Genomic DNA, 52,162 nt, shown 5'->3' on the forward strand with positions numbered 1-52,162 from the left:
ATGGAGTAAGATAACTCACAATCGTATACATGAGTACTTCCACGCAGGGCACAATATTCAGTAACTTTTTACAGGTAGTGGCAGTGGAATGGAATAGACTGATTCGGTTGCTGTTGTTGTCTGAGGTAAGCCTCGCATGGACCACGCAACACAATGATAGGAGATTGCATGTACAATGTTCGTCTTTAATATTCGACCCTAATCCGTGGACATCAGAGGGTGTTCAAGGTCATTGAGATTAGCTCAATTTATAATGATTGAATGGTCCATTTCAATTTCAATTCTCCCATTCCTCCCCAATACTTTGTGGATAATACACCCATCCAAAATTTCGGACACCTGTGTGTCTGCACTTTGTTGCTGTGAGAGTACTTGGGTAACTCACGGCAAAATTCATGTACTTTAACATTTTTTCATGTGGTGAGTTGTCTTTAGCTTGGTGTCAATGATGAAGGAGCGTTTTTGAAAGGGAGCTTTCAAGGAAATGGTACACTGATTTGGCTGTAATTAGATTCGAATCATCTGCTCAGATTCGTATAATTGATGTGGGTTTTTCCGAGCTACTACTTGATGACATTGCATTTAAACGATTCGATGAAGAAGTTTGCAAAGTGGCATATACTTCGTGGAAAATATACTAAAATTATTCATAAAATTATGTTTCAGGTGTGATGAGTAAAGAACAGAAGCACAATATTCCTGATGCACAGGTTTCATCTAGACATCCACAAACACCAATCTAATAAAATCACAATTTAGTTAGTTTGAAGCCCAACGGGAGAATCGAATTAAGGTACAATTTTCAGCTTTTCACGTCACATAAGGAGTGTCACGATTCCCTGCATCTCATAACTTTCAGTATAAAAAGAATATCAAAGCATCGCAGCTTCGATAGATCCGCTTGAAACAAACAGTGAGGAGACCCTTTGACCGTGGCAGCGGGCAGAAGCCATTTGGGAGGTTTGAAAGATCTCCCAAATTTCAGGTAGACAGAAACACACATCCTGACATGTAACACAAAAATATTGCCGAAACTAGGGTAACTAACAGCAATGTGTTCGTAGCAAAACTGCCGCACTCTGTACTCTAATGTATGCTTGCCTAACCGAGCCACTCAACGAGACTACAATGATGGTCCATTGACACATATTTAAACGGTACTAACAGTACTACATGAAGTCGTAATCATCTACTGCATCGTAAGAAACTCCACCCATTCCATCATCGTCTGGCTTATCAACAATAAGCTGCTTCTTCTTCGCACCTGTTGTATCCAAACTAAAAGTTAGCAAAGATCACAAAACCCCATCCAGAAAATGAAAGACGAAAATGACCAGATATTGGGACATAGACGAAGAAATAGAGAATTACAAACCATCACGGACTGGTGCAGGTTCTTATAGAAAATTGCTTTCAGAAATTTGACCGTCACCTTCAGACATGACCATGCAGTCACCTACCTGTTTTCTTTTTTCCTGCAGTGGCGTCCCTCTCCGCTTTCAATTTCTCGTTGGCAATAACGGTCATACTTGATGCAATCTCCTTAGCATCAGAAGCTTTCATGTTTGCAACTGAATGACGCATGATTGCTCTAAGAAGCGTCATATAATGAAAACTTTTCTGTAAACATTGCACATAGCCCATACGAATGCAAGTGAAAATCAGGTTGAACCAGCAAACCAATATAAACAGTAAAATATGTTCTACTTTGACTATTTTTACCGTTTCTATAACGTAACAGATAAAAACTTCACAGATACCTGGACAGAGAGGATGCAATCAAATACGTACACGCCGGAATCAACAGGATGAGGCGAGTAGCACGTATATGAAGTACAATAAAAGCAAAGACAAGCAAGCTAATAGCTGCACTTAAATTCAGATGCTTATGTAGATTACCCCCATTAGGTGAGACTGCATATAAAATACCTCAAATGGTCTTATCTTCTGGGCAAGCAATTCAGCATACTCCAGAAAGTCATCCTCGGACTTAGGAATAAAATCCTCTAAACTACGACCACCTCGAGTCTTGCCTCCAAATAGCTCAGATGTATTTTGATAATCGGCTTCCTCAACCAGCCTATTGAACGTCACAGCAAATTCATCAGCACAAAAACTTAACCTTAAAAATGTGTGTAATGATGTCCCACAACATATGCACAGCAGTAAAGTTCCATGAGAAGTGTACTGCAAAACAATTCCAAGGGGATGACTAAAATAAAAACCACTATTCAGTGCTCCTGGCTAAAAGAACAATCTCACAGGTTCATGTATTCAAATAAGCCGAATAGATGAATAATAATAGCTGCTCACTAAGGAAAACATAAGTTAAATGACCAGCTTTAATTTTACAACTTGGTACCTTTGTTGTCGAAGCTTCTCCGCCAATGGGTCGGAAAGGACCCCTTCATCGCTAGTTGCCTTCTTCGGCTTCTCCTTTTTCTTCTCAGCCTTGGGTTTGGGTACAGCAACCTGCACAAAATGCAACTCACTGTCAAGACCTCCCCATCCCATCATGATGACACCAGAAAAAGCGTACGGATCGAACAGCATATACATGCTAGCCTTCTTTACAGTATTACCAGAAATATTCGGCATAAATTACATCAAAGCCGAGCACTAAATAAACTGATGACAATGTAATGGTTGCAAGATAGCCTTTGAATTCAAGACATAAAAAGAAAATATAAATTAAATAGGTGTAATTCTAAATAAAATCATGTCCTTAAAATAGAAGGAAAAAGTGGCACATATGTTATCTCATGGTTCACAGATTCAAAAGACACGTACAACTTTGGGCTTCTCTTCTACTGGTTCCTCCTCGGCATCTTCGTCATCCCATTGGCTCTTCACTTGAGTTGCCTCCTTGGCCAACACAGGCGGCAAGGGAGTAAAATCTTCGGCATCTGAAAAGACAAACGGAAGGTGTGCAAGATCTGAATCATTGTGCCCCGACACAGAGAAGTACAACAGAACCACTTTCAGTGCTTTAACGCAAAAGGACGACAAAGCACAGAAAGGGAACAAAGAAACTTACCCCAATCATCATCCATGATCCTTGAGCGGGAACTCCCTTAAAACTGTTACGAAAATTACTTGCAATGATTAAGGACCGGGCGACTTAGTACTCTCCGCAAAATTGCCGACTCCTCTGAGATAGCGGACCCGACCTGTCAGCAGAATGAGCTGAGCATAAGGGTATACAAAAACATAATTTTGGTGACGCTGAATCGTATTGTTGCAACAAACTGTAGTTGATTCGAACCACACAGTGAGCTGTCCCCAGCTAAAGAACCAATACTCAGCAGATAGAGTCAAATTCAGGGGATTCAAACCTCATGCACTTATTCTCTACGCCTTATCTTGGTTTTTCTCACCAAACACCTAGAAATTAAGCGTGGCAAGTATTTACTAAAACGGACACTTTTAAAAACATCTAGCGTTTTCTGCACTAGATGCTAAAGCCAAGTCAAATGATACGGTCTCGAATCTAAGGGATCACGGGTGACGAGTACATAGTGACCTCGCACAAACCCAACACATATATAACAAGAGAGGGACAAACACACCACGGAAACACGGGATAGAATCCATTAGAAATACAACACGAAATCCTCAATTTCATAAGTAAAAATGCAAGCGACGACTTGATCACTTCAAACATGTGTCCAAACAAAATCCAGATGAAAATACAAGTCGTCGGTATGTCGAGGAACGGGTCAAACATTGAACGTTGATGACACATGCCCTAAAAGATGTATGGAATCAGCTCAAAAAAATCATGACCACAAAGTTTATTTTCCTGCGCATTATCCATAATAAAAACAAGGAAAATATAAAACGGAAAGGCAGCAAAACATTCTCGAGCATTTGACGGCAACAAAATCTACAAAGTTACAACGACTAGGTCATAGCCAAAGACCCTACACCAATACCAAGGTTTGAGTAAGGCTCTTACGATAAGATTCAAGACCAGGGACTGCTACATCAACCAGCACAATCGAAAACTAAACAGGTCAACAAAAACTCATCGTGATAATGCCGCGCGTTGCACAACAGAGGCAGAACAAGTCAATCAACGACAAGAACCGTCCACGAGTTTATCCACAACACAGAAGCACCAAGAAAACCTAAAACACAACAGTCGCGAATCTTGATTGCGCAGCACTCACCGAGTCGATGTAGTTCCCCAGCCACAGTAGCCCTCCTCGAAAATCGGGAAGAACCTAATGACCCCGAAGCTAGTGGTAACAACACTGCACCACAACGGACGAGACAAAATCGAGGAGCGATAAGAGGGAAGGATAGCCAAGAGTAGAGAGCAAATGCAAGGCGAGCGCAACAACGACGACAGCGGTGGCAATGGCGCCGCAGCAGCAACGCACGGCAACCTGGGGAAAAGTCTGCAACGAGGGTTGAGCCATATGCTCCCAGGCCCTTATAACTCTCTCTCTCTCTCTCTCTCTCTCTGAAAACCTTCACGGTGGATGACAATGCAAAGTCATCCTCTGCGACTCATGGATGATCGATGACTATTGTTCGTTCATTCATTCATTCGCACCCCGCAAGTCAGTCAGGCCCTTTACCGGCATTCTTCTATCCACGTGCTAGTGGTTTAAGACCCTCCCTGTAAGTGGAATGCATTCAATATGTCCACGTGGATTATAAATTTTAAAAATAGTCAGACCCCGTTGAAAAGAGGTTTAATGTGAGATTGCTACTCCAAAATTGTGGTCCAAATTCGTAATTAATTACAAGTAATAGAATTAAATATAGGGGACCCATTCTAACCATCATGAAAAAGAGAAATGACCTCTAGATTCCTTTTTTCCCAATTGGATCTGCAACCAATGAAAACCAACCACATTCATCATGATTGCCATATTCTTCATCAAGGATGGGTTGATTTGGTAAAAACATGAGTCTAATTAACATTCTCCTAAATAAATAAATTTGTATATACATATATATATATATATATATATACACATTAAGGACATTGGTTTGCTTAATTCTAAAAATTAGAAACACAAAAAAATGCACTACATACATACAGTACATAATTTTTATTCCTAAGTGCATTTTTTTATTTGTACTCTCAAGTTTCTAGTCATTGTTTGTATATGATGATACTCAGTGCTCTAACAACTGTTTTGTGGATGAATTCATCTTTGGATTGTAGGATTTAAAATACTGTAGCCTTTAAAAAGTTTGAAAGTTGGCTGTAGTTGGAATTTTAAAAGAGTTTTGATGTGCAGACAAATGAAAATAAATATATTGTTCAGTTGTAGTACCTATGGTTAATGTTGCACTTTCAAAGTTGGTTCAATACTTAGTTAACTAGCTTTGATCTTATTTATTATTATGGTAAATTTAATTTTTAATTTTTAATTTTTCAATTGTTATTTTTAAAGAATAGGAATTAAAAGTGAAACAAACATTTTTACTGAATTTTTAGATAACTTGCAAAGTGAAGTCTGATGAAATATAATCCTAACAAAATTTGATAACAATTGAGAAGTCATGTTGTTTCTTTAGCAACACGTTTTTGTAAAGACAAACAAATTGTGTCTTCTTTGTTTATCACAAACTACAAATATATTACAAAAAAACCTAAACTAAGAATATACACAACCACAAATATATTACAAATAAACATATTTCAAAGATCTACAAATATAATTATAAAATCTACGGATTTATAGATTTTTTAAATCGTTGATCTTCAAGAATTTGAGAAATGTCATATACGAACATTTTCTGAAATCTATATTCGCACGGAAACTAACCATGTTGAAGTCCGTAATCTTCTCACACCTTCGTGCAAAGATTTGGCTGTCTTTTGGCGCTGATTTGGACTGAAGTAGCTCGAGAACTCGCGTTCTGCAACATGGAGCGCTGAACTCAGGATTTTAAATAGTTTTCAGTCAAATTTTCGCTCTCCAGACGTGTCGTAGCGTTGTAGATGGAGATGCACTTGGAGTTATTAAGTTGAGAGTGGTCACTATTGGCTGCTGTTAATTCTACCACGGCCAGTTTTACTGCTTACTTCGGCATCCAGGTGCACGATAGCGCAAACGTTTCAGCCGCGAGGTTCAGCGACTTCATTGATGCTACCATCAGAAGGATTTATAAACACTCTAGGGAAGCGGAAGCTGTTTGATACGTTTCTTTATGAGAAGAGGTCGTTTGTATAGGATGAGAGAAATTGTTCAATTCTTGTTTCATTGAAAGGGATAAGCAAGTGCAAAGACAAGATGAGCATGCCAAGTCTCTATCGAAGAGTTGGGATGGATTGAAGTGCAATCCGGGCATTAAGGGCTACTCTTGGCAAAGCATCTGGTTCATGTATAACGCGGATAAGCTTTTCATGAGTATTTTTGCACGTCGCTAATTTCCACGGATAAACGTGGCGGAGTCCTAAGAGCAGCTGCCAAAGCCAGAGAGCATGTAGATTGTGTTCTTTCAGTGGATCAGGTGAGTGTTTGCGAAGGGCGCTTTGATTTCACAGAGGCCGCATCTCTTTAAAGCTGAAGTAGATGGGGAAACTTCTTCTTATGAGGAAAGAGAGGCAGATGCATCTACAAGGGAGGCCAACGCAGCTGGTAATTCAGCCCAGATGTTACCTCTAAAGCATAAAACAGTGACAATCATCATTGCAGTGATTGAGAAAAGAAATCGTGATATTTTTTTTTCTTGAGCAGGTTTACTTGGAAGAAGGTTAAGAATTGTGGTACTAATTTATCACAAGGCGAAGGACAATTAAAGCATGTACTCGTACGGAGTTTAAATTACCCGCATAACTTGAATTTTTTAATATAACGTGATACTATCAAGAGTGTTTTTTCCAAAAGACTCTTATATGAATGCTTGAATTAATCTTTGTTGCATTCGGTCGTGCCTAGCTGGAGAAGCTTTGAAGTTGTCTTTCCTAACATTTTTATTCAGTAAAAAAAAATTGTCTATGGGGTAGGGAGACTGTTCGAACGAAAAAGACAATTATTTGGCTCAATTGCCACGGCGCATGCAAACAAATATGTTTCTTGAACCTGTTGGAAAGAGGCAAGATGTCGGTGCTAACCATCACAACATCCTCGAAGCATTTTATAAGGAGCTCAAACAATATGAGTACACATTTCAGAACCACATATTTGTAACAAGTCTAATGCAGGAGCGGGAATCTGTCCATAGCTTCACAACCTTGCGCTTAATGGAGCGTAAAATCTTCAGTGCTCGAATGATAATATTCAAGACATTATTTGACGCTTTTCGGAGCACTTAGAAAAATGGTCGGGCATAAACGTATTTATATGATACCGATATTTCTGTGTCAAGAGGCAAGTCTTTGTACGTGCAGTACACGAGGCGAAGTGGATGAATGAGATGGAAATCAGTATATATGACTCATGGTTTAACCCAATTGTATCAGAACTTCCTGAGTTAGTTCCTGATGCGTTTATCTATCTTGAGGCTAGCCGAACACCTGCATGCCGTTCTCGAAAGAGGTAAGCACTTAATATCCGTGTCCGTGAACTTTCTTATGTTGTGAATTGCAGAAATCAGGACATTCTAATCGCGGTCGACTATCGCTACAACGTTTGTTAGTTTGATATGATGATTGAATCCAAAACTTGGTTGCTTGTACGTAGTTCTGTAGCCAAAAAATGCTTTGAGGCAAAATCTCCAGTCGGCGATGAAGTCTTTTTTGGAATGCCACCGCTGTGAAATTGCAGGCCAGAGGAAGTTAACGTAGGTCTAAGGTAGACGACCCATTCCCGACCAGTTAAGCAATTTATCATATCTGCAGTATGGGTACAGGTACGATTAAGACAAATTAGATTTCAAAAGGATTTCATAATTTTTTACAATTTTTTCTCCAAAAACAAAATTACTATAAATTATTGAAGTGAAGATTCTGTTTGTAACATTGTCGTCATATGCTTTACTAACAATGGTTGGTTATGCTGTGCTATCTAAGGATGATAATATGTATAGATGACACAACTTTAATTTAAACATCCAATTATAAATAACCAACTAGTTCATTGTGAGATTTTTGCAACAATATCTTTTAATTCTTACTTATCTTCAAATCTTAGTTTGCTTATCTTCTACTTCTACTTTTGCTCCAACAATTCCTTCAAGCTTTCTTTCCAATATTCTGTTGTATAAACCATGTACATTGCATAAGGTAAGATAGAAGAAACTGTTATAAGTGTGTGAGGTTCATAATCATAGGCATTTGTTATGATTGCAACATGGATTGTATAGGGGTGACAAAATTTGCAAATAGAGTGCTAATTACTAATTGTGAGACTTATATGTATTACAAACTTTATGATATAGCTTGTCAATCAATCTATGATAAGAACACATATTCTAAATTGTATGATGCAGCTTGCAAATAAGTATATGGTAAAGGCACATGTTAAAAGAGAGGCCTAGAGTTTTGTCTCTCCTCTATACTCCATGTTGGAGTTTAAGCATACTTCTCCATGACCCCCTCGTTGCTTGTAATATGCAAGTCTTCATCTATATGGCTTGCCATTGCAGCTTTGGATATGCCACCTTATTGCCTGCAACTTTTGGCTCATATGCCTTGAGGCATGCCTTTCCACTACCTTGCACTAGTAAGCTTCTTTTTGTATTCTCTTTTCTTCTCTTTCTTCTAATTTTTTTCATTTTAACTCTTCTTTTTTAATTTGCATTCTTCTTTTCTTCCTTGTTTGTTCAAGATTTTATTCCTAGATTTGCTACATGATCCTCATATATGCCTTTAAAGTTAATATTAATTATTCAGAAAAAACTATATTGAGATCCACATTGCATCTCCTTTGATTGAGTCTTTTTGTGATAGTAGGCAAAGTTGGAAAGAAAATTATAGATTTTAGGTTAATGTAAGCATAGTCTAATTTGCTAATTTCTTTTGCCAATTCTAAATTGAACATGTTTGCCTCAACAAAAAAAGTGTTTGATAGTAAAATTTGGAGTTAGCTCTAAGTTAGCTATACTATTGTTAAACATTAAGGCATATACATCTACACTAGTTGATCCCATGTCCAACCTACTTTTATCTTTATGCTTTATAGAATTTCCAATTTTCCTATATACATTATTTTTTCCATATCCAACTTGTTTAATAGCTTGAGTATATATTTTGTTTAGGCTTAGGTATTTGTCAATTGTCATTCTATCCAATTCAAAGATTTTTATAGAATTGAAGCCTTTGATAATAATGTTCATAGTTAAAATCCACTTCAAACTTAAGAACATCTAATGTAGAAGAATTTATTTTTGTATAGGCTTTTAGATACCCAATAATTTAGATACTCTTTGAAATAAGTCTTGAATGGTCCAAAGACACATGTATATAGAAATTACATAGCATAGAATGTGTGAGAAAATAGAGTTAGAATGTCCAATCCTACTTCTTATACTAATTTTACTATTTCAGTGATATTATGGTTTGCATATCCATCAATGAACAATAGATGTCTTTGAATAAGAAAAATGCCACCAAGTTGTTTTATGCTTTTAATAAAATAAAAAATCTATATAGTGAACAAATAACCAAACATTTAAGTTGTAGATTGTATTGTTATCATTGCACTTGTCTTGCATTGTTTTATATAGTTTTGGTAAAAAAAACTTCCTTCTAAAAATGTAAAAAGATGATATGTCTAATTTTATTATGTTCATACAAACTAAAATCCAAAGCCATTTTTAAAAAAATTTAAAATAGTGAGATTTATCCAATGAACATTTCTTTGAGCTATGACAAGTGCATAACTATTTCATCCTACTTGCACATCAAATTCGTCACAAATCTACATCTTATCAAAAAGATATCTATATAATGTATATAATTCACTTAAATTATTGTAGAAGCTTTGTATATTTTCTTTCCATAATATCTTTGCTCTAAAAGATGAAAAGACTTGTATCATCTTTAACATGAGCTTTGGGTGATAGTGTCTAAACTACTTCAACTATACGTCATTGTTAGGGACATAGTCTTTAGAACCTTCTAGAGACAAGTTTCTAGAACTTTCTAGAGACAAGCTTCTAGAACCTTCTAGAAGCAAGTCTTTGGAACCTTCTAAAAGCTCCTTAGTTGGTAGAAGATGTTAGGGACATAGTCCTTAGAACCTTCTAGAGATAAGTTTCTAGAACCTTCTAGAAGCAAGTCTCTGGAACCTTCTAGAAGCTTCCTAGTTGATAGAAGTTGCTTGAGAAGCTTCCTAAATAAGAGTATATATTGGAATCGAGGCTGAAGAGTTCTTCAGTCTTGACAACACATCTCTTGGAGCTCTAGTTCACCTCTCTGGTGTTGTTCTTGTATTCATCTGATTAATCTAGTTCTTGCCAGTTCTTCTTGAACTTCTTGTTAGATCTCAAATCTGTATTTCTGTATCCATGACAGTTTGTCGAGACTTCACTCACCTCAGATATCAAAGCTAGTTTCTTCTTTGTTAGAGTGTGGATTACTCCTCTACTTGGAAGTGTACTAGCACTTTAGAGGTTGCGGATTACCCTCCTCTAAATTGATACTTCTTTTGTTACAATATTGGAGTCTTATTGTTCTTGGAGAGAGTGGATTACCCCTTTTCTTGAAGCTCTTAAGGCATTTTAGAGGTTGCGGAGTACCCTCCTTTAAACCAATATTGTCTTCTTGTAGAGTCATTTTTGTCCTTCTCTTAGAATGGTCGGGGGTCAAGACATTAGTATGACGGAAAGTTCAGAGTCTATGTTAGATGCTATCATGAATGCCCTCGCTACGTTATCGCAAAGAACTGCAGAGATTGAAGGAGTGGTGGCAAGGCTTCTTAATGATGGAGCATTTGGGATGGCACAATCTATGTTGTACCAGCCTCAAACTTCTACACTGGGAGAAGCAACTTTGCCTCAGGTTCGACAAGCACTGCTGGTTCTACAACATAAGGAACCCCGAGTTAGCCTTCCGGACAAGTTCGATGGTACACGTTCCAAGTTTTGAGGATTCATCAACCAAATCAGGTTGATAACAGTTTTACAGCCCGAACGCTATCCAATGGAGGAGTCACGTGTTGGGCTTGTTGGAACCTTACTTACAGGACAAGCTCTATCATGGTTTGCTCCTTTGTTTGAGAAACGATCGTCCATACTAAACAACTTTGAAACCTTTTTGGAGGCATTTGTGGAAGCATTTGGTGAATACGACAAGGTTCGATGGGCTACAACAAAGATCCGGTTACTACGACAAGGGATGTGTTCTACATCAGTCTATGCATCGAACTTCAGGCAATTAGCATACGACATCAATTGGGACGAAGAAGCGTTGATGAGTCAATTCTATTGGGGTTTAAGGGACGATGTGAAGGATTTGCTGTTAACTCTTTCTGATCCGCAAATGCTCAATGAAGCTATTAGCGAAGCTGTGAAGTGCGATAACCGCCTATTTCAACATCGCCAAGACCAACGTTCAAGACAACATATGGTTTGCCACACCCCAACTATGTCGGCAAGCACCGTGAATTCACATTCAGAGGTAGAAGACATGCAAATTGATGCGGTACGTGTTAAATCTCTTACTCTAGAAGAAAAAAAGCGACGTATGGAGGAAGGTCTATACTTGTATTGTGGTGAAGAAGGCCACAAAGTTGGAAACTGCCCTAAGAAGCAAAATCGACGTATTATCAAGACTAGGGGTGCGTTTATTCAGGAAAACAAGGATGCCCAGCCACAATACGAACCGTGCGGCTGGACAGTGAAATATTGCAACAACAACCAGGTTCTTTTCTTTCCGCTCAACCTGCCCTTTTTTTTACAATCCCTTTGCTTATTGGCCCTCAGAAACTGAGAACCTTAGCATTATTAGATTCAGGAACATCTGCTTGTTTCTTAGATGAAGAAGTCGCAAAGCGTCATAAGATCCCTTTAGTACAAAAATTCAAACCTATTCACGTTGAGGTCATAGATGGACGACCTTTATTGTCTGGTAGTGTCACCCATGAATCAGAACCTATAGAAGTGACGTTTAAGAGCCATAGTAGTCATATTATTTTCAATATTATTAGAACCCCATCAAATCCTGTTATTCTTTGTCTTTCCTGGTTGGAAAAGCATAACCCATCCATAGATTGGAAGTTGCGGAAGATAATCTTTCCTACAAAACCACCTAAGAGCAAGCCTAGTAGAAAATCTTGAATAGAGAAATCTTTATTTATTGGAGCAAGAGCATTTATAAGATTGTCCAAGGAAGGCACACTGTTTGTCATTTATGCGACTCCAACTACTGGGGAGAAGATCTCGACAGCAAGTATACCAGAGCAATATAAGGATTTTAAAGATGTATTTCAAAAGAAAAATGCCGACATACTACCAGAACACAAACCATATGATTGCACCATAGACTTGTAGGAAGGAGCACAACCGCCTTTTGGCCCAATCTACAATCTATCGCAGACAGAGTTGGTGGAGTTGCGGAAGTACATCGACGAGAATTTAGCCAAGAACTTCATCCGTCATTCAAAATCGTCAGCTGGAGCATCCATCTTATTTGTGAAGAAGAAAGATGACTCATTGCGGATGTGCGTGGACTATCGAGGCCTCAACAAGGTAACAAAGAAGAATCGTTATCCGTTACCCTTGATTTTTGGTCTCTTAGAACAACTTGGACGTGCAAGGATCTTTACAAAAATTGATCTAAGGGGAGCTTACAACCTCGTACGAATCAGGGAAGGAGATGAGTGGAAGACAGCGTTCCATACAAGGTATGGCCATTTTGAGTATAATGTCATGCCCTTTGGTCTTACCAATGCTCCAGTGGTCTTTCAACATATGATGAATGATATTTTCCGAGAGCACCTTGATGATTTTGTTGTCATCTATTTAGATGATATTTTGATATTCTCCAAAAATGAGGAAGAGCATAAAAAAAACATTCGTTTAGTCTTGGAGAAACTACGCGAGCGAGGACTATATGCCAAGTTGGAGAAGTATTTATTTCACTAAATAGAAATGGAGTTTTTGGGATTTGTTGCGACTACGAAAGGCTTGAAGATGGACCCCAAGAAGGTAGAAGCAATCGTGTCTTGGGAGGTTCCGAAGATGGTTAGAGACGTACAATGCTTTCTTGGTTTTGCTAACTTCTATCGGATCTTTATCAAAAATTACTCTCAAGTTGCTGCTCCCTTCACTCAGTTGACATGCAAGGATAAGCTGGAATGGGGACCTCTAGCAGAGAAGGCATTTCAAGACCTGAAGACCGCATTTACTACGGCTCCAATCTTGGTACATCCAGACTTTACAAAGGCCTTTTATTTAGAAGCTGATGCTTCGGATTTTGCTTTAAGAGCTGTACTTTCACAAATGGGAGAAGACAAGAAGCTCCATCCAGTTGCATTCTATTCTCGAAAGTTCTCTACTGCTAAAATCAATTATGAGATCCACGATAAGGAACTTCTTGCTATAGTGGATTCTTTCCAAGAATGGCGTCACTTTCTTGAAGGAGCTGCACATCTAGTGACCGTATATACAGATCACAAGAATTTGGAGTATTTCATGTCGGCTCGAGTTCTAAATCGACGTCAAGCTCGGTGGAGTATGTTGCTATCTAGGTTTGATTTTGTTATCACTTATCAATCTTGAAAGCAGCAAGGCCTATCTGATGCCTTATCGAAGAGATCGTATCTTGTACCAAAGGCTGGAGAAGTAGCGTTTGATCAACAATGCACGACATTGTTGAAGCCAAAGTAATTTCAGCTTTGCGCTACTATTTTGCCAATTGATGCTGACTTCCTGAATCAGGTACGTGCAGTGACCATTGAAGATTGTGTAGCCATTGATATTAAGCAGCATGCCAATGACGACAAGTTCAAGGTGGAGGGAGATCTTTTATACTTTGAAGAGTGGTTATATATCCCAAAAGGACCAGCACGACTCCGAGTTCTTCAATCTCGCCACGATTTTCCAACTGCGGGACATTTTGGATTCAACAAGACCTTAGAGTTTATTTCTCGAGATTTTTGGTGGCCCCAAATGTGGAAGGATGTGAAAGATTTTGTCCTCTCCTGTGACATCTGTTCAACATCCAAGAATCCTCGACATCGCCCTTATGGACTCTTACAGCCATTGCCGATTCTACGTCGACCATGGTCTTCAATTTCCATGGACTTCATCACGGACTTGCCATCATCGAACTCATTTGATAGCATCTTTGTTGTGGTAGATCAACTTAAAAAAATGGCGCACTTTGTCTTTTGCAAGAAGACATCATCTAGTGAAGTCACAGCAAGGCTCTTTCTCAATAATGTGTATCGTTATCATAGACTACCAGATGATTTCATATCAGATCGAGGAACCCAGTTCGTATCAAAGTTTTGGAGATCTCTCTTTGAGATACTGAAAGTGGATATCAAGCTTTCTTCAGCTTTTCATCCTCAAACTGACGGCCAAACGAAACGGGGGAACCAAGTCTTGAAAGAATACTTACGATGGAGTATCAACTATCAGCAAGACGATTGGACCACATATTTGTCGCTAGCCGAATTTGTATCAAGGACAAAGACTCGATGAGGGAAAATATACACAAAAAAGCTATCTCGATATAATAAGTCAAAATATAAACAAGTATGTATATTAAAAAGAAATTAGAATGGCTATTGCCACAAGACAAGAAACTAAAGACTCTTGAACCTGGACTAGGAGCAAGAAAGGAGTTGACAAGAGTGAAGAAGCCTTCACTCTTGTCTCTATATATACTATCTAACTAGGGGCTACGTGGCGACGTTCTATAGGACCTCTAATATGTGTTGACTTTGTAGGACACATGCCTTGACTTACAAGGCAAGTTTTTCATCGTGTGGGCCACATAGTTAGCTTGATCTTCAAGCTAACAATATGTGTGGCACATGGCCAACTTGTTGACCACGTTTCTAATCCAAAAAGTCAATTAAAGACACCTATGAAGTCAAAGCAGCGTCTATGAAGCTTCTAAGAAGCTTTCATATTAAATACTATAGAATTAACTTACTTTTACCTATTTTTACTTACTTCTACCTAATTGTATATATAATTACTAGCTTACATGATTATGTCCGTGACATTACCCCCCCTTCTAAGGACGAGTTCCACGAGGAGCGGTCATCATATGTTGAGGAAATCTATGATGCGACGAATTGTATTCGCCACATACTCTGATCTTTGTTCTCTTCGAAGATGATTGATAGGGCCTCTCAACCATCGGTAGTGTCCCATACCAGGGCGGGAAGACCACCCAGTTATTTGATCATTGTTGAGGCCTTCGTAACTTCCTTCGAATAGAATATTTGGAACACCATCAGGAGTTGTTCCTACCTCTAGCAAAATCACCAAACATCGGGAGACCCTTCCCAAATCGTGATACCAAACGCGTTGTATCTCACCATCTATTCGAGGAAGAACATGTCGTTCTTGAAGATCTTCATCTCGATTGCGTCCTCTTGAAGGTTGTGACAATCGTAATGTCTCGTCCGGTAGTTCAGCAAACGAAGGTTCTTGAGTTGAATCCGTTGGTTGTTGGCTCTCCATCTAATTAGCGTCAAAAATGCAAAGAAGTTACAAACAAGGATAGGAAATTGAATGTTATCTTGTCTCAATCTTGTCTCTTTTATAAGAGAGATTTTCATCTTGGTTTTGATGGATGTCGTTGATGAAAAACTTTGACTTTAGCTGATGCATTTGTTAGATTCTTGGATGGCTCCCATGTGCGTTCACTAATATCATATCCGCGTCAATGAACAAGATATTCCAGCTTATTTCGGCGCCGCCTTGAGTCTAATATCTCTTCCACCTCAAATTCTTCATTATTATCTACTTCTGTAGGAGGCGGTGGCATTTGTCTTTTTCCTTGTATATCCACTATCTTATATGGTTCAAGAAGAGACATGTGGAATACAGGATGGATCTTCATTGACTCTGGTAGATGTAACCGATATGCAACTGGGTTGATCTGTTCAGAAACAGAAAAGGGGCTAAGCCTACGATAGTCCAACTTGTCACAAGGTCGAGTAGTCTTGATATTGCGACGAAGTAGCCATACCTTATCACCCACGTTGATTTGTGGTTGCTCCTTATGATATAGATCTGCATTTATCTTTTGTCGTTCTTGAGCTTCCTTCAATTGCGTCTTCATTATTGCATGTAACTCTGACAACCGATTTGCCATATCTTCTGCTGCAGGATTATCAACTTTTGAAAAATCAAAAGTATCAAGTTGTGGATGATAGCCATAATTGGCAAAGAAAGGTGTTTATTGCATGGAAGAATGTACCGTATTATTATAAGCAAACTCTGCCAATGGCAGAAGAGTTGTCCAATCATCTTGTTGGTAGTTGATAGTACACCTTAAATATTGCTCCAAGACTTGGTTTACGCGCTCTGTTTGTCCATCAGTTTGAGGATGGAAAGCCAAAGATAGCTTTATGTCCACTTTTAAAATCTTGAAAAGGGTCCTCCAAAATCTTGATACAAATTGAGTTCCCCTATCCGTTATGATATCTTTAGGTAATCCATGATAGCGATAGATATTATCAATGAAAAGCTTAGCTGTTTCTTTACCTGTGATAGATTTTGTACATAGCACAAAATGTACCATCTTGGTGAAACGATCTACTATCACAAATATAGAATCATAAGATCTTGAGCTTGGGAGATTTGTGATGAAATCCATAGAAATAGAAGACCATGGTTGTTGTGGTATAGGTAATGGCTGAAGAAGTCCGTAAGGTCAATGACGAGGAATTTTTGATCTTGAACAAATATCACAAGATTGTACAAAGTCTTTGACTGACTTCCACATTTGTGGCCACCAAAAATCTCTTGATATGAGTTCCAAAGTCTTATTATATCCAAAGTGCCCTGCTGCTGGAAAGTCATGACGTGCTTGAAGAACACGTAAACGTGCTTCTTCTTCTGGAACATATAGGCATCCTTCAAAATATAATAGATTATTCTTGAACTCGAACTTAGAAGGATCATGAGACTTGAAAGAATTATTCTCGATATCATGAACAAGAGGGTCTGAGGACATACTGGACTGGATTTGCTTGAGAAAAGTTAAAACAACAGTCAATGTTGATTTCATTGCTCGGAGATGAAATTGCTCCGGTTTCAAGAGGACCGTTCTTTGTTGCTCAAAAGCTGCATCTCCTTCTTTTGGTGCAAAATAAGAACGTCTAGATAGGGCATCGGACAAACCTTGTTGTTTTTCTGGCCGATAAGTGATAATGAACTCGAATCTTGACAAAGACATACTCCAACGAGCTTGACGATGATTCAACACGCGTACTGACATGAAATACTCGAGGTTCTTGTGATCTATATATACAATGACTAGACTAGAAGCGCCTTCTAGATAATGATGCCATTCTTGAAAGGAATCCACGATCGCAAGAAGTTCTTTATTGTGGATCTCATAATTGATCTCGGCTGCTGAGAATTTTCTTGAATGAAAAGCTATTGGATGAAGTTTGTCATCTGATCCCATTTGTGATAAAACTGCACCCAAGACAAAATCTGATGCATCTGTTTCCATAAAAAATGCCTTCGAAAAGTCAACACAATATAAGACTGGTGCAGAGACAAACGATGTCTTCAAGGCTTCAAATACTGCTTCCGCTTCTTGATTCCATTGGAATTTATCTTTACTAGTCAAGCTTGTAAGTGGAGCTGCAACTCGTGAGAAATCTTTGATGAAGATCCGATAGTAATTGGCAAATCCCAAGAAACATTGGACATCTCTTACTGTCCTTGGAATCTTCCAATCCATGATTGTTTGGACTTTCTTAGAATCCATCATGAGACCATCATTTGAAATGATGTATCCTAAAAAGTCAACTTGAGTAGTGTGAAATATACACTTTTCCATCTTGACGTACAATCCTGCATCTCTAAGTTTTTGTAATACTTGACGAACATGTATTTCATATTCTTCGACGTTCTTAGAATAGATCAGGATATCGTCTAGATAGCAGACGACAAAATTGTCTAAGAATTCATGAAATACATCATTCATGAGATGTTGAAAAGCAGCTGGTGCATTCGTGAGTCCAAAGGGCATGACATTATATTCGAAATGTCCATACCTGGTTCGAAACGCAGTCTTCCATTCATCTCCTTCTTTGATCCGTACTAGATTATATGCTCCTCTTAGATCTATTTTTGTATAGATCTTAGCTTGATTCAACTGGTCAAGGAGTCCTGATATCAAAGGTAATGGATACCTGTTCTTGATTGTGATCTTGTTGAGTCCTCGATAATCAACACACATTCGTAAAGATCCATCTTTTTTCTTTACGAATAGAATTAGAGCTCCTGCTGGAGATTTTGAATGGCGTATGAAATTCTTTGCTAAATTCTCGTCAATATATGTCTTGAGTTCAGCCATCTCATCTTGCGATAAACTGTAAATTGGTCCAAATGGTGGCTGAGTTCCTTCCTTGAGGTCGATTGAACAATCATATGGGCGATGCTCAAGAAGAATATCTGCATTCTTTTTCTCAAAAACGTCTTGGTACTCCTGATATTGGCTTGGAATGCCACTTGAAGTCTTTACGTTTTCAGAAATAGGTGCAGCATAAATAGCAAAAGTTGATCCTTCTTTTGCTGCGTGTATAAATACTTTTGCACCTATCAGTACGGGTTTTACTATACTAGACTTATAATTTTTTACTTGGTTGGTAGAAGTATTAATAACGCTCTGGAAAAAGTCAAGTTTACTCGAATTCCAATCTATTTGAGGGTTATATTTTTCTAGCCAGGATAAACCTAAAATAACTGGATTGGATGGAGATTTAATTATGTTAAAAGCTATGCAGCTATCATGACCGTCTATTGTTACTTTTATAGGATGAGTTTCATGAGTGACATCTCCAGAAGATAAGGGACGACCATCTATGACTTCTACATGTACTGGTTTAGGTTTCTGTATAAAAGGTATTTTACGACTTTTAACAAATTTTTCATCTAAAAAACATGCTGAGGCTCCCGAATCTAATAAAGCAGAGGCTTTGTAATTCTTAGGTCCTAAATATAAGTCTATTATAAAACAAGAAGAGGGTTGTGAGGAGAGGATAGGACCTTCATTAGGAATTGTACAAGGTTCCAGCTGCACGGTCCCTATTGCAGCTGGACGAATCCGTTTTCCGACATGTTGTCTTTTTTGACCGCCGTACCCCTCATTTTATAGTTGCGTCGTTTCTTTGGACAATGTTGAGCAGTGTGCTTAGGTTCTCCGCAATATAAACATAATCCTTCTTGACGACGACAAATCTTTTCTTGCTTAGTTAGGGATTTAAAACGTACCGCGTCAATTTGCATGTCTTCTACTTCTGAATGTACGTTTGACAAAGATGTTGATGTTGCCATTGAGTAATAATGTTGAGGTTCCTGTGAATGATTTTCGGATCAAAATTCGAAAAGTCGATTATCACATTTTATCGCAAAATCGATTGCTTGACTCAAAGTTTGAGGATCAGGTAAGTTGAGCATCAATTTCTTTACTTCGTATTGCAATCCATAAAGAAATTGACTGATGAGTGCAACATCATCCCACTTGATGTCAATTGCAAGTTGTCAAAAATTGTGAAGCATACACTGTTACAGAGCGATTTCCTTGTCGCAGAATTTGGATCTTATTTGTTGCAACACGAGTTGCATCGTGTTCACCATACATAGATCGAAAATCCGCCAAAAAAGCTTCCAAATTGTCCAATATTGGATTTCGTTGTTCAAGAAAAGACGAAAACCACGATAATGCAGAACCAGAAAGTAGAGTGCCAATAAACCTGACTTGTGATCCTGGAGTTGGATAGCTTTGCGGTTGAAGTTCAATTGCCAATTGTACTTGATTGATGAACCCTCGAAACTTTGATCTCGTACCATCAAATTTCTAGGATAAGGTAATTCTTGCTTCTCTAGTGCTTACAGGGTGTTGTACAATTGGAGAAGGAACGTGATTTGTTGTAGATGTTGAAGCAGCTCCAATCATCTCTATATCCCCACTTTCTACTATTCTTGTTCTTTCCTATGTTGGTGAATTGAGTTGATGCATCGCAAGCATTAACTCCCTCATTTGCTCTTGCATTTGTGCCATTGCACTCTTTATTTCAACAAGCTCTGCCATAATGACACTAAGAAGAAAAATTTGTTTGATACTGCTCAAGACAAAAGAAAAGAAAGACTTGATAACAAAGAAGATACTAAGAACAATATCAGTTTAGAAGTGGGTAATCCGCAAACTTCTAATACGCTTATGTCTTGTCAAGAGAAAGGGGTAATCCACTCTTACTCAAGAAAAATAAAGCTCTGATATCGTAAGTGTACTCTTGTCAATCTGTCAAGGACAAAGACTCGATGAGGGAAAATATACACAAAAAGGCTATCTCGATATAATAAGTCAAAATATAAAAAAGTATGTATATTAAAAAGAAACTGGAATGGCTATTGCCACAAGACAAGAAACTGAAGACTCTTGAACCTGGACTAAGAGCAAAAAAGGAGTTGACAAGAGTGAAGAAGCCTTCACTCTTGTCTCTATATATACTATCTAACTAGAGGCTACGTGGCGACGTTCTATAGGACCTCTAATATGTGTTGACTTTGTAGGACACATGCCTTGACTTACAAGGCAAGTTTTTCATCGTGTGGGCCACATAGTTAGCTTGATCTTCAAGCTAACAACATGTGTGGCACATGGCCAACTTGTTGACCATGTTTCTAATCCAAAAAGTCAATTAAAGACACCTATGAAGTCAAAGCAGCGTCTACGAAGTTTCTAGGAAGCTTCTATATTAAATATTATAGAATTAACTTATTTTTATCTACTTTTACTTACTTCTACCTATTTCTATATGTAATTATTAGCTTACATGATTATGGCCGTGACAGTTTGCATATAACAACACCCTCCATGCGTCGACTCAATACACACCATTCTTTTCCAACTATGGGTATCATCCGAAGCTTGATTTATTGAGTCCATCAACAAATAACAATCCAGGAGTTGAAGGATTTGCGAAACAACTATCAAAGCTTCAAAATACGTTAAAGCTTCAATTACAATCCGCTCAAGAATCCTACAAGGCGTCTGCAGATAGATTTCGGAATCAAGCACCTACTTTCAAAATTGGAGATAAAGCATGGCTTCTTCGACAGAATATCAAGACTAAGCGATTGTGTGATAAGTTGGACTATCGAAGATTGGGACCATTTATCATCCAGAAGCAAATCAATCCAGTGGCGTACTGTTTGGAATTACCGGCTTCTATGAAGGTACATCCAATCTTTCATGTTTCTCTGTTGGAGCCTTATGGAGAGTCGTCTTTTCCTGGAAGAGTGCAATATCCGCCATCTAGTATTGAGATCGAGAACCATGAGGAATATAAGGTTGAAAAGGTACTGGATTCATGGCGAAGGTGGAGCAAGTTGGAGTATCTTGTTCATTGGTGCGGCTACGACATTAATGAGCGAACGTGGGAGCTAGCTGAAAATCTTGCCAATGCGCCACAAAAGGTACAGGAGTTTCATCAACAACATCCCGATAAACCTAAATCAATTCGATGATAGCTTCTTTCTGAAGCTTGTTCTCCCAACAATATAAGAAAAGGGGAGAGCACCAGCAAAATTCATAGTTGATGTAGTTATTTTCTCCAAGATAAAATAGAATTTTTTCAGTAGCCATAGTTTGGTCTTCTGATATGGATAGCCAAGAGATAGATACTATATCAGTCAGTTTATCTCAACCAACTAGCTCACGAAAGTGACCTCGAGATGAAGAACCACCTGCACCATGACGACGACGAAGGATACCAAGTAACCGATCACTGGTGATTGTATTTGAGTTTGAGCTTGCTTACGATGGTCAACAAGAAGGCATATTTGTAGGACAATTTCACAATGAAGACACGGAAGTTCATGCTTGGTCAGAAGTTGAAAGAGTGGGCCACTACTGTTGGCTTCAAGGTCCGATGAACCACTTACCTCGTGAACAACAGTTGGAGTTCATAGCAGATGTTATACGACAGATCTTCATTTTCTTGCATTAGTACTGATTGATAACAACATTGCTTCTCAGAGACCTCGAAGCTAAAGGAGGGGATGATGTTAGGGACATAGTCCTTAGAACCTTCTAGAGACAAGCTTCTAGAATCTTCTAAGAGCAAGTCTCTGGAACCTTCTAGAAGCTTCTTAGTTAGTAGAAGATGTTAGGGACATAGTTCTTAGAACCTTCTAGAGATAAGTTTCTAGAACCTTCTAGAAACAAGTCTCTGGAACCTTCTAGAAGCTTTCTAGTTGGTAAAAGTTGCTTGAGAAGCTTCCTAAATAGGAGTATATATTGGAATCGAGGCTGAAGAGTTCTTCAGTCTCGACAACACATCTCTTGGAGCTCTAGCTCACCTCTCTGATGTTGTTCTTGTATTCATCTGATTAATCTAGTTCTTGTCAGTTCTTCTTGAACTTCTTGTTAGATCTCAAATCTGTATTTCTGTGTCCGTGACAGTCATTTGAGATCTTGTTTTTAAATGGCATGCATCAAGTCTTAGTTATTTTAGAAACTTTGATTTTTAAAGTCATAAAACTTAAACCTAGGTATCTATTGTACATGGTTAGAAGGTATTGCACAAGCTCTTTCTCCTCTTCCATAATTAGAATACCTTAAACTTCTTTTTTTTTGGATTTTAGCACACCATAATATTACTTTTCAAAAGTTGGGTATAGAATATCATTGTTTGAAGTTGCTTGCCTCATACTTACATCTTATTCATCTTTACTAAAGTTGCTTTCATAAATTCATTATTTTTTTATTTTTTATTTTTTTATTGTATTGTAATTGGGATCATTAATTTTTAATATCTCCTAATTCCATCCAAATGTCAATGATATCTTCTATATTGGAATTATTAAAATACAACATTCCTTTATCTTTTCTTATCCTAGTCTTGTCTATTCTTCTTTCTATCTTACTAGCTTTTTTCTTACCCACCTAAAACTCTATTGTTCCTATTCCATCCACTTAAACTTTCCTTGCTTCTCTACTCTTCCACCAACTTCACTACCTCAATTACTTTTCCTACTCTATAATAGTAAAATTCCAAATGTCTTACAATTTTTAATCTAAGTTAAGTTTTGATGGGAGAATCCAGCTCACTTCCACAACTATCAAAGCTTTGTTCATAAAATGCAAGGTCATATTTGCTACTCTTGCAGTTGAAATCCAATTGATCAATTTAAATTGGCATAAATATTTTGGAATAGTGCCATAGAGTTGAGGCAAAATGTACATTTGTAAAAATTGTGTTTGTAATCTAGCTACAAGCTATACATAGGAGCTCCAACATGTATAATTGTGTCACAAATTTATAATTGAATTATAAGCTGTGTATAGACATGTTTTTACAAACATAATTTTTATAAATACAAATATGATTTTACTCACAAATTTGTTAGAACTTATAAAGTACATAAGTTATAAATGTGGAAAATATCAGTTAATTTTATTTAATTTTCAATTAGAACCTTCTCAAACTTTGCTACATTATATATGCAAATTAGCATATTATAATTATCCTTACTAATCACAATATGATTAAGAAGTAATTAGCCATTAATAAGTAATTTGTTGCCTTAAATAAAAAACTCCACTAATACATAATTAATTTTCAAAATATCACTTATATCCATTCTAAATACAATGAATTTCCAAGCTTATTCATCATTAAGTGTCAATTTAATAGAGAAGAGTTTTCTTTTCAATTATAATATATCAAAACTGATCAGTGATTTATGTCAAGTTGATTGAGAATAGACTATTCTAAGATGCAATAATCAAAGGTTCATCAAGAATGGGTTATCTATCTTAGAGTGTCTTCAAGGGCTTCATAAAAATTTGAATGATGGCTATTATTTACTCAAATAACCAATGGAATAATCCTTTTGGTTAGTCTAGTCTTAAAGAAGCCTACATCATTTCAAATTTTTGATTAGGAATTCTATTTGGAAAGTGGTCATATTCAACTAAACTTCCAAAATATTAATTTAGTCATTGTAAAATTCCTAAAATAATTTTGGATTATTAAAGTGGATAACCTTGTATCTATAATGAAAATTTGAATTAAATATATGACTAAACTTTGGCTAAAATATAAAGTGGATAATCTTGTATCTATAATGAAAATTTGAATTAAATATATGACTAAACTTTGGCTAAAATATAAAGTGGATAATCTTTTATCTATGATGAAAATTTGACTTAAGTATATGACTAAACTTTGATTAAAATATATAGTATCTTTCAATAATAATAAAAATTAAAAATAATATTTATATTATTATTAAAAAAGACTTTTTTATAAGATGAGAAGTTTTAACATCTAAATGTTTTGGTTGGTTGAAATTAAGAAGTCTCTTTGAATTGGCTTTATATTTTAAAAAAAATCTAAACGCTCTTAAAAAAAATGTGTGGTATAATAAATTTTATTTTTACATTGCATAAATAATATTTTTGCTTATATTTTATGTTTCATTCTTTAAAAGATGTGATTTTTAGAAAAATTCAAAATTTTATTTTAAAATTCTTTAAATTAACTATTAAAAATAAGAATTTAAGTTTTTTATACTTATCATAATTATTAAATTTAAATATAAGTTGACATATTTGAACTTAAAATAAAATAAAGATTTAATCTATTTTATAACATCTTTTCACTTCATACTATATTCAAAGATCAAAGCTTCTAAAAAAAATAAGTCTTTTTTAAATAATAGACCTTAATGAGACTTTTAAACTATAGTCTTTCAAAGTAGATTTTTAGATATATGATCTCTTTAAGATATAAATATTATTTGGCTATATTATGCTTTGTAAAAAAAAAAGATTCAAAAACTTAATTACATCATTGAATTCAACTTAATATTATGTATTAATAAATAAATTTTAAATTTATTGGTAAATTATTATCATCTATATTTTTAATCTTTAATTTAATTATTGGATTAAAATATCAATATTGATTTTTTTAAAGATGTTGAAAAAAAAAAGAATAACATATTTTAATCTTGAATGTCTTAGAGAGATGATTACAAATAATTAATAAAGAACTTCTTCCTTATTAGGTAAAAAAGTAAGAAAATTTATCCAAGATAGACCAAAATTATTTGACTTAGTAGATTCAAATTTTTTTTAAATAAGTAGAATTTGAAAAATTTACTAAACCTTCATTAGAAATAAAAAGATGGTAAATGTGGCTTATATAGAATAGGGTGATGAATAGAGAGGTATCTTATTATTTTAATGAAAAAGCCAAAGATAAAGAAAATAAATTAAAAAAAACATGAATACCTTATAAATATAAAACTACAGGTGTCAAGTTTTGAATATAAGACAATTTCTTTGTCATCCATCATCTTATATCATAGATACCAATATTGAAATTAATAATTAGAACAATAATAGGATTTAAGTAATAATAAAGTAAATAAACTAGATAATATCTTATAAAAAAGCTTTATAGATGTAGGTTTAATTTACAAGTGTTTGTAGGTGATTGATAGGTTGAAAAATTAGCTAACATATTAATAACATGTCGTACATGTAGACCACATGTTTTACAAGTTGGCCTCATGTTGCACATGTTTTCTACTTGGAATATAAATTGGCTATGTAGTACGCATGTTCAAAACATATCTTGTAAATAAGTCATATGTTCAATAAGTTAAATACATGTTGGATGATTTATAGAGTGTCACCATGTAGCTTCTTAATTAGGTAGTATATAGAGAAGCAAGAATGAGGCCTTCTTCATTCTTGTCAACATCTTTCTTGTATTTTTTCCTTAGTTCAAGAATCTCTAATCTCTTTATATTTGGCAACAACTGTTCTAATTTCTATCTTATAATTATCTTTAATTTATTTACTTTCTTTCTTTCAGTGTTACAAGAATCTATTACTTCTTTATAGTTTCATTAAGAATCATATCCTTGAAAATTTACCATCTATCTTTAGTCTATTTAATATTTGGATGTAGAAGAAAATAAAATTGATTTGTCTAAAAGAACTTTTTTTTACTTGCATATTGTCCATCTTCTATCTTAAGATAATAGGTGGAAGTAGGGAATTGAAAATATTTCACCCCACATATAAAACTTATTTGCAAACTGATAATTGTGGAGGATTATTGTAGATATCTATAACTATTAGTATTCTTACTTGGATTAGTAGAATTATATAGAATAAAATAGAAATATTTTAAATTATTAATATATTATGCAAATTTGACTTCATATGTGTTTGTACATCATTGGTAGGTTGAAAACTTAGCCAAAAAGTTGGCCACATATTATACATGTTGGAAACTTATATTATTAATTAAACACATGATCTAGAAGATAGACATAACTCATCTGGCTTATAAGGGGTTGCCTCTTAGCTCTTTAGTTAAATGGTATATTTAGAGATAAGATTAAAGCCTTCATCACTTTTGTCAATTTTTTTTCCTTTTAATCTAATTATAAGAGTTTCTTAATAATAGTCACTCCAATTTCTTTCATATATACATACTTTTTCTTTTCATTTAATCACTTCTCTTTTATTTATTTATTTCTTGTTTATTTACGTCTTTCAAGTTCTTATCCTTAATACAAATTCCTACAAATTTCTTACAAAACTAGATTGAAAATATTAAATTTTATTTTTTCATGAAATAACATATTTCTATTAGCCACATAGATTTTTGCAATAAAAGATGGTTTAAGTATTATTCATCTCTTTATTGGTATTAAAAAAATTCTATAAATCTTAATATATTTTTGTAAATATTATCTATAATGGTTTGTTTTCTAATTTATATAAATTTTTCTATAAACTAATCTTGTTTTAATTTTGAATATAGGTATGGAATACAAGTATTAGTTTTTTTGATTATGTACATAAAATAAAATAAAGTCAACTTAAGTTTAGAAATAAAATAATTATTTTTTTCCTCCAAATTCTCATTAAAATTGAATAGAGTCCAACTTTTCAACAACAATCAAATGAATGTATCAAAACTTAATTATAAGATGTTTTTTCTTTGCATAAAAAAGTTATGTAGTAACTTCAATATTTATTTTTTCTTATGTAATTAGAATGAGCAAGTTTTATATTAATTGAAAATAATAAATTTAAGATTCAAATAATAAGAATAATTTTAGCTTAGCATTTAAACCAAAGTCTCTTTATTTTTTGATAAATTCAATTTTCCATTAGAGGCTCTTATTAGGTTGCATCTTTTAGATTGTTACATCAAAGATATAAGTTCTAAGTTTAGTTTCTATGTTCAAAAAAGTAAATGTTATCTTGCATCACTTTTAAACCTCTTGATGTAATAGAGATTCTTGAAACTAAGAAAGAATGTCTTTAGAAATAACTAGATTTCAAAATTGGACTAAATCAAAGTTCTAGCATCATGCAACTTTAATTCTTAGCATATTCACATTAAAAGATAGTCAACAAAGTTTCAACTATTGAATAATTTGGACCATTGCTAAAATATTCAACCACCTTCTTTCAAACTTTTATGAACTTTTTGAAAAATTTTATTTAGCTTACTTGGATGATTTAATTGGATGATTTAGTAATTAAAATTTTACAACTTGCATGTTGAAATTGCAATACAGACTTGGATTATATTAATAAAAAAAAATTATCATATTTATATGAAAATTCTACTAGTTTAGTCAAAATTAGGTCTAATTTTTTAAAAAATGAAACCAAAATATTATACAAATAAAAAAATAAATAAAGAATAAAAAATTATAAGTTTAAACTGCAATGAATGTAGTAAGCAAAAGTTTGAGATTGTTTGATTGGAAATCTTTGGCTAAAATCAAAGTGAAAGGCAAATTTGATTAACACATTTTCAAAAGTTAGATATTGTTTTGCAAATCATTAAAAAAAATAATTTAAATTTTTTGTATACAACAAGTATATTTTAATAATTATTTTCTACTAAAGATAAGATAAATTGATAAAATTGGTATGATTGTTAAAATTGATATCTTTTTATATTTATGAAAAAATATATATTATTGATTGTAGAATATAATTGTATTCTTATGTTTATGAGTTTGTCTATTGGTCTTAATACTATGAGTAAAGATATTTTAAGTTTTCACAGTCTTAACAAATTTTGTATATATATATATATATATATATATATGTATTCAAGATATTTAGGAATATGAGGCAGAACTTTATAGCTTCATAGTTTGGAATCCATTATTGGTGTGAACACTAGTGCATAGTTATAACATGCAATGGACAATTAAACTTTTTTTTTTTTGTTATTATTTTTATACTTTCTCTAGGGCTTATCTTATTGGTTAATTAATCCACAATCATTAACATTTTTGCCTAAAAAATTGGTGGACCTGATTATTTACCACTTTATTTCTTTTGAAAGTTCTTTTACAAATTTCAACACATCATTTGTTTTAAATAATTAAAAAGACACTCAACTATAAATTTTTTCACCCTTTGAAAGTTTAACACTATATTTATCTATAACCACAACACTACAAGTTTGTAAAATACTCTTATTTATTTATTTATTTATTCAACCTATTTAATATATTTCTCACATATCCATTCTACAAAAAGTATTAAAAATGTAAAACTTTGCAAAATGAATTAGTCTTCTTGCATTACAGTACAAAATTCTGTCGGAAACCAATGCATGCATGCATGTTCGGGTTTAGGGTTACAAATCTCTGGATGGTAACCATAAACCCGAAAGAGTCTAGAAGTGAGATGCATGAGAGGCTTTGACAACGCATCGCCTGATCTTCGCAGTCGCAGACGCAATCGATCGAGAACTTAATCCATCGTATCGAATGACGACGGCGACGATCAGATGCGATTTGAGTATAATTGCGACGAACCAAGCACCGTAAGTTTCAGCTTCAGAACATGGACTCTGCACAATTGTGCGATTTGTGCGTCGGTTCTCTAAAGTCCTAATTCCGACGTTTCTGCAGGACCCACCACGTCTTACTGGAGTCCGCAGGCTTGCCATCCCTTGCGCAAATTCGAGATCCTGCCATCACAGCAGTAGCAAGCTTACTAAGTCATTTGATTAGCTGATAAGATTCGCAGGGCTCCAAGTTCCTTACAGTTGAGCAGAATGTCAGTTTGGGTGGTAGGGTAGTTGTCGAGATGGCGTGGTCGCTTCTCACTCTTGCTCTCATCTTATCCATCGTGCCTTCTTCGGAGGATCGTTCTCGATTACCCGACCCGCTGTGTGGTGATGACCCGGCAACTTCTCTTTGATTTTGTTGATCAATCCGTGCTTTTTGACCCCATGCGTGCTTGCTGCCACGAGTTTCATTCAGCATGTCATTCTCAGTTCAGGGATATGTGCAATTGAGTTTACAGGCAACACTTCACGTCTGGAGCATTCTGGGTGGGAATCGGATAATATTCAAAACCGTTCAAGTGCAGAACCATACTTGTGTTGTCAAGGTTGCATCCATCTCCACCTGCGTTTCGCTCCGTACTGCACAATGGTCTTGATACGCAAAAACCATCGACATCAGCGTGGGAATTGACGTTACGCGAGCCTGCGGCCGCGTGGCCGTAAGATACTGTCTTCGCGTCAAGCCCAAACTGAGATTCACTGAAGCTTGAGGGGCGATGGTCTGCTCCAGTCACCTCACTCGAAGCGCCACGGCCGGAATTCGGACCTGAAACATGGATATTACCACACAATGACCGACTGGCTCATCAGTCCAAACTAGTATCAGCGCAACAGTGGGTCGCCCTTTCGACTCCGCAACAGCATGCTCGAAGGGTGTTGCACCAAAACGGTGTTACCTAAGACACCAGTGTCCGAGTCGCCATGGCCCTTTGTTAATTCTAGGGGACTTGGAGATGATCCTCCAGGCTGGTTATCGATCCTTTCTTCAGACTCATCCTGGCGTCCATCATTGCTCGACATGTCCGGTTTGCTCATCAAGCCCATGAACCCACCGGCGGAGTCCTCCATGTTCCAGTTGTAATCAGCCATTATGAGATAAGATGAGGAAAAAAAAAAAAAAAAAAAAAAAAAAAAAATGAAGATAAAAATTAGAGCAGAAACCACAACAGCAGACAACTGAAATCGAGAGACTCTCGAACAATCTATCCAGCCTCAAAGCAACCAGGGAAATTAAGCAATTAAAGCTGCACTGCAAAGAATGACCAACTGGAATCCGCACTTCACAACACGAGAGTAATCACAAATTTAAAAAGATGGAATTGAATTCGACCGTGATTACCGAAAATCTCTGTGGCATGTTGAACAGGTGGGGTTAGGGAAGCAGGCCAGATGTCCATGGTCTGATGGTCATATGGTCGGATACGGTAAGATAAAACTAGGTCTCGATTCCTGTAGGGTGCCACTCCCTCAGAGCTGGCCAAAAGCAGTTCCGGAATCCGGAGAATTGCAACACGTTCTTTTCCTCGTGATTAGCCCCACAATCGAGCATTACTCCAGCCATCGAAATGGAGGGTGAGATCGGTGCAAGTTACAAACGAATGCATGCTTAGAGAACCATTGGGAGACCAAAATTGAGGTAGAAAAATGAGAAGTTGCAAGATGACATGTCCCATAATACAGTGCTTGTTTTTCCGAGTGTTTTCGAGGTGGTCTGTGGCATAGCAAACATTCAATTCGCAAAGAGTTGCATCTACTTTCTGTTTACAATACCAGGAGCGGCGTATTTCTACCCAGCCGCCTTGGCTGACGGAGCAAGGTCCCTGAGAAGCACATATCTTGATGAATCTCCCTGCAAAAACATTGAAGAGCTTAATGTCGCAACATCTCCACAACCAGGCCTGAACCTCAAACCCTAAACCTGAACTCCCCCAAGCTGCGCCATCTCATGAATCTCTCAAGTTCCTCATCGAAACACTCCAATTTGTGGATGCAATGTTCGCTTCTCTCCTAAATCGGTGAGTTGTGATCAGTAATTACAAACCTTTCATGGAAACGTTTTTTTGCAAATTAACAGTAAACAAACACAAAAAAAAAGAAAAAAAAGAAAAAAGAATAAAAATGATGCATCCTCTTCTGTTTAACCTGTGAATGTGAGTTGGGTTGAAACAACAAATTGTGGTCTGAGAGAGAGCATTCATAAACGGTGTATGGCGACTACAACTGAGAAAGGAAATGAATCCGTTATTCTAGAACCATCCTCTCGCTTGACATATCCATTTCCAGCGTCAATTTACTCTCTCAATTTCAGTCATAAGCTGGAATTACAATAACTGCATATACCATCAAATGGTTAATGTTACATACCAGAGTAGGGCTCTAAGTAGAATGCAGATCAAGGCTTCAAAAAGATTAGACCTCCGTGATCCACTTTGATCATTTTTCAACGCATTGCAATTCACGTTTTGGCTAAATCGCTGTATTGGGGTTCCATTTTTCCCTTCACTTTCAGATAAGCTGACATTGCAAGAAGGTAATTGATAATAAAATTAATAAAATTAATAAAACGATCAATTTAAAAATAACATGAAATCTTTTTAAAGATATCACATGTTAAGAATATAAATAGAAATTATTAGGGTGATTATTACGGTGATTTAGAGCCATTTGGGCTTTGTCTGAGGCTGCCTCAAATTTTTACTTTGAAATTACAATTTTTTCTTCTTTTTTTATTAAAACAAGAAATAAAATACTATGAAAGAAGTAAAGATAAATATTTGATATAAAATAAATAAATAAAAATACAGTGCTATGATTGTTTTAACTAGGCTTTCGACTTACAAATGTTGGAATTGTTAACCACCTATATATATCTATATATATATATATATATATATATATATAATAGGAATTTTAATTGTCAAGCCATCTAGTTAAGCTATTCAAAGGAATCATGCAATTGAACCATTGAAGCAAATAAAAATAAAGAAATATATATATATATATATATATATGAATGAGAGAGAGAAACAGCCTAATAACTATAATAGGTTTTGATTGAGCTTGAAGTATTAGAATCTTAAGAGTCCAATTTCGTTGCAGTTGTAAAGATTTATTTTAGTTTTTCTTATTGTTGCATAATATTATACTGAATTTTTTTTAACAATACAATACTTTAGATAAGGTAATAATCAAACATATTGACAATTTAGTGCTTTAAATATTTCTTACTATATAAGTAAAAAATTTACCGTAAATTTTTTTTTATAATATATTCTATTTATTTATATATACTAAACTTCTATAGTCACACTTTCAAGCATAAAATATTATAAAAAAATATTATTATTATTTTTTTCAAATACTAAAAATTAGAATAACAAATTAATTGCCAAAAGTTATTAATACCGGATGCTATTTCATTAGCATTTAGTGGAAATTGCCAAATTTCTTTTATACTAAAATAAAAATTTAAATTATTTAGAAATTGCAAAGAATAATATTTGTCGATAAAAAATATTATACCAATGTTTTATGTAATGTATCAAAGATCTTCTCTACTAAAATTAAAACTTATTAAAAAAATATTACTCAAAATAATCAAAAATAGAAAAAACAAATTAACAATAGATTTTTTTAAATGATTTCAAAATCTATCTATAAAACTTTGACAATAGATGATTTCTAGATTTTGTTCTATCATAACTAATATATATTAAATAATTTTTCATTCTTTAATTCGAGTGATTTTATCTCTTCATTCCTTGTGTAACTTTTTCAAAGTTGTATAATGGAATATATTATTCTTACTTCTACTTTGGCTTGCTTAAAATGGATGTTCTTTTAAACTTTTTTTTTTTGTCTATTCTATAGACTTAGCAAATAAGTCTTTTATTTAATTCAAAGTAATGATAATAATTACATCTTTATTTGTAAGAAATTTTATTTTATTGCTTTTGTATTATTTTTTGCTTAAACTTTATTTTTTTCTATGTCTATTTTTATTTTTTTCTAAAATTCTTTGATATTTTCTTTATTGGTGATTTTTTTTTCAATAGAAATTTAATTATCATTATTATTATTATTTTCAATTGTTGGTTCTAAATGCTTAATATGCATTCATACTCATACTACGATCAAGGTTTAGGGTTGTCCTTCATTTGGTATAAGATAAGAATGTCTAGAAAGGGCGTCTAAGAAATCTTGTTATTTTTTGGATTAATAATTAATCTTAAAATCAAATTTTGATAAAGATATATTCCAACAAGCTTTTCAATGATTCAAAACACGTATTGATATAAAATACTTGAGGTTCTTGTCATTTGTATATATGATGACTAGATTAGAAGTGCTTTGTAGATAATAATGCCATTCCTAAAATAAATCCATGATTATAAAAAGCTCTTTGTTGTAGATCTCATTTATTGAAGAAAAAACTATCAAGTAGAGCTTGTCATTTGATCCCATTTATAACAACACTACATTCATAGCAAAGTCTTGTCTATTTGTTTGTATGTAGAATGCTTTAAAAAAATCAATATGATACAAGATTAGTACAGAAATAAATGTTGTCTTTGAGACTTCAAAAGATGCTTCAACTTCTTTGCTCCACTTAAATTTGTCTTTATATTTCAAATGTATAAGAAGATTTATAACTTAAAATAAAATTTAATGAAGATTTGGTAATAATTGACAAATTTCAAAAAATATTGCACATCTCTAATTATTTTTTGAATCTTCTAATCTATGATACTATGAACTTTCTTTGGATCTATTATAAGGCCATCATTTGAAATGATGTATCCAAAGAAGTCAACTTGAATAATATAAAATATATATTTTTCCATCTTGACATATAATTCTATATTTCTTAGTTTTTATAATACTCAATAAATATTAAAATAATATTTTTTTATATTTTAAAAATAAATTAAAATATTATTTAGATAATAAATAAAAAAATTATTAAAAATTCATAAAAGATATTATTTATTAGATGTAATGGAATATAGATAAGATATTTGTATTTTTAATACATATAAATAAATAATTGGAGCCATGTTTGAAAAGTTTATAGAAGTTTGTAGAATTGGAGCTAGGTTAGTAGACTATGTAGGATCATCTATAGAATATTCTAAAAAGAATTTAAGGTGGTTATTTACATAGGGCCCCCCATGAAACATTCTAGAAAGAACTTAAGATGGTTTTCTAGGTAAGATCCACTATTAAGAACATTCTAGAAAAAACTTAAGATGATTTTCTAGGTGAGATCTACTATTAAGAACATTCTAGAAAAAACTTAAGATGGTTTTCTAGATGAAATCGACTATTAAGAATATTCTAGAAAGTTCCAAGATGTTTAGACAAAGTATAAATAAGACTAATTAAGGCCATTTATATTGGTTAGATATAGCTTTGGATCCTTTCTCTTAATAAAGTTTGATTTTGCATCTTCTTATTCAATTCTATTCTATTTTCTTTTGTTGTAGTCTGCTCTATCCTATATTGCAATGGAATTTATGCTGTTATAGATTAGAAGGGTCTTAGATTTTTGAAATAATTTGGTCCCATTTCATTGATATCAAAGTGAATGTTAGACTATTCTTTGGTAGCGTGTCTATAGCTTTTGTCTAATTTGAGGTCAGTTATTGAGGTGACACTAAATATTGTGTTGAAGCTACTACAAGCTACTCTTAAGAAGTCAACTGGAAGTAGAGAAGATATTACAATAGTAGAATCTAACAAGAAAATTGCAGCATGGGAGATATGGCAGAGCAATCTTAGATGGAGGCTCAAATATAACACCTCCTAGACTAGATAGCTACCTTACAAGAGTAATCAGAAGCCTTTAGGATGATGGAAACATTTGCTACATTGAAATTGAGTAAGCTTGGTATATACTCTAAGACTTCAAGGCAAGAAGATGTATCCCAATGGCTCTTCAACATGCAACAATACCTCCAACTATCTGGGACAAATATCCTCAAATGAATTATGTATATAGCAAACTATTTGAAAGATACGGCAGCTATTTGGTGGTGACATCAAGTTCAAAGCTATAGAGCTGAAGGTGGATTTTGTAACTAAGAGGAGTTTGAAACTAAGTTTAGAAATCAATATCAGCCCATCAATGTAAAGAAGATAATACGTAATCAATTGATAAATCTTACACAATCCAGAATAGTACAAGGTTATGTCTCTCGATTTAAATTCTTATATCTCTAAATTACCAATGTTTCAGAGGTAGAGATGATAGATTGATTTCTATGAGGGTTAAAACTTAGAGTCCAATGAGAGGTAGATTTAAAGGATCTACAAATATTTGAAGGGACAATTAGAATTGCACAGAGGATTAATGCTGTAGATTTCAAAAATCATAGAATATGACCTATAGTACAAAGTCTTATGCAACTATGTAATACTATGGAATAACAACCAATGCCAATGGAGATTGATACATTGCAAGGATCATTGATACCACAAAGACGACAAATATTGATAAAGAAGGAATTAAGTTTTTATTGTTGAGAGCTATATTGAGTACTTGTGGATTGTAGCTCTATAAAAAATTACATCTTCACTGTAATTATTGATTAACTTGAGATTTAAACTAAGTAAATGATATATATGGTGGTTTTAAATCTTGCATTAGTAGTAAAAAAAGCAACAAAAGGAACAAAATGAATAAAACAACTCATATGAGAATATCGGGATGTCTTTTTAACCAACCTATTTAGAAATATGCCTCCTAATTAAGGTCATTCCTTCCAAATAGAACTATTGCCTATGGCCAAACTGGCAACTCGGCCAATTTATTGCCTAACATCTAAAAAACTTAAAAATCTATAAAAGATATTGAACAAACTCTTCAAAAATAGCTTCATTCAAGAAAGCACATCAACATAGAGAGCATCTGTATTTTTTGCACTAAAGAAGGATGGTGGATTTTGGCTTTGTATCAACTATCAAGGCTTTAATAAGCAGATTATTAAGAATACATATCCGCTTCCATGTGTAAATAATCTTCTTGATCAACTTTGAGTTACAACCATCTTTAATAAATTGGACCTTTAAAGTGGCTATTAATAGATATCTATTGTAAAAAAATATATAAAAAAGATGGCATTTTATATACATTATGGATATTTTGAATGACTTGTTTTATCTTTTGGCCTCACCAATGCTCTAGTCTCTTTCATCAATCCAATGAATAGATTATTTTGGGACCTTTTGGATAAATATATAGTTTTTTTCATTACTACTATCTTAGTATATTGTAAAATCTCTTAAGAACATGAGTAACATTTATGAAAAGTGCTTAATTGGCTATAAGATAATCGCTTCTATTGCAAGCAATCAAAGTGTGAACTTTGGAAGTAAGAGGTAACTTTATTGAAGCATGTCATATCCTCCAAAGATGTGTATATAGAGCATGATAAGATAAAAGAAATAGAAGATTCACCAACTCCTAAGGATACTTTTGAAATCTGCTCATTTTTAGACTTTGCTGGATATTATTGCCATTTTGTTTAATAATTTGTACATACTACTGCCTCACTAATAAGCCTATTAGAAAAAAGTGCTCTATTTGAATGGAAATTGGAGCAGAAAAGGGCCTTTGATAAGTTAAAAGAGGTACTCATTAATACCTCAATATTGTAATTGTACAATTCCAACCTTCTTTGTATACTTGAAATTGATGCTTCTAACTTTGCTATTGGCGTGGTCTTTCAACAAGACTTTAGTAGGGGCCTTCAACTTGTGGCATATGAATTTTGTAAGCTAAAAAGAGAGAGTACTATTACTCTATACATGATCAAAAGCAACTAGCAATTATATATGCTATAAAGGTATAGAAACATTATATATGAAGGAAGCGAGTGACTATTCAGACTGACCATCGATCCTTGCTATACAATTTGCTTCTAGAAAATATGAAATCTTAATATCATTTTTAGAAGGAATAATTGCAATTCTTTAATATTTGACTTGAATATAAGTAAGGACAATAATATATTTTATCTGACATCTTATTGTGTAGACTAGACTTGAAATTCAAATTAGATGATAAGAAAACAGTTGCTACCATTAGTAATGTCAATTCAAACCTAACCAAAGAAGCAAAATGGATGAAAGCTACGCATTAGGATGTTTATTTCAAAATGATTACTAATTGGTTGAAGGTAGGAGATATGCAATATCAAGATTACCATCTTAATAATGTATTGTTCTATGACAAGAAGCAAATTTATGTATCTAACAATGCTATATTTTGGATAAACATACTTTAAGAGAGACATGACATTCCTATATCTAGACATCTAGGAGATGAAAAGATTCTAAAACTGATCTCAAAGATATGATTTTAGACAAGTTTGGACCATGTTGTTTGAGCTTTTGTGTACTCTTGCAAGTTATGCTAATGTAATAAAGAACACAATGTAGCATCTTTTGGACTATTACAACCAATTCTACTATCTATGGCACATTGGGAGCATGTGACTATAGACCTCATTACATGTTTGCCACAAATGCCTCACAATTATATAACTGTTGTGTATAAATATGATTATATGGTAAAAAATAAAAACATAGATGTTGTTGTAGAAGAGCCTAGTACGGAGATGTAAAAAAATAAGGATAAATAATAGGAAGGTAATAAAAAGTTTAGTCTTAATGTTGCTTTTTAAAGAAGAAACTTCTATTTGTTTTGTAGGAGCATAAATCCCTCAAATCAAAATAAATAAAATAATTAATTAATATAAAAATGTATAGAAAAAAATTACTAATAGGTTAATATAAAAATTACTTCAAATTACTAAATATTGATATCCAAGGGGATTGGTTGTTAATCTATGTTGAAATCAGATCCTAAGGCACAAAATTACATATCTATGGCGACTTTGGGATTCTTTGGTAGATTGAACAGTGGAATTTGAGAATAAACTTATAAAAAAAATTGAATATTTTTTTTATCAATTGAATTAATATTCAATTTTTGGGAGATTTTCAAAATTAACTATGTTCTTGATTGGATTAGATTTTAAAAAATAAAATTATGTTTACAAAATTGACATTTTCTTGAGTTTTATGACATGTATACAAGTGAATTTTCGGCAATGTATTGGTGGTCTAGTTGAGAGTGCGTATAAAAGTTTTGAAGTCAATTGAATAGTTAGATCAAAGTATATGAAGGATTTTAAGGATTGAGGTCATCGAAATTGGAATTTGAAGGTCAGTGAATATTTTTAAGATCTTTATCAATCTATTGATTGGAATGAAGATGATTTTTTTTTTATAGAGACTAGAATTGATTTTTCTTAGTTTGATCATATTTTGGAGGTAATTCAATAATTCAAGAAGGAAATATTGGTAGTGAAAGTTCAACATTTAGATTGGAGTAGGAGGCCGGCCAACACCTAAGTAGAATTTAGATTTGATCTTTTATTTGCTAATTTTGATCTTCTTCAAATTTTATGTACTTATTTCCAACTTAGTTGTTGAAAGGTGTATAAAATCTTAAATAAGATCAATAGTATAATTAATAGATATTGAAGTTCTAAATTATCCCAGGGTTAAATTAATTTCATTAGGATTTGGCTTAGGATTTAGGAATTGGTTAAGATTTAGGATTTTCTTGGAATAAAGTTAGAATTTGACTTAGGATTTAAGTAAGGACTATTAGAATTTTAACTAGGATTAAATTAAGATTTGGTCGTAATTTATTCAAGATATATTTTAGATTTTATTTTAATATTTCATTTGAATTTCTTTAAAATTTCTTCATGCTTTTTTTTAATTCTTGTAAGATTTTTTTTGACTTGATTAAAGCTTGATTAACATTATTAATATTTAATTAGAATTATTTAGGATTTTATTAAAATTAAAATCTTATTATTGTAATATGTCTTCTAGTTTTTAGAGCCAAGTACTTGATGCATTCTCAAGCAAGGCTTCACATAATATGAAACCACAATTGCTCTCTTTGTGGAACAATTCTTGAAGCAATTTTACTTCGCTACAATGCGCTTGGATATTGATGTATCAAAACTTGCATGGATCTTCTTTGATATTGTCTTTTGTCACCATAGATTATCTTGTGTCATTATTTTAAATTAAGATCCACACTTCATGAGAAATTTTTGGCAAGCCTTGTTTAAGCTATTAAGTACACATCTTGCCATATCTACAGTCTTTCATTTCAAAATAGATGGAAAAATAAAGCATGCTAATCGGACCATAAAAGATATGCTATGAGCATTCATGGTAGTTCATCATGATAATGTTAGGGACATATTCCTTAGAACTTTCTAGAGAGAGGTTTCTAGAACCTTCTAGAAAACAAGCCTCTGGAACCTTCTAGAAGAGAAGCCTCTGGAACCTTTTAGAGAGAAGTTTCTAGAAGCTTCTAGAAAGGAAGTCTCTGGAATCTTCTAGAAGAGAAGTTTCTAGAAGCTTCTAGAAAGGAATCCCCTGGAACTTTCTAGAAGCTTCCTAGTTAATAAAAGTAGCTCGAGAAGTTTCTAAAACCTTCTAGAAAGGAAGCCTCTGGAACCTTCTAGAAGCTTCCTAGTTAATAGAAGTAGCTCGAGAAGCTTCCTAAGTAGGAGTATATATAGGGATCGAGGCTGAAGAGTTCTTTAGTCTTGACAACACATCTCTTGGAGTTCTAGCTCACCTTTCTGGTGTTGTTCTTGTACTCATCTGTTTAATCTAGTTCTGCCACTTCTTCTTGAACTTCTTGTTAGATTTCAAGTCTGTATTTTGTGTCCGTGACAGTTTGTCGAGACTACACTAACTTGAGATATCAGAGCTAGTTCTTTCTTAGTAGAGTGTGGATTACCCCTCTACTTGAAGGTATACTAGCATTTTTTAGAGGTTGCGGATTACCCTCCTCTAAACTGATACTTCTTCTGTTACAATATTGGAGTCTTATTCTTCTTGGAGAGAGTGGATTACCCCTCTTCTTGAAATTCTTAAGGCGTTTTATAGGTTGTGGATTACCCTCCTATAAACCAATATTGCCTCTTATAGGGTCATTTTTGTCCTTGTTTTAGAATGGTCGGAGGTCAAGACATTAGTATGACAGAAAGTTCGGAGTCTAAGTTAGATGCTATTATGAATGCCCTCGCTACGTTATCACAAAGAACTGCAGAGATTGAAGGAGTGGTGGCAAGGCTTCATAATGATGGAGTATCTGGGATAGCACAATCTAAACTACACCAACGTCAAATTTTGACACTTGGAGAAACAACTTTACCTCAGGTTCGACAAGAACCACTAGTTCTACAACATAAGGAGCCTCGAGTTAGCCTTCCAGATAAGTTTGATGGAACACGTTCCAAGTTTCGAGGATTCGTCAATCAAATCAGGTTGATAACAGTTTTACAGTCCGAACGATATCCAACGGAGGAGTCACGTGTTGGGCTTGTTGGAACCTTACTTACGGGTCAAGCTCTATCATGGTTTGCTCCTTTGTTTGAGAAACGATCATCCATATTAAACAACTTCGAAACCTTTTTGAAAGCATTTGCGGAAGCATTTGGTGAACACCATAAGGTTCGATGGGCTACAACAAAGATCCGGTCGCTACGACAGGGGATGCGTTCTACATCAGTCTATGCTTCGAATTTCAGGCAATTAGTATGCGACATCAATTGGGATGAAGAAGAGTTGATGAGTCAATTCTATTGGGGTTTAAGAGATGATGTGAAGGATTTGCTGTTAACTCTTCCTGATCCACGAACGCTCAATGTAGCCATTAGCCAAGTCGTGAAGTGCGATAATCGCCTATTCCAATGTCGCCAAGACCAACGCTCAAGACAACATACAATTCGCCATGCTCCAACTATGTCGACAAGTAGTATAAATTTGCATTTAGAGGTGGAAGACATGCAAATTGATACGGTACGTATCAAATCTCTTACTATAGAAGAAAAAAAGCGACGTATGGAGGAAAATTTATGCTTGTATTGCGGTGGAGAAGGCCACAAAGTCAGAAACTACCCCAAAAAGCAAAATCGAGGCATAGTCAAGACCAGGGGAGTATTTGTTCAGGAAAACGAGGATGCCCAGCCACAGTAGGAACCGTGCGGCTGGACAATGAAATATCCCAACAACAATCAGGTTCCTTTCTTTCTGCCCAACCTGCCCTTTGTTTTACAATCCCTCTGTTTATCGGCCCTCAAAAACTGAGAACTTTAGCACTACTAGACTCAGGAGCATCTGCTTGTTTTTTAGACGAAGAATTTGCAAAGCGTCATAAGATCCCTTTAGTACAAAAATCAAAACCTGTTCACGTTGAGGTCATAGATGGGCGACCTTTATTGTCTGGTAGCATCACCCATGAATCAAAACCTATAGAAGTAACGTTTAAAGACCATAGTAGTCATATTATTTTTAATATTATTAGAACCCCATCAAATCCTATTATTCTTGGTCTTTCTTGTTTGGAAAAACATAATCCATTGATAGATTGGAGGTTGCGGAAGATGACTTTTTCCACAAAACTACCCAAGAAAAAACCTAGTAAAAAACCTCGAAAAAAGAAATCCTTATTCATTAGAGCAAGAGCGTTTATAAGATCATCTAAGAAAGGCACTCCATTTGTCATTTATGCGGCTCCAACTACCGAGGAGAAGATCTCAACAGTAAATATACCGGAGCGATATAAAGATTTTGAAGACGTGTTTCAAAAGAAGAACGCCGACATACTACCGGAACACCAACCATATGATTGTGCCATAGACTTGCAAGAAGGAGCACAACCACCTTTTGGCCCAATCTACAATCTATCGCAAACGGAGTTGACAGAGTTACGAAAGTACATCGACGAGAATCTAGCCAAGAACTTCATTCGCCATTCAAAATCATCAGCTGGAGCACCCATCTTATTTATGAAGAAGAAAGATGGATCATTACGGATGTGTGTGGACTATCGAGGCCTCAACAAGGTAACAAAGAAAAATCGTTACCCATTACCCTTGATTTCTAGTCTCTTAGAACAACTTGGACGTGCGAAGATCTTTACAAAAATTGATCTAAGGGGAGCTTATAATCTCGTACGAATCAAGGAAGGAGATGAGTGGAAGACAGCATTCCGTACAAGGTATGGTCATTTCGAATATAATGTCATGCCTTTTGGTCTTACCAATGCTCCAGCGATTTTTCAACATATGATGAATGACATCTTTCGAGAACACCTCGACGATTTTGTTGTCATCTACTTGAACGATATTCTAATATTCTCTAAAAACGAGGAAGAGCATGAGGAGCATGTTCGTTTGGTCTTGGAGAAACTACGCAAGCGAGGACTATATGCCAAATTAGAAAAGTGTTTATTTCACCAGACGGAGATGGAATTTTTGGGGTTCATTGCGACTACAGAAGGTTTGAAGATGGACCCCAAGAAAGTAGAAGCAATCATGTCTTGGGAGGTTCCGAAGACGGTTAGAGACGTACAATGCTTTCTTGGTTTTGCTAACTTCTATCGAATCTTCATCAAGAATTATTCTCAAGTTGCTACTCCTCTCACTCGATTAACATGCAAGGATAAGTTGGAATGGGGACCTTTGGCGGAGAAGGCGTTTCAAGATTTGAAGACAGCATTTACTACAGCTCCAATTTTGGTACATCCAGACTTTACAAAGGCCTTCTATTTAGAAACTGATGCTTCAGATTTTGCTTTGGGAGCTGTGCTTTCACAAATGAGTGAAGATAAGAAGCTCCATCCAGTTGCATTCTATTCTCGGAAGTTCTCTGCTGCTGAAATCAATTATGAGATCCACGATAAGGAACTTCTTGCTATAGTGGATTCTTTCAAAGAATGGTGTCACTTTCTTAAAGGAGCTGCACATCCAGTAATCGTATATACGGATCACAAGAATTTGGAGTATTTCATGACGGCTCGAGTTTTAAATCGGCGTCAAGCTCGGTGGAATATGTCGCTATCTAGATTCGATTTTGTTATCACTTATCGACCTGGAAGGCAGCAAGGACTATCCGATGCTTTATCAAGGAGATCGTATCTTGCACCAAAGGCTGGAGAAGTAGCGTTTGATCAACAATGTACAACATCATTGAAGCCAGAGAGATTTCAACTTTGTGCTACTATTGTATCATTTGATGCTGACTTCCTAAACCAGGTACGTGCTATGACCATTAAAGATTCAGTAGCCATTGATATCAAGCAACGTACCAATGACGATAAGTTCAAGGTGGAGGGAGATCTTTTATACTTTGAAGAGCGATTGTACATTCCAAAAGGACTAGCACGACTCCGAGTTCTTCAATCTTGCCATGATTTTCCAGCTGCGAGACATTTTGGATTCAATAAGACCTTGGAGCTTATTTCCTGAGATTTTTGGTGGCCCCAAATGTGGAAGGATGTGAAAGATTTTGTCCTCTCTTGTGACATCTGTTCAAGATCTAAGAATCCTCGGCATCGCCCTTTTGGACTTCTACAGCCATTGCCAATTCCACGTCGACCATGGTCTTCAATTTCTATGGACTTCATCACGGACTTGCCATCATCAAACTCATTTGACAGCATCTTTGTCGTGGTAGATCGGCTTACGAAGATGGCACACTTTGTTCCTTGTAAGAAGACATCATCTAGTGAAGTCACAGCAAGACTCTTTCTCGATAATGTGTATCGATATCATGGACTACCAGATGATATCATATCAGATCGAGGTACCCAATTCGTGTCAAAGTTTTGGAGATCTCTCTTTGGAATATTGAAGGTGGATATCAAGCTTTCTTCAGCTTTTCATCCTCAAATTGATGGCCAAACGGAACGGGTGAACCAAGTCTTGGAGCAGTACTTACGATGCAGCATCAACTATCAGCAAGACGATTGGACTGCATATCTATCACTAGCCGAGTTTGCATATAACAACACCCTCCATGCGTCGATTCAACAAACACCATTCTTTTCCAACTATGGGTATCATCCGAAGCTTGATTTATTGAGTCCGTCAACAAATTTCAATCCAGTAGCTGAAGGATTTGTGAAGCAACTATCAGAGCTTCAAACTATGTTGAAGCTTCAATTACAATCCGCTCAAGAATCCTATAAGATGTCTGCAGATAGATTTCGGAATCCAGCACCTACTTTCAAAGTTAGAGACAAAGCCTGGCTTCTTCGACGAAATATCAAGACCAAGCGACCATGTGATAAGTTGGACTATCGAAGATTGGGACCATTTATCATCCAGAAGTAAATTAATCCAGTGGCATACCGGCTGGAGTTACCGGCTTCTATGAAGGTACATCCAGTCTTTCATGTTTCTCTGTTGGAACCTTATCGAGAGTCATCTTTTCCTGGAAGAGTGCAATGTCCGCCACCTAGTATTGAAATCGAGAACCACGAAGAATACGAGGTTGAAAAGGTATTGGATTCACGGCGAAGGTGGGAAAGTTAGAATATCTTGTTCATTGGTGCGGCTATGACATTAATGAGCGAACGTGGGAGCCAGCTGAAAATCTTGCAAATGCGCCACAAAAGGTACAGGAGTTTCATCAACGACATCCCAATAAACCTAAATCAATTCAATGATAGCTTCTTTCTGAAGCTTGTTCTCCCAACAATATAAGAAAAGGGGAGAGCACCAGCAAAATTCATAGTTGATGTAGTTATTTTCTCCAAGATAGATCGTAGTTTGGTCTTTTGATATGGATAGCCAAGAGATAGATACTATGCCAGTCAGAGTATCGCAACCGAGTAGCTCATGAAGGCGACCCCGAGATGAAGAACTACATGTACCACGACGACGACGGAGGATATCGAGTAACCGATCACTGGTGATCGTATTTGAGATCGAGCCTGCTTACGATGGTCAACCAGAAGGCGTGTTTGCAGGATAATTTCATAATGAGGACACGGAAGTTCATGCTTGGTCAAAAGTCGAAGGCGTGGGCCACTACCGTTGGCTTCAAGGGTCGATGAACCACTTACCTCGTGAACAACAGTTGGAGTTCATAGCAGAAGTTATGCGACAGATCTTCATTTTCTTGCGTTGGTACTGATCAACAACATTGCTTCTCAGAGACCTCGAAGCTAAAGGAAGGGATGATGTTAGGGACATATTCCTTAGAACTTTCTAGAGAGAGGTTTCTAGAACCTTCTAGAAAACAAGCCTCTGGAACCTTCTAGAAGAGAAGCCTCTGGAACCTTTTAGAGAGAAGTTTCTAGAAGCTTCTAGAAAGGAAGTCTCTGGAATCTTCTAGAAGAGAAGTTTCTAGAAGCTTCTAGAAAGGAATCCCCTGGAACTTTCTAGAAGCTTCCTAGTTAATAAAAGTAGCTCGAGAAGTTTCTAGAACCTTCTAGAAAGGAAGCCTCTGGAACCTTCTAGAAGCTTCCTAGTTAATAGAAGTAGCTCGAGAAGCTTCCTAAGTAGGAGTATATATAGGGATCGAGGCTGAAGAGTTCTTCAGTCTCGACAACACATCTCTTGGAGTTCTAGCTCACCTTTCTGGTGTTGTTCTTATACTCATCTGTTTAATCTAGTTCTGCCACTTCTGCTTGAACTTCTTGTTAGATTTCAAGTCTGTATTTTGTGTCCGTGACAGATAATTGAGATGAATATTTGACGCCCTTGAAGTTTACTTATATGTCAAGGACATAAATTAAAAGAAGATTCATAAACCTATGAAATCCATGTCAAAAGAAAAGTGACAAAATATAAATAAAAAAACATGTATATAAAAAGAAACTAGAATGACTATTGCTAAAAGACAATAAAACTAGAGATTCTTGAATCTAAACTAGAAACAAGAAAAAAATTGAGAAGAATGAAGAAGGCTTCATTCTTGCCTCTATATATGATATCTATCTAGGATCTATGTAGCAACATTCAATTAGACATTAAAAAACGTGTTGAATTTATATAACACGTATCTTGACCTGTAAGGCAAGTTTTTTATATATGCGCCACATAGTTAGCTTGTTCCAAAAGCTACCAATATATGTGGCACATGATTAGCTTGTTGACCAATTTTCTAACTTTTTAATTAATTATAAATACATGTAAAGTCAAAATAATATTTACGAAGCTTTTAAAAACCTTTTCTAGAAGATATTATAAAATTAATTTACTTTTATATACTTCTTCTAATTTATATTATCTAAATAAGAATTATAATAGATATATATATATATATATATATATATATATATCCATGATTTTATTTCCCTCTCTCCCTTCTAGAAATAAGTTCTACAAGGAGCAATGATCATATGTTGAAGAAGTCTAAGATATAGCAAATTATATTTGCCATGTATTTTTAACTTTGTTCTTTTTGAAGGTAGTTGATATGTCCTCTCAACCATCAATAATGTCCGATTTTAGTGCAAAAAGACCACCTTGTGATTTGATCATTGTTAAAACCTTCATAACTTCTTTCAAAGAAAATATTCGTAATACCATCATTAGCTATGCCTACTTCTAGTAAAATCACCAATCATCAAAAGTCTTTTTTCAAGTCGTAATATCAAATGCATTGTATTTCACCATCTATTTAAATAAGAATATATCATTTTTAAAGATCTTCATCCCTATTATATCGTCTTGAAGGCTCTAATAATTATAATATCTTATCTCATAAGTTAGCAAATGGTGGCTCTTGAATTTGATTTGTTAGTACTTTATTCTTATCTCCTTAATGCCATAATTATACAAAAACTACAAATAAGAATAGAAGATGGAATGTAATTTTTTTTGAATTGTGTTTCTTTTATAACAAAACTTTGCTATCTTTCATCTTAATTTTGATAGATGTTATTGATGAAAAGCTTTGACTTTCTTTGCTGTATTTATAAGATTTTTTTACTGGCTCTCATGTGCATTCTTTAATATCAAATTTGTACCAATGGAAAAGATATTCCAACTTATTTTGGTGTCGCCTTGAGTTTTAGAATTTCTTCACTTCAAATTGTTCATTATTGTCTACTTCTATAGGAAGAGGTGGGACTTGTCTTTTTCTTGGTATATTCACAATCTTATATGATTTAAGAAAAAATATGTAAAATATAAGATGGATCTTCATTGACTCTGATAGATATAATCAATAAGCAATTGAATTGATTTATCTACAAATAAGAAAATATTTAAGCTTATAGTAGTCCAACTTATTACAAAGACAAATAATCTTCATATTACCATGAAGTAAACATACCTTGTCATTTAAATTGAATTATAGTTCTTTCTTTTAATAGGCATCTATATTGATCTTTTGTCATTCTTAAGCTTCCTTTAAATATGCCTTTATTGTTGCATGTAGCTCTAACAAACAATTAGTCAAATCTTTTGCCACATGATTATCAACTTTTGAAAAGTCAAAAATATTAAGTTGTGGATGATAACCATAATTAATAAATAAAGGTATTTTTTGCATAGAAGAATTTATCGTATTATTAAAATCAAACTTTTCCAATAGTAAGAGAGTTGTCCAATTGTCTTATTGATAATTGATGGTACATCTTAAATATTGCTCCAAAACTTGGTTTATGCACTATGTTAGTCCATCAATTTAAGGATGAAAGACCAAAGAAAGTTTTATGTCTACCTTTAAAATCTTAAAAAATATTCTCTAAAATCTTAATAAAAATTGAGTCCTCCTATTTGATATAAAATCTTTTGGCAATCCATAATATCAATAGATATTATCAAAAAAAAGCTTGATAGTTTTTTTACATGTGATAGATTTTGTATATAATATAAAATATACTATTTTGATAAAATAATCTACTATTTTAATAAATATAGAGTTATAAAAATCCAAGATTGAAAGATCCATAATAAAATAGATAGAAACAAGAGACTATGGTTTTTTTGGAATAGGTAATGGCTGAAGAAGTCAATAAGATTAATAACAAATGTCATATGATTTAACAAAGTCTTTTACAACCTTCCACATTTGTGGCCACAAAAAATCTTTGGATATTAGCTTCAAAGTCTTGTTGTATCCAAAATATCCTAGTATTGAAAAATCATGACGTACTTGAAGAACACGTAAACATGCTTCTCTTTTTGGAACATATAGGCATCTTTCAAAATAAAGTAGGTTGTTCTTGAACTTGAACTTAGAAGTATCATGAGACTTAAAAGAAGTATCTTTAATATCATGAACAAGAAGATCAAAAGACATATTTGATTGAATTTTCTTGAAAAAAGTTGAATCAATAGTCAATGTTGATTTCATTGCTTAAAGATGAAATTATTTTGGCTTCAATAAAATTATCTTTTATTAATCAAAATCTACATTTCTTTCTTATGGTGTAAGATAAATATATCTAGAAAAGACATTGGATAAATCTTGCCATTTTTCTAGCCAATAAGTGATATTGAATTCAAATCTTGACAAAAATATACTCCAACAAGCTTGTCGACGATTCAAAACATGTGTTGATATAAAATACTCAAGATTCTTATAATTTTTATATACAATTACTAGATTAAAAGTGTCTTTTAAATAGTAACACCATTCTTGAAAAGAATCCATAATTATAAAAAGTTCTTTATTATAGATGTCATAGTTTATCTCGGCTGCTAAAAAATTCTTGGAATGGAAAGCTATTAGGTGGAATTCATCATCTTCTCCTACTTGTGATAAAACAACACCTATAGCAAAATCTAATGCACAAGTTTTCATAAAAAATACCTTCAAAAAGTTGATGCAATACAAGATTGGTGCAAAAATTAATGTTGATTTTAAGGCTTTAAAAGATGCTTCACTTTTTTTGTTCTAATGAAGTTTGTCTTTGCATGTAAGATGTGTAAGAAGAGCTACAATTTGAAAAAAATTCTTGATGAAGATCTGATAGTAATTAACAAAGTTCAAAAAGCATTACACATCTTTTATTATTTTTAAAATCTTTCAATCTATAATAGTTTGAATTTTCTTTGAATCCATCATAAGTCCTTTGTTGGAAATGATATCCTAAGAAGTTAATTTGAGTAGTGTGGAATACATACATTTCCAACTTGGCATACAATTTTGCATTTCTAAGTTTTTGAAACACACTACAAACATGAATTTTATGCTCTTCTGTGTTCTTAAAAAATATTAAAATATTATCTAAGTAATAAACAACAAAATCATCTAAAAATTCACAAAAAATATCGTTCATACAATGTTAAAAAGTAGTTGATGCATTTGTATGTCCAAAAGGCATGACATTATATTCAAAGTGTCTATACCTTGTTCAAAATATAGTCTTTCATTTATCTTTTTTTTTTAATATGGTCCAAATTGTACATTCTTCCTAGATCTATTTTTGTATAGAATTTAACTTGATTTCGTTGATCAAGAAGTCTAGATATCAAAGATAAAGAGTACCTATTCTTAATGGTAATCTTGTTAAATCCTCAAAAATCTATACACATTTCTAGTAATCCATCTTTTTTCTTCATAAATAAGATAGGAACTTCAATAGGAGATTTTGAATAATGTAAGAAATTTTTGGCCAAGTTCTCGTCAATGTACTTCTTGAATTCAACTAACTCATTTTGAGATAAATTATAGATTGGATTAAATGGTGGCTGAATTCCCGCTTTAAGGTCAATTGAACACTCATATAGACAATGCTTTGAGAGAATATTTGCATTTTTCTTCTCAAAAACATCTTGCAAATCTTGATATTGACTTGAAATACCACTTGAAGTCTTTCTATCATTAAAAATAGGTGTGGCATAAATAATAAAAGACAATCCTTTTTTTGTAGTATGCAATAAAACTTCTATGCTTATAAGTACGGGTTTGGCTATACTAGATTCATAATTTTTTATAAAACTCTTAATAATAATTTGAGAATAGTTAAGTTTATAAGAAAGCCAAACTATTAGAGGATTATACTTTCCTAGCCACAATAAACTTAAAATGATTGGATTAAAAAGAGACCTAATTATATTAGAAATTATACAACTATTATGACCATTTATTGCTACATCTAAAGAAAGTGTTTCATGATTAATATCTCTGGAAGGAAACGGATGGCTATCTATGACTTTTACATGTATAAATTTAGTTTTTTTATATTAATGGTATTCTATGGCTTTTAACAAACTCTTCATCTAAGAAATAAGTTTAAGCTCTTAAATCTATGAAGGTAGAGACTTTGTGATTATTAGGTCCTAAATACACATCTATTATAAAATAAGGAGAACATTTTGAGGACAAGATAGGACCTTCATTTGTTTAAGATTCTAGCCACATGATTCCTATTAAAGTTGAACAAATTTGTTTTTTGACATTTTCTCATCTTTGACAATCGTCCTCCTCATTTTGTACTTACATCATTTCTTTAGATAATATTGAGCAGAGTACTTAGCTTTTCTATAATATAAGCACAATCCTTCTTGATGATGATGAATCTTTTCTTTTTCAGTAAGAAATTTAAAATATATTATATTAATTTGCATGTCTTCTACTTCTAAATATTTAAATTGAAAGGTTATCAATGTTGTTATTGAATTGTAATAATATAAAGGTTTTTTTGTCTGATTCTCAAATTGAAACTCAAAAAGCCGATTGTCACACTTCACAGCAAAGTCAATTGCTTGACTCAATATCTAAAGATCAAGTAAGTTAAGTATCAATTTTTTTATCTCATATTATAATCTATAGAGAAATTGGTTAATAAATGCAACATCATCTTATTTGACATCAATCACTAGTTCTCAAAATTGTGAAGTATGTGATGTTATTGATTCATTGCTTTGTCACAAGATACAAGTTTTATTAGTTGTAACATGAATTGTATCATGTCCTACATACATAGATCAAATTTTTTCTAAAAAAGCCTTTAGATTATCCAATATTGGATCTCATCATTTAAGATAAGATAAAAACCATGATAATGCCAAACTTGAAAGAAGTGTATCAATGAATCTAACTTATGATCTTGGCATTAGATAGCTTTGGGGTTGAAGTTTAATCACAAGTTGTACTTGATTGATAAATCCTAAAAACTTAAATCTTGTGCCATCAAACTTCTTAGGTAAGGTAACTCTATATTTTCTAATACTAGAAGGATGTTCTACTATAGGAGAAGAAATGTGATTTGATGTAGATGTTGAAGCAATTCTAATCATATTTGTATCTTTACTTCCTATCATTTTTATTACTCTTGGTGGCAATAAATTGAGTTAATAGTTCAAAAGCATCAGCTCTTTCAATTGCTCTTATATTTGTGCCATTGCACTCTTTATTTCAAGAAGCTCTGCTATGATAATACTTTAAAAAAAAATCTAATATTATTTAAGAAAAATAAAAAAGATAACTTAAGAATAAAAAAAATATGAAAAATAGTGTTAGTTTAGAAGAAGATAATCTAAAACTTCTAATATGCTTATGTCTTGTCAACGGAAAGAGGTAATCTATTTTTAATTGACAGAAGACAAAGCTCTTATATTATAAGTGCACTCTTATCAATCTGTCAAAGACATGAACTAAAAGAAGATACATAAACTTATAAAATCGATGTCAAAAGAAAAGTGACAAAATAAAAAATAAAAAATAATGTATATTAAAAAAATAATGTATATTAAAAAAAAAACTAGAATGGCTATTGCCAAAAGACAAGGAAATTAGAAACTCTTGAATCTACACTAAAAGCAAGAAAAGAATTGAAAAGAATGAAGAAGGCTTCATTCTTATCTCTATATATACTATCTATCTAGGATCTGTGTAGCAACATTCAATAAGACCTCTAAAAATGTGTTGACTTTGTATGACACATATTTTAACTTGCAAGGTAAGTTTTCTATATAGGCTCCACATAATAAGCTTGTTCCAAAAGCTACAAATACATGTAGCACATGGTTAGCTTATTGATCAAGTTTTTAATCTATCAATCAACTATAAACACATATAAAGTTAAAATAGCATTTAGAAAGCTTTTAAGAAGCTTTTCAAGAAGGTATAATAAAATTAATTTACTTTTACATACTTCTTTCTATTCATATTATTTAGATAAAAATTATAATAGATATGTATATCTAAGATATTACAAAGATAGTATTCAAGTAAATATCAGATATTTATCAATCTTCTTTAATATCAGTCACCATCCAATTATACTAACAACACTCTATTGTCTCGTTGATACCAACAACTTGACAATAGAGGAGTTTACACAATATCTTACAATGACCTTACAAGAAGCAAGACACTACCTCTTTATTGCATAGAAT

General features: G+C 34.0%; 2 protein-coding genes across 7 annotated transcripts; both read right to left on the minus strand.

The window, feature by feature from the left end:
* Positions 1–740: 740 nt before the first annotated feature.
* On the minus strand, positions 741–4,396 carry LOC112281796 (uncharacterized). The gene is made up of 7 exons (XM_024518689.3): positions 4,173–4,396; positions 3,038–3,170; positions 2,791–2,906; positions 2,363–2,472; positions 1,930–2,080; positions 1,461–1,620; positions 741–1,264 (listed from the first exon to the last, which is right to left on the minus strand). Exons 2-7 carry the CDS (start codon positions 3,051–3,053, stop codon positions 1,170–1,172), a joined length of 648 nt encoding a protein of 215 aa, XP_024374457.1. The 5' UTR covers positions 3,054–3,170; positions 4,173–4,396; the 3' UTR covers positions 741–1,169.
* A 24,180-nt stretch (positions 4,397–28,576) lies between these two features.
* Positions 28,577–31,563, minus strand: LOC112281038 (uncharacterized). Of its 6 annotated transcripts, none has more exons than XM_073533245.2 (6): positions 31,335–31,563; positions 30,741–30,819; positions 30,310–30,486; positions 29,867–30,032; positions 29,503–29,736; positions 28,577–29,365 (listed from the first exon to the last, which is right to left on the minus strand). In XM_073533245.2, the coding sequence occupies exons 3-6, from the start codon at positions 30,325–30,327 to the stop codon at positions 29,238–29,240; spliced, it is 546 nt and encodes a 181-aa protein (XP_073389346.1). In that variant the 5' UTR covers positions 30,328–30,486; positions 30,741–30,819; positions 31,335–31,563; the 3' UTR covers positions 28,577–29,237. The 6 variants fall into 6 exon arrangements, 4 of the variants coding, with proteins under 4 accessions (XP_073389346.1, XP_073389347.1, XP_024372949.1 ...); XM_073533246.2 differs by lacking the exon at positions 31,335–31,563 and adding an exon at positions 31,113–31,301; XM_024517181.3 differs by having other exon boundaries at positions 30,310–30,819.
* Positions 31,564–52,162: the final 20,599 nt, after the last annotated feature.

This window comes from Physcomitrium patens, chromosome 4, assembly GCF_059467195.1.
Source record: "Physcomitrium patens ecotype Gransden chromosome 4, ASM5946719v1, whole genome shotgun sequence".
Lineage (NCBI taxonomy): Eukaryota > Viridiplantae > Streptophyta > Bryopsida > Funariales > Funariaceae > Physcomitrium > Physcomitrium patens.

What these genes read in the sequence shown, in the direction of transcription:
- LOC112281796 (XM_024518689.3), bottom strand. An exon ending in TAGAAGAGAAGCCCAAAGTT is followed by an intron (nt 2,473 to 2,790) that starts GTACGTGTCTTT and finishes CATTTTGTGCAG; the next exon opens with GTTGCTGTACCCAAACCCAA. An exon ending in AGAAGATAAGACCATTTGAG is followed by an intron (nt 1,621 to 1,929) that starts GTATTTTATATG and finishes CAATGTTTACAG; the next exon opens with AAAAGTTTTCATTATATGAC.
- LOC112281038 (XM_024517178.3), bottom strand. Translation starts at nt 30,059, where the DNA reads ATGGCTGATTACAACTGGAACATGGAGGACTCCGCCGGTGGGTTCATG. An exon ending in CTCGGACACTGGTGTCTTAG is followed by an intron (nt 29,737 to 29,866) that starts GTAACACCGTTT and finishes TCCATGTTTCAG; the next exon opens with GTCCGAATTCCGGCCGTGGC. An exon ending in ATGCAACCTTGACAACACAA is followed by an intron (nt 29,366 to 29,502) that starts GTATGGTTCTGC and finishes AACTCGTGGCAG; the next exon opens with CAAGCACGCATGGGGTCAAA.